General features: G+C 38.0%; 2 protein-coding genes across 2 annotated transcripts; both read left to right on the top strand.

Annotated features, from left to right (window-relative positions):
• The first annotated feature begins 18684 nt into the window (after positions 1–18684).
• LOC149818137 (uncharacterized) lies at positions 18685–25966 on the top strand. Its single transcript, XM_089986157.1, has 7 exons — positions 18685–18831; positions 18928–19026; positions 19755–19881; positions 20447–21163; positions 21382–21886; positions 22793–22901; positions 25722–25966. Exons 1-7 carry the CDS (start codon positions 18685–18687, stop codon positions 25923–25925), a joined length of 1908 nt encoding a protein of 635 aa, XP_089842283.1. The 3' UTR covers positions 25926–25966.
• A 17390-nt stretch (positions 25967–43356) lies between these two features.
• Positions 43357–60531, top strand: LOC149818136 (auxin response factor 12-like). Its single transcript, XM_089984057.1, has 16 exons — positions 43357–43504; positions 43984–44287; positions 46890–47002; positions 47171–47269; positions 47344–47400; positions 47508–47663; positions 47778–47862; positions 52536–52626; positions 52693–52857; positions 52938–53060; positions 53272–53347; positions 56767–56914; positions 57530–58530; positions 58616–58806; positions 59137–59305; positions 60281–60531. Exons 2-15 carry the CDS (start codon positions 44245–44247, stop codon positions 59261–59263), a joined length of 2475 nt encoding a protein of 824 aa, XP_089840183.1. The 5' UTR covers positions 43357–43504; positions 43984–44244; the 3' UTR covers positions 59264–59305; positions 60281–60531.
• Positions 60532–72089: the final 11558 nt, after the last annotated feature.

The raw sequence follows: 72089 nt of genomic DNA, 5'->3' as shown, positions 1-72089 counted from the left end.
GTGGATGCCTATGAGGCATTCGATGGGTAATGTGCATACACGGATATCACCCCGAGTGTAGGTTGGGATTTTGGAAATCCGCTGTGGTGCAATGACTTGCACATAAGAATAAATAAAATTGAAATTATGCACACATAACCTAAAGAGGGGATTCTGGGTATACCTGAAAAATGGTATATGTTACTGGTTTCCCAGGGCTCTAGGTACACCTGAAAGACGGTGTATGTTACTGGACCCATGGTCTACCTTGGAGAGGGTAGATGGTACAAACTCCGTGGGACATTCTAGTTTTGTGAGAGCGAGGCGTCTCACCCGGTCCCCAGTCCTCGGAGTTAGGGGGGCCAGGACTACCAATTCGTCCTAGGTGGTAGATCCAAGTCTTCTGCAGAAGTACAGGGTGCATCCTAGTTCTAGTTCTAACCATTGGGGAGTACTCTCTCGGTCGTGAACCGTCCCCTTTGGATATCCGTACGGCTAGTCACACGGGTTAGAAAATGATAGACCCTTGTGTGGTCTCGGTCCGCTACGATGTCGAATGCTTGTGCGTACCCACAGGGTAATTAACAAGATAAAACATAAAGTTAGTGCATTAAGAAAGATCTTTAAGTAGATGGATATTGCTCGTTGTTGAAATTGTTGGAGTAAGCTGTGACTCCTGTAGAACATGATTCAAATTGGTTTTCCTTTACATGAAAATTGTGATAACCTATGAATGATGTGTTGAACATTGATGTTTGTGCTTTATGCACACTTTACATTAATTGCTTTAGTTAAGTCAGGTGTACATCCTCATTAGTTCCAAAGTTGTTATTGCTTATATAAATATGGTTCATGCATATGATGTATCGTGCTTTGACGTTGATGGAATATATCATGAAATACTTGACTTTAGTGACCTATACATTTATCACTTGTTAAATGATTATTAGTTCCATCTAAACCTGTTGCACATATACTTGTACACGTGACACTGTGCACATTCATATGGATATTATGCTTCTTACTCAGACGTGGTAGTCTGACCCTTTCTGAATTAATGTTTTTCAGGAAACTGAATGACGAGCATTTGCGGTCGTCGCTACGACAGTGCCATGTGACCATATCTTCTTCAGATGTCCTGAGGAATATGACTTGAAATAAATCATTAAGTGTAAATAATAATTTATAGTATTTTAATGCAAGAATTTATTTTACTTAAATGCCTTGAGTCTGTGCTATTACTTGTAACCCGCCCAAATAATTTGACGAAGGATTTAATAAAACTTTTTCGCTGTTGTTTAGAAAAAAAAATTATTCCAAAATTTTCAAGTCAAATATTTAGGGCGTTACATTTTCAGTGTTTTATACTCATGCAAAAACTTTCATAAGTAGTTTAGGGTTTAGGGTTAGGGTTTAGGGTTTAGGGTTTAGGGTTTAGGGTTTAGGGTTTAGGGTTTAGGGTGACGAGCTTTATTTATGTGAACGATATGTCCTATCACAATTTACAACTTCATGCTGATTTAAGTAATAGTTGCAAATTGATTTCGCTGCAACGATTTGTCCTATCGCAATTTGTTTTGACAAGCTTTATCTAAGTTAATGATTTTCCTATTGTGATTTATACAATGACATATAAAAGATGCAAAAGAGGTTGAAAACAAATCCACACGAAACATGCTATCGTGATTTGATTGATACGTCCTATTGCGTTGATTAGTTTTGTAAAAAAATAGATGAAATGACATTTTTTAATTTAATTAATGTGATACAATTTATTTGCTCACACTTTTTGAAAACTGACGTTATTTGTTTGAAAATTGACGGTCTGTGAAACGTCGTTTCCTTTATATATGAATGACACATCGCACAAGTTCTGGATGGTGTGGTTTCGCTTTGCTTCATGAACAAAGAACAGACAAACCTATGGTTCCTTTATAAATGATGTGTTCGTGAATCAGACATATATCCTACTTCATCGCAAATGGGGTATTGATATCGATGAAGAAAACGAGAAAGGAGAAGACGATAGCTACACGACCAACGATGCGAATTAGGCTTATATTGTCTAAACATCCTGTCGATTTTCTTCAAAAATTTTCTTTTTTATGGCGTTTATGTGATTTGTGTTGTGTATTGTATAACAGAATTTCAATATCGTTTCTTGAATATTATGCTAATGTCAGTGGAACATCCATAAAAGGCGTTGCCCGAAAACTCAGCAAAGAGCTCCAAGATAACATCAAACAGATGCAAAACAAATATGCAGAAGGTAACACTATCAATAATTTTATACATATGAAACCGCTATCAGTTATATATTTATGTATGTCATGGGTATGTATGTCCACAAGTTCATATTTGTTGCAAACAGACTATATTCGATTTCGTCAAGTATATTAAAAGCAACGCAACAACCAATACTAAATGCATCGTCAGCCCTTATTTCATGGTATATTTGTTCTCTTTTATGTTTATTTTATTTTTTGATTTACTCTTTTTGCTTAGTGTTTTAACATTACTATTATCACTATTTCGTTCAACAGAGTATCGTCCGTCGATTACCATACTCCATTGGATTTTAAGATAGACTACCATACTGGGGTAACGATGATCATTGCAGAGACTTTTGGTCAAGTGAAAAGGTAAGTGAATAAACCTCTTGTGCAAGGTTTACGCATAACAGTCCTAATATGATTTGTACTATCGATTTGCAGATATTGATTCCTATACTCTGACAAATTGAAAAGCATTGGGTCTTATACATGATAGATTTACATGAAAAACAACTATGGTGCTGCAATTCACTGAACTTACACAGTGGTGTATATCATGACATTTTGCATTCCGTAAGTTTCTATCTGTAAGGGTATTGTATCATGTACGGTGGCCAAGAAATTACTTTCTTCTGCATTAACCACAGGTTGTATTCGTCAAAGACATTTTGGGTTTCAACATTGGCGAGTGGATCTTTCGCTCAGCACACGATGCTCCTTTACAAAATAATGGCGTCAATTGTGGTATATTTGTAATGAAGTATATTGAAGCAATATACAATGGACGAAAACTTGATTTCGATGTTGTGTGCTCTTTATTACCCTCTATTATTGGGGACTCAATGTATATATTGGTGTCACATTACATTTTTGTTGCAAGTTGATATGCCTAGATTCTGCACAGAACTATGCAGAAAATTAACAGATTTTCTAATTTTGAAAGAGAAAAAAACTCAACCGACAAGAATACCTAGAAGGCAACGAACGACGCGCCCCCCCCAGGAGTAATATGATGTACATCGACTTCTAACAGATTTTATAGACTGTACAACCAAATTTTGTATAAAAAATTTTGTAAGACTACGTATACAAATTATGTAAATATCTCTAGGTTGAAATAAATAAAATTTCAATTTCACTAAACACACCAATAAGTTAGACTGTTATATAGTAAAAGCAAATTGTTGTTATGTTCGCCCTTCGTAATTGAAAATCGTAAAAGCGATTAGCGTTGTGTAAAGTGAAAACAAGTTGTTTTCTTTAACGTGACTTTCTATAAGTGTATAAATCTATTTTAATTAGTGTAGCACACCAATGTCACTGAACAAATAGTTGTAATGATCGGCCTTCGTAAATTAAAATTGAACAAGCGTTTATATAAGGCTGAAACCATTTTCATAAACATTCATAAACGGTGATCACGATTTATACAAGCATTGACAGTGCACTTTTACCACGATTTGTACTCATGCACAGAGCGATTTTCATCTAGTTGTGACTGACATAGACATCATTGTGTAAATCATTATACCTTCATGATTTACACAATGACGTCTGTCTTTTAGCCAATGAGCTTTGTCTAAGTGAACGATTTACTTTTACGTGCAATATATATGTCAATGATATTTCCTAATCGCTTTTACGGGCGATTGGGGTTGAGGGTTTTAGGATTTTGGGTTTTACTTCAATGATACAAAATGAGTTAAATTCTTAAATACAAATCAATTTCATTCTTAAATATAAACAAAGACATATTGTTCTCACTGTAACTTTGTAACTACAAATTCACATGATTTACATAATTTACATAATTTACAACCACATTCATATAGAAAAAATATTAGTATTTAGTTACAATATCTATGGGACACCCGTTGAACGCATATTTATCTTTTAGAGACTCCCATTTTTACAAAAGAGATCACGAAAACATCTGTATCGTTCATCGCCGCGGCCTTCTATGCTGCAAAGTTATTCTATGTGCAGCTGAGGATACATCATCTCTAAGAAAATGAGCTCAATAGTAATGGCAACCCACTGCACCATTTTCCTCGGACTGAGGCCGATTCTTAGAGACTCTAGCATTGGTGCGCTCTTGACAATAAGCTTTACAACTTAAGGTCAGGAACCGTCCCCTTGAAGGAGCTGAGGGGTAACATGATAAATTGTTTTTACGTATTTATCATGAAGTATATGAAAGATTAGGTAGATATTTTTTCAATTCTGAAGTATGGTTTGCGAACAATGGAGGGTCTGACAGTAGGAATAGATCAAATAGATGGACATCTGCATCAACCCCCTATCTATCATGCAAATAACCACCATAATCATCATCAAAGATTATACAAATCTTTTCTCATAGCGTGAAACAACTACGTTATCAGCATCAAACCACATCTATCAAGCACAGGCAGAAGGAACAAAGAAGAAAGAAAAATACAAGGTAGAAGAAGAAGAAAGAGAAGAAGAAGAAGGCAAAGTAGAAAAAGAAGAAGAAGAAGAAGTTGTGTTGTCGTAGAAAAGAAAGAGGAAGCGAGGTTAAATAGATTAGGGTTTTAGACCTGGACAACGGGTCGGGTCGGGTTGAGTTTTATATATAGATCTATATTAGGGTTTTATATTTTGCAGGGTTTTACGCCCGTGTACAACAATCGACACGATGTTTAGACTTAGTAAAGTGCAAATCCAATTAAGTAACAGTTGCATGACGTTATGAGTAAATCGCTATATTACATATCGATATCGGTCACATAGACAAACAAAAACATATCTATTTTTTTGATACAATTAGATGTCTCATTAATTACCTACTGGTGATGATATCTATTTTTTTGATAATGATGGTCATGTATTTTATTTAAGTCAAACCATTGTGGTCAGGTAAAAAAGACTAGGTTTTTTTGTAAATGATTGTGGTTGTAAATCACTTCAATTTGTACTTTTAAAGTTACCGCGATAATGATATGTCTTTGTTAGTCTTTGTGAACGAAATCGATTTGTATTTATTAAGTTACTGTGACAACAATATGTCTTTGTTAGTCTTTATGAACGAAATCGATTTGTATTTATAAAGTTACATCGATTTGTATCGTTGAATTATTCTTGATTTGTTCTTTACTAAGTTTGTATATTGTGTGGCTTTGTTTATGAACGAATTATTCTCGGACAATACCGGATATTGTAGAGGCCCTCCCATACAATATGGACAATACAATTTATATATAACGATTTGTATATGTGAAGGCTAGATGAGATAACGATTTTCACTAATTGTATAAGCATTGAGTTCACATACAATACTCGATTTTCATGATTTTCACTAACTACGATTTATACATGTGAATGATACATATTATAAGGATTTATACATATGAAAGATACATTATTAAAAGAGTTCACACGTGATTTTTTTGTTCCATATCTTTTTGGATGAAGCCATTTTCATGAATGGTGATCCACAAAAATATTAACAATTCTATTTTTGTGGCTCACGATTCATGAAAATGACTTCATCTAAAAACTCTTTCTTAATAAGACCATCAAGTGTGTAAGCATATTCACCTCCTGTTTTGTTAAATTCTTAACAAATCCGACAATGTGGACATTGGGTCATGCAAAGAGGCATGACAACTAATTTTATGATAAGACTTAAACAAAATTCACACGCGATTCTTATGTTCCATAGCTCGCTTTCTAATTGATCAGAGTCTGTCATGAAATAGAACAATATAAGACACTATATTAAGTTTCACAATAAATGCAAACATCCTCCCAACATTGATTGCATACCAAAAGACTTGTAAAACTGAAGCTATTATTCCGGAAAAACTAGTCGGGAGGATTGAAGGTTATAATATTGGAAATTACGTCTGTAGGGTATTGCTGCATGTTGGAAAATACATAAGTTAGATATTGATAAGCTTCACGTAATACAATTTACATGGGAAGCAATATGATGTCTTACATACTTGTTCATGCGAAGTGCATGGTTGCTTTTGCTTAGAGGTTGGTTGTTTCTTAGACCTTTTCTTGCCAACCAATTCTAGTGCACCCTTTGTCCTTCGACGACTGTGATCAAAGGCAGGTTTTCTTTTGATACCTTTCGCTTGGTGAATTTTTTCATCATAATCTACAACGTTCACTCCTGACTTATTGAAGATGATGTTTACGCTTCAGTGCAACTTCTCATGAGTGTCAAGGGAAGCATGATTTTCACCTCCGCTGTTCACTCCTATTTTCTTGGACTGGTCTTCATTAGCTGCAATGAACTGATGGTGAATTAACTGTACATTTTCAAGTATTTTTTTTGGCATTTTTCTCATGTATACATAGGCTTCTTCACTTTTTGATGTCAAATCTGCAACGTGCATAAATGACCTACACAGTTGTTGGTAATGGGAGGCTATGTGGCATTTCTCATCAACACCAGATTGACTGGCATTATCTTTATCTAGCAGTTCAATCTTTGCATGTCTCCTCCATCTTCACATTAAATATCACTCATGTATTGCTTATATCTTCTCTTGATTAAGTGCCTTTAATGCATGGCGACATAAGATACCTTTGAATTCATACATTTTTCACGCACATTTAACTGTTTTGTTGTCAATATTGCACGTGACATTTGCTTCTTGTCTTTTCTTATGCTCTTTGCCCTCCCATAAAATATGGTATTTGTGCATATTTCTGGTTTGCACATGTCCTTCTATGTTGTAATTCATGACTTGTATAACCACTTTCTTAATTCATTCAAATACAGTTAGTGTATACAAATCTGTAGGTTGCATCAATATTTTCATGCCCAAAGTTATATGGCGTATATTAAAGCATTTCACATCTTGTTCAAGTTAATTCTGTCTAAGACCGTATACCAATAATTCATATTGTTCTATGAAGTGAAACATTGTTAAACATGAATACAGGGTTTTCTTCACTATGTCATGCATAGATTCAGCTCTTTATGTGCTTATCATACATGCACAAAAGTATTGTCTTCCATATGTCAATGTCCACTTCTCTTTTTCTGCATATAAATTTTGTAACCATAGACAGTCTTTAAGGTCGTATATCTGAATCATTTTCTCCCAATCAGACATAAAGGTGACCTCATCTACGCTCTCAAGTACACACCTTATAAACTTTTTGTCAAACCCTGTCTTCTAATTAAATATGTGTCCTATGTTCTTTGCTGCATTTTGAAAGATATGCCATAAACATAGGTGATGATGTGCATCTGGTCATACATGAGACACTGCAGCCGCAATTGCATGATCACCATCTGTAAGTACAACTTCAGGTTGCTTTCCATTCGTTGCCTATGTAAATACTCTGAACAACCACTCAAATCTTTCCTTGGTCTGGTTATACAAAAATGTGTCGCCTAATATACAATTCTGTGAGTGATGGTTCACTCCGACAAACTGCGCAAATGGCCACTGTTAAGTATTAATCTTCACTGTTGTATAAAAAACAAGCACATCATTGAAACATTCATAATCTACTTGTGACTTTGAATCTGCCCAAAACATATTCACAACATATCCATCTTCATCCAGTTGCATTGCACTAAAGAAACCAGGGTCAATGCTTGATTTCTTCTATAAGTAATCAACCAAAGAACATATTTCTCCATTCTTCATATTATATGTCCTCTTCCTTCTCAGGTGGTTTCTTAGATCCATAGGTATGAATGACGCATTCTCGCGACCATCATCTATGTGTGCGAATAAATTATATGTCTTCCTTGGTGCAATGTCGACGCTATCAGCTATTTTAGCAATTTCAATATGCGCTTCAGTTACTTTACGGTATGACCTTAACATAGGACTCATATGTGATGCTGCTGATTCATGGTTATGATCACTGATTAAAGTATGAACTACATATTTCTTATTCGGAAGTCTTCCTAACACCATTCTCGCTGGACATCCACATCTTGATTCTGGCATGCTCCTTGTTGGATTTTCACTTGACTTCTTCCAACCTTCCTTAGAACAAATATGTCTTTCTCACCATGACACCCTATGCATTTTTTGACCAAGAATACCTTCTAACACTAAAGCCAAATTTTAAGGCATAATCATTGTAACATTTATATGCAACATCCTTATTATTAAACTGCATTCCTTCTACGAGAACATAGTCAGGTGTACTATCATGTACATTCTCAGTGTTTGCACCTTTATCAAGTGTATTGTCACAATCGTCTACCTTATTATCGAATTGCAATTCTTCTGCTGGAACATTCAAGTCAAGAGTGAATCCAATGCCTACACCCTTGTTATCATGTGCATCATTAGTGCACGTGTTTACATATGTTCACTTCTTCATATCTTTCAAATGATTGAGATAGATCATCTTTATTACAACCATATGATAAGCTCACCACTGTTATAAGCAAGATATCAATTTGTGTTAGCAAGTGCATACGTTTACTATGATTTATTCAGGATGTATATAACAACGGATACCGATAAGGTTGAGCAAGTCAAAGAAACGATTTAATGAATTGTAGTATAAAAGCAACTGCGGTTTGTTATTTGCTTATACTATGCATCGAGTTGTTACTTACCATGCCAATAAAAGAAATGATTTGTCGTATATGTGTGTTGATGATAGCAATTTAATTATATCTACGATATTGTGAAGCGATTTTAATAGAAATCGCCAAATGAGCAGCTATTTGAATACAAAAATTACCACCGCAAACGTGTAATAATGTATTTCTGCACACACACATTTTAAAAGTCTTTCTACAAATATTTTACAATTCGATACTAGAAAACACATAATATCTTACAAATTGATATACATATCATATAATATATTACAAATCAATACGGCAATTCAGCATAATAGCTTACAAATCGACACTACAAAACACATTATATCTTACAAATTGATATATATATATATATATATATATATATATATATATATATATATATATATATATATATATATATATATATATATCACAAAATATATTACAAATTGATATGAAAATTCAACATAATAACTTACAAATCCATATTAACAAATAAAACAATATCTCACAAATCGGTAGTATGTTACTACAACCACAATTTGCGATACATTGCATATACTGAGTGAATAGAGGATACCGAATGGGGTAGAGGCCCTTCCTCACATCTGTAAACAAGCATTCTTGTCAATAGGTCCCAGCGTCTTACAAATATCGTTAAGTTTTCAACCATCGAAAGGACAAGATCCACCTGCAATAACAAAACAATGCTTTAATGGCACTCACGGTGACATACGTTCTTCAACGATAGCATGATGGCATGGAAAGGTACTCACGACGCCTTAATGGCACTTGTTGAAATGTTTGTGTGTCATTGCTTTCTTCCATAATGCCTAACGACAACGAAAAAAAAGAGAAGACTATAAAAAGAGATGTCCGACAAATGCCCCTATGACACTCACCAATGATCGAACCAGTCGATCGCGAACCCGAGAATGTTTTATAACACAAGGCAAGAACGAGAAGGCGGCAGTGTATTGTAACACAAACTAAAAACCAAGGCCGAAACCTTGACTCGAGACGATGACAAAGGTTGCTACTCCGGTAGCAGCAGACGACGACAAAGTTTGCGTCGTCAAAGGGAGCTCTTGTTACAGCAGATGGTGCAAAAGTTTACTGCTTAGGGCAAAAACATAACGTTTGGACTTTGAAGAGTTAACATCATACTCGACTTTCTAGATAGAGAACATTTTTGTCCTTTTCTTGAACAGTCGTTTCCCTTTTTTTGAATGAAGAATATTTTTGCTATTTTCTCGAAACGTCGTTTCATGGCAAGAATAGCAGGAAAGGGTACTTAAGTCTTTGCAACCGCACCGGACTCTGATGCTAAGTGATGCCGACAGACACGAGAATACGAGCCCCACATGCTTATATATGTGGCGCTCATTCGAACCCCTGAACATACACTATAGCAAACATTGTGTCTTCAGGGGAGAACACGCAACACCCTCCCTATGGCTGCAGTGCAAATAGGGGCGACTCTCTCTCTCTCTCTAGGAAATTCGATGCATTTGAAAAATGATATAATCACCCATGTTGATTGAGAAGTCGTCTCTTGACACCAATAAAGTTAAAGAATATCTTAATTTCCAAAATTTCCTTCACCTCTTCTCATGTTCCCAACATGTCACTCATATAGACCTGATGGAAACCCTAGTTTTGGATCATATCCTGTTCACGCATCACTACTCTAGATTTCACTCTCTTTACCTTGTTACTATAGTTTGATGTTTCATTTTTACTTGGTGATGTGTTTGTGTTGTGCGGTCATAAACAACTCTCATCTAATCTAACCCTACGAATGAGTTAAGCATAGTTTGTTTCATAAAAAACATACCTTTAATACTGTTATTTTAAATAAAATTCTGAAAGAATTATTCTAAAAAAAAAAATTATGAAAAGAAAAACATGATTTTTAAGCCTTGAATATTTAAGAAAATCCTAGACCCTCTATTTTTAAACCTTATAAAAACCTACCTACTTATTGGAATCAGTTGATCTAATAGTTGATTCCTATAAAATCAAGCATAAAAACATGAAAACCCCTTGAAAAGACTGATTAATAAGGCTGTTAGCTAGAAAAGTGGTTAGCAGCTACCACCTTCTCTCTCTCTCTCTCTCTCTCTCTCTCTCTCTCTCTCTCTCTCTCTCTCTCTATATATATATATATATATATATATATATATATATATATATATATATATATATATATATATATATATATATATATATATAGTGAGAGTACCACATAATTTTGAAAGTACAATCATATCTATTTTTCAAAAGCAAAAGATAAACATTTGAATAGTGTTTAGCATATATTTACTATTTTGACGAGTTAAAAGGTTGACTTGTTACATGATGTTGTGGTCACTCTCTTATTTCTTGTCTATCTATAATCGCACACACAAACAAACTCAAAGTATCACCAACTTTATACTGCACAACTCTATGAAAAATGTTGCGAGATTTATAAAAAAATCTTGTCGATATATCACGAGAAATTGCCTGAAAGTTTAAAATGGCAATTTCTCGCGACATTTTAAAACCATGTCAAATATCGGATATTTACATGTTTAAACGATATTTATCATAAAAATGCTTGAGATTTTTATTTTTAAATGTATTTTATGTATTTTCTTATAAAATTTATTTTTTTATATTTTAAATTTATTTTTTATTCTCAAGATTTTGCCAAAATGCCGGATTTATAAAAAAATTCAAAATCTCTTGATTTTTTTTTCTGCCAAGATTTTGCCGATTTTAACTTTTGTCACTATGCTGCACAGTAAGCACGGTGCTCCTTTGGCTATTCTATGAAGCATTCATTCGGCCTTCTGAAAAGTTTTGGTGCAATATGGAAGAGATCGGGGGAGAACCGGTTGGGAACGAAGAGGAGGAGGAAGAAAAGAGAAGAGAGAGAAGAGGTTTGTGTTTTCTCAGAAAGGAAAAACTTGTGCTTTGGCTAAAAATTTACTATTTATAATAAGAAAATTAAGTTAACATATTTTTTTTAGAGAACTCCAATTTATTTTAAAAAAATTCAAAACAGTGCTTCTGAAAAAAATGTGTTTCACAAAACTACCTTTCTGAAACCAAATAAAATATGGCTTAAACACTTCTAAGTTAATTAAAACACTAATTAAAAAGTTCTAAACAAAATTTAGCAATGAAAAATGCAATGAAGTATTTAAAAATGTGATTTTTCTTTTATTTTTAATTTAAATGCAGTTTCTTAAAAATATCGATAAGACTGGGTTTTAACACGATTTTTCAATGGGTCCTGCATAAAATAGAATGATTAAAATGCAAAATGTATGCATGATCAGTCTATTTCAATGTCTTGAATGCCTTCTAACGCTCTCCTTGCCACACTCATTTTTTTATCATTCTTTAACAATTTAGTTAGTGGTGCCACAATAGCGGAGTATCTTACAATGAATCAATGATAGTAGTTAGCCAATCTGAAAAAAGAGCGGAGTTCAAGAACCTTGGCTAGTGTCTCCCAATCCTAAATGGCTTTCACCTTCTAGTGGTCCATCATTAGACGACCATCTTCCACTATATGGCCCAAGAAGTTGATCTCTTTTTTATGTAATAAACACTTCTTTTGCTTTATATACAAAACATTGTTCTTCAAGGTTTAGAATACCATATGCAGATATTGCACATGGTCCTCCAAGATATCACTGTAAACAATAATGTCATTCAAGTAAACCCTAGCAAAATAATCCAGATACTAGTAGAAAATCCGATTCACGAGAGTTGAGAAGGTTGCAGTAGTATTCGTTAAGCCAAAAAGCATTACCAATCATTCAAAGACACCATATCTCATGACATAAGTGGTCTTTGCCTCATCTTCCTCTACAATTCTGACTTTCCAATACCTCGACCATGTCCAATTTTGAGAACACTTGTCTTTCTCAATTGATCAAACAAATTGACACTTAAGTGCAAGGAGCACTTATTCTTTATAGTCAACTTGTTGAGTGCCCTATAATCCACACACAACCACTTGGGCTCATTGTGTTTAGTCTGAAATAATACAAAAACATTGAAAGACACTTTTGATAGTCAAATGATTCCAACTTCTATCATCTCATCAAGTTGTTTGTGAAGTTTCTCAAACTCGGGTGGGACCATTCTTTATAGGTACCATGGCAGGTGGCCTTACCACTCACACCAATTCTATTTGATAGTCAACTAATTCCCTTCGGGGTGTCAACTTTCTTGGCAATTCTAGGGGCATCACTTCCTAAAACTCCTCTAGTACAGTCGTGACTATCGACAGGGTATCTTTAGGAGGCTTTATCTTTTCTTCTTCTTGTGGTACTACTAAGAATGTTTGATCACTTTATTTGAGGCATCTCTTGATTTGTAGAGCAAAAACCATGTGGGTGTACGATCGTGGGGATGTCGATATGGGGATCATACATGGGGACTCTCAACCCATAAAAATAACAACATTCAAATATGGCATTGGCACAACTTTGTTTGGATATAAAAACTTCATGCCTACAATTACATTAAAATTGTCCAGTGGAGCAATTGAGAAATCAATTTTGCCAATCCAATTCTCGACCCTAATTGCTGCATCACGAGATACTCTTAAGATAGGTCATGTGGTAGAGTTCATTGCCTTCATGTGACTTGTCTTCTTATCCCATTGTATGTGAAAGCCTTTATGCCTCTTCTTGGGGAATGAAGTTATGCATGGCCACCGTGTCGACCATCGCTTGAGTAGCCCTCCCATTGATGATCAATTCTGAAGTACATTAACTCTTTATTGACTGTGGGCATCGTAGAGGTAGACCCATCTAATGTGTTCACTTTCTGCAAGGCTTCCATCTTGATTTCTTCCCTATGGGTTCATCCTCAACTTCGACGGCATTAGCGGCCATGTTTTCTACATTTCCCAGGTTGGTTCTGAGTACGGCGTTCTCTAGTGAAGTGGTTCCCATTGTAGTACGAACATTAAATATTATGATTTCTCTGATATTGATTATGCAGTGTCTATCTGTCTTCAATATAGAGCATCAAGGACAAATATGTTATGACGTATTCTTAAATGGTCTTCATATGCTTCAATGACAAACTTATCTCGAGCCATTTTCTTCTTAGCAATATGTAGAAGGAAATATTCTCTCACTTTCCTCTTAAAATCGTTCATCAACCTTTCCTATTCCATGTTCTTGCATTATGTTCTGCAAGCAATGAAACGTCCACTACAGGCGGATTATGCTAAGAAAAAACAAATAAAAAATTTACATTGTATTTACAAGACCCAAGGGTCCAATGAACCGTGCAAAAGGCGAGCAGGTTGTATGTTACCCCCTGAGCACGGGGCCGCGTGTTCGGCGTCCGAATGAGTGCCACATGGCACTCATTCAGCTGTTTTGGTGTGTACGAAGGAATATTGCGGATCCCAAGATCTTCCTCCGTACATAAACAGCCGAATGAGTGCCACGTGACACTCATTCGGACCCGCGAACACGCGGCCCCGTGTTCGAGGGGGAACATACACCACCCTCTCCTGCAAAAGGGTATGGGTGAAACTCTAAGTTTGCCTTTCCAAAATGGGGGAGATCATTGAATCCTTTTAGTGCTACACCTAATAGACCTTATCCTGTTTTTGAATTTACAGTGCATGCTGGAATTGATTTTGCATGTGACAACTTCACCACTTGTTTTAACAACTTTGAATTCTATGGGTGCATGTGTACTCCATGGCAGGCAAGAGATACCTAGGGTTTTTAAACCAATGAGCTCGTGAACATGTTATCTAAAAAAAACATTTATTTTGACCTCCCAATTCATTCAAAATGCAGAAAACAAGAACAATTTTTTTAGTTTGACATTGATTTCCGCTCATAGATACGGGAAACCTTTGATTTTCTTCATAGATAAGAAAAAACTACGAAAGACATTCCAATATATATATATATATATATATATATATATATATATATATATATATATATATATATATATATATATATATATATATATCTTGGTAGTTGCTATCGTTTGCCTAGTTCTAGCTTTAGATGTTGTAAGAGCAAACACAAAAACCATGACTCAGTAAAAGCTTGAGTTGCAAGTTGACAAAGTTTTTGAAACATTGGATACAAAGGGTAGGGCTGGGAAACAAGCTGAGCAGCTCGTCGCCATAAACTCATTTGGGTTTGGTTCATGATGTAGCTGGTGAGCCGCAATCATGAGCAGCTCATTAACAAAAATGAGTCGAGCACGAACCATCTCGATTCATCTAGTGGTTCCCGCTCGTTCGGATCATGTTGCTTAATCTTTTATAAATTATTTATGATGTCTTAATACATATAATTATATTTATTATTGAAAATATCATTAAGACTGTTACAAAATCTATTAAAAATAGCAAAACACTGTATATCTGTTATGCTATTTTTAAAAGACCCGCCAACCCGTTTACCCGACCCGACCCGTTTATTAAACGGGTTAACCGTTTCGGGTCGGGTTACCCGTTTAATAAATGGGTCGGGTTCGTGTTGAAGTATGCTGACCCGCCGACACGACCCGATTGCCACTCCTGCATCCAAGCATACAAGGTGTTGTCTCGATTCAAAATTGCTATTTTTTGAAACATTTCCCATGAGAAAAGGTAGTTTTGGTAAAAAAAAACTTATCAGAAACCTAAATTTTTGTGCCAAAACCTTCCCACAACCTTCCCAAATGTAGCCTCATCAATTTATCAAAACCAATTTTGTTAAGAATCTGATCAGCTCATGCTCAACATGAGCTTTTTGCTCATGCCAACATCGTGGCCGTCTGTTTGCGTTTTGGATGAATGCCACGTAGAATATAACTGTTCTGTTGACTTTTTGACATTTCAAAATACAAAATAGGCTGGCCACGATGTTGGCATGAGCAAAAAAAGCTCATCTTCAGCATGATCTGATCTGCTTCCATTTTCTTAGCACCTAAGCTAACCTATTGACCAATAGAAGCACAACACCTCATTTCTCTGGCTAATCAGATCTATGGAGCTGCATGGTAATTGGATCTGAATCTTTTGACTTAGAAACCCCTAAATCTATACTTTAACCTTGCTGAAGCCAGAACCCAACCTAGATATGGATCCCTATCTCCCCAACCTAGAGTTGGTGCCTAGCTGAGGTTCTGCATCTATCATCACGTTCACCGTTGTTGTCGTAGAAATAACTACCTAAGTTTAAAATGAGATTTGAATTATCGAAATTTTTTTCATTTATTTTTCTATTTATTTTAAAAAAGAGTAGATTTTTTCTATCGGTTTAAATACTTATCTTTTTCTAGACTTTTTTTAAGTTTTGGTGGTGTCTCTACACCATCAAGCTCATTTTTTTTTTTATAGAATCGCATTCTCAATAAGTAGGGATGTAAACGGTTTGGATTGACGTTTAATCCAGCCAAATGTTGTTCTTTGGGATTCAGATTCAGAATCAAGTTCGGACGATGAAGTGATCACACCAAATTTACTTTTTTTTTTACATGTAATCAAATTTGGATATTCATCAAAATCCAATATTTGTCAAATTTGGATATTCATCAAAATCGAATATTTGTCAAATTTGGTAGAAAAAAAAGAATAAAACCATATCTGCTTCCGATTATAATGAGATATGATTTGGACATATCAAATTTGAGTAAATGGAATCAGATTTGGTTTGGTATCGAGTAACATCCGATCCATTGACATTCCTATCAATTAAGGCTTGACCCTGCCTGACCCATTTGGCAATTGAGTTTAAAGAGCTCCACCGCACCTGCCTCGAACCCAGCCCGAAGCATTTTATTAGTTTTAATAGTATTTCAATAAAAACGTATTTTTAACTATCAAAAGATAATTTTTATTGATTTATACAGACAAAAAAAACTGTCCTTGAATCTTATTTTTGCAGAAAATTTTAAACTTGGGAATCGAACTTGCCTCACGTGTCCTCGTACCTCATGTCTTTGTGATATAAGTGTCCATTGGTTGCCCCAAGGAGGGTTGTCCTACTGAGGTGGGGCCTGGGCAGTTAGCCAGCGTGACCAGAGGTCTTATTGTTCGGTTTCTTGGGGTTATAAATTAAAAAAAAAAAGTGTTCGATTTGGACTGGTGCGGCGTCAAGCGAAGGGCGATCAAAGACAGCAAAGGGCGATCAAAGACGGCGGGGTACAAATCTGTACGCCAGAAACCCTGGATCCATCCAATCAGAAAATGCCAAGTGGAAGGCTCTGCAAAAGGGCGAACGTGTTAATGCCCGGCCGTTCGGTATTCACCAAATTTGGGATTCCTTGGGCCCCGGGTTGACCGTTGACTTTGGCTGACGTGGATACCCTTCTGCTCCCCAGGAAGTTAAAAACGGAAACGGGGCTAACTCAAAACCCTCGCTTTTTTAAGACAATTACGAAACTAACCCACACTTAGCGGTATGTTAACGCAAAATAACACCAACGCTTTTTAGTTGGTAGAAAACAAGTGAGGACGTTAAATAAGTGAATATAAGTTTCCGTGGTTTTGCAGCTTCATTTCTTTCTTGAAAAACCTACGTAACAGCCATTGATGATATTTCACAAAGATTATAATCTTATCATGATATTAATAGAAGCCAATATAATCCCCACAAAATGAGATAATATAAAAAGATCACTTGTTTTGAAATGTCATGTTGGTACAACTTTTTTACTATTTTATTTTGATCATTTCTTTACAGTGTTATATGTTTGTAATATTTTTAATTTTTCATATAATTTTGTGTCCTCAATTGCACCAAATAATAACTATATATATATTGTGAGATTTTCTTGGGTGACACTTTTCAGTAAAGAGAGATTTGTTATATTGTTTGGAGATCATGCCTTTGTTTAGGACATAATTTGGAACATAAAACGATATTAACTTTGTTATTTAATTTGAAATTAACGCCAACGTGCAATTTTTTGAATTCACGATGGTTGTTTCGGAATCTCGAGTGGTATAAAAGGTCTCCTGCTGCCGTAAAATTGTAAATTCCTCTGTTCTTATTTCCCCTCTTCGCTTTCACCAAGATATATATATATAGAAAGAGAGAGAGAGAGCTGAAAGAAGATCAACAAAATGTTGAACCCATGAACCGAACACAGAAAAAACAAAACTAAAATATAGAAAAAACAAAACTAAAGAAAAGACAACAAAGCCTATTCAACCAGGATCCGCAGGATTAGAAGAAACCATAGCTGAGTGAACGTCGTTCAGATGAGAGGAGAGGTCTCTAAGATGCATACGTAATATTGCATATACATCAACCAGGATTTTATGAACAAGATAATTAAAGATGATTGGAATTTGACGGAAAGTAACATCACTGCGTGCCATCCAAACAAACCACCAAGTAGTAAGCCATCATATCTTTCAGATTAGTCTCCATCGCTTGCCTTCTTTTGACAAACCAAAATAAATGAAAAGTAGTTTCTTCGGCAGAAAGCCCAACTTCTTTAAATAACTGTGAGTCTGAACCCTATCAAAGAGAAAGATGACTGTATTGTAACAGTTACACTGGCTGTGGTGGTGACGGTGATCAGCATGAACGCTAATACTTTCTCTCCCTTCCTATTCTTCTCCCTTTCTCTGTAGCTTCTCGTTCACGCTATCGCTATGGAATACGAAAGGATAGAAAAAATCGAGGTACGAATCTCTCTCTCTCTCTTGTTGAACTCTTTCGTGATCTCGTCTCGCCTCGATCCCCTCGAGATTTGGATCGTTTGCTTGCTTTTCACCGCTCGAGCTCTTGATCCGTCCAAATCTCGTCTCTGTGACTTCCGGCGCCTCACTGCTAATGGCGGTGAATCGACACCTCGTGCCTTGTTTTAGTGGACTCTTCCTAGCACCTCTGGTCGCCCGCGGAGATGGAGATAGGAAATGCGGTCCGGCGGTCAAAGGTGGAGAACCTGGTTTTATGTTTGTTTTCTGGAGGAATTGGGCTTCGATCTGTGATTATAGGGCTCGTGTTTGGTTGTATTGCTGAGAGATGCGCGTTCCGATCTGTTCTTGTGGTGGAAGATCGAAGATGAACCGTTCCTGAGCTAAAAAGTGGGAATTCGCTGGCATTTTTCTTGAAAAATTATTCTACTGCTTGTTTTTCGCAGTAGGAGCCGATTGACATTTTCATCATTATCGACAGTAGTAGTAGTAGCAGCGGCAGCGGCAGCAGGCAGCAGGCAGCAGCAGCAGCAGTGGTAGTGGTAGTGGTATACTTGCTTCATTTGATTTTTTTTTTTTTTTGAAAAAATAGGTCTGTCAAAAATATTAGAGGTTTTCTATTGAGAAGTTCGAGTTCCAAAGGAAAGATTATTTGAAAAAGTTGTGTTAAAATTTGTTGCTCTCATGAGCGTTTGATTTAGTTTTCTTTTCTTTTCCAGTTTTCATTGCAAATCCTAGATCCAACGCACGGGGAGCCTAATTCATAGTTTTCACTTTCAATGTGTCAAATTCTAGAATTCCTTGTGAATTAAATTATTAATTTCCTAGTAAATTGTTGCTTGCTTCTGAGTCAAAAAGGAAAAGGTAAAAAACAGAAAAAGAAAGATTGCGCAGTCAGTGACTGAAGAAGATGGAAATATGTGCCTATGTTATTTTTGGTTTTCTTTTTACGTTAATGACTACCATGATACTCTCTTGCTGTTTTGATTCAAATTAATGTTGTATCATCTTTTGGTTGTTCTAGGGTTTTTCTTGTTTTGAAATTCCACGTTTTTTTGGCTTGTGCGAAAAATATGGAATTCTGTTTACATATGCTGTTTTTTTAAATGCCATATTACTCAGGATCAGCTCTCGCTTTATTCATTTTGTATTTGTTGGTATCATCATTCCTTGCATGTTCAAGACTTGTTTAAGTGAGAACTGTATCGACGTGTTTTATTATCCTCCACATAAATTGAATTTCATGTTTAATATTTTTGTTTTGAAACCTTGTCAGGGAAGTCTCTCTCCTAGCAAACTGAGGCTTAAACTCTTGCGTGTTCAGAAAAAGAGAAAAGAAGAGGAAGAAGTTGAAACTGTGTGTTCATCATTCACTAATGAGAAAAGCGAGTTAGATGTCCAAGGTGGTTGTTTTTGTTTGCATAGGCAAGAAACTGCTGCAACTTTTAGACACTTGGTTTCTGTTGATTGATTCACTTTTCTTCTTTTCTTTTTTCTTTTTTCTTTTTTCTTTTTTCTTTTTTCTTTTTTCTTTTTCATTTTCTTCCAATGTATAGAGATGAACCTTGGTATTATAAGCCATTCCCTGTATTAAATTACTGCAGTTATTCCCTTTTTAGAGCTTCCAATTAGTTTTTTTTTTTTTTTTGCAGACTGATATTATATATTCTGAAAACCTTGAAGAATTCCTCCAAAATAAATTCTTTGCTTTAGTAGGGAATGCCCTTGTGTTTCATTGCACAAGGATCATCTAGCTCAAACCATAAGTAAGGACCATTTAGATAAAATGTTAACTTGTTGAAAGTTTTGGCTTTTTAATTATTCATGATCAAGAGTGAGAGCTGAATCATACTTCCTTACAAGGTCTCAATTTGGTCAAGTGGGGGAAAGGAATGTAATTGCTCATAAACTTGATTGATTTACTTAATTTGTTGAACATTAGGCTTACTTCATTTGTTGAATAAACAGTGGCTAGCAGTTCTTCAAATTGCAAGGACTTAGGTGTTGTACATCCTGAAACCTCCACTTTAACACCAGATGAAGTAATATGTCCTGATTCAAATCTTATGGTTCATAGTCCTTCTCCTTCAAAGGATCAAGACAATGCTAGAATTTTGAAAGGTTTAAATCAAAATAGATCTCAGGAAGATGGTTATGCTGATCATAATAGTGGGCATGAAAATGGCAGTGTGTCAAGTTTCGATTTTCAGAGATCCGGTCAACATAGACATGTCTTAGCGCCGTTTTCCAAGCCTGCGCCCTCTAAGTGGGATGATGCAGGGAAGTGGATCCCAACTGCTTCAACTGGTGACAGTCACGTCAGGAATAAACCTAAAACAGGAAATGTTCACGCACTGGGTGCCCAAGCATTGGTGACAAAAAAATCAGGATTTCCTCATGGAAGTCACCAATTGAGCATTGCAAATGGCCCTTTGACAAAGGTTGTTACAGAAGTTGCCGAGCGAAGAGCTTATGCAGCGGAGGAGGTGGATACCAAACGGATTGATCCCAGTCAATCCAAGAGGGAAACTACCATTCATAAATTCCCTTTTACTCCAGCTGTATCCTATACCCTGCAAAAATCAGGAAGTTGGGGAATTGAGCCTTATCCATCTGCAGATGAGTTTGGAGATTCATACGCCAAGCCTTCAGTCCTTGCTGAGGTTCCTGTTTCAGATTCATCATGTAAGCATGTACTTCATTTGCAATGTGTTAGATCATTACATTTTGACCAGCATATTATGATGGTGCTGGATATATATATATATATATATATATATATATATATATATATATATATCTTGCTATATTTTCTGTATATTTTTTTTGAAGCATCCAAGACATTTTTCTTTTCTTCTTTTTTTTTCATAAAAAACACTGAGCAACTGTTTTGGGTTCTGTAGTAAATCTTAGCAGACACTATTCATCTGTTTCTGTTCATAGTTCTACAACTTTCATTCCACCACCATCAACAGTAAGGTCTGTGTCCATGAGAGATATGGGCACCGAAACGACTCCTATTGCTAGTCAAGAACCTTCAAGGACTGGAACTCCTGTCAGAGTTACGACGCCAATAAGAAGCCCTGTTTCATCTCGGCCTTCAACTCCTGGACGTGTTGAACCTGCATCTTCTGCCACAAATCCAGCTAGCAGCATTTTAGATCATCAAGTGGAATTTCCAAACAATGAACCGTCTGAGAAAGAATTGCAAATGAAAACTAGGAGAGAAATTGCAGCTCTTGGTGCACAACTTGGGAAGGTCAACATTGCTGCCTGGGCTACCAAGGAAGAGGAGGAGAAATATGCATCTACATCCCTTAAGACTGATGTTGAGCAGACCCTCAAAAATGTTATTGAGACCCGTGCTGCAGCTTGGGAAGAAGCAGAAAAAGCTAAATTTATGGCCAGGTTATTTTCACTAAACCTTTTTGCATTGAAGTTTTCTTGGGATTGTCCTATTACCTTTGTATGCATAAATTAATCGTTACTTCGTTAGATAGTTACATGTATGCTGCTCAAATTTATAATACAAATATTATAGTCCTTAAGTTTGATAAATTGATGTTCCATCAGCTTGATTAAAGAATCGTTCACTTGGAGCCCAAGATGCTTGGAGCACTCTTGAACATAGTGAAGTGTACTTCACAGCATGGAATCTGAATGGCATGAAACTTGAAATTCATTGTGATTTGAATTTGTTAAAATATAAATTATTGCACATCGATTCAAATTGTCTAATGTCACTTATGTAAACTACAACTTCAGGTGTATGTATCCTCAATGTAAATTATCAGTATATTTCATGTGCACATATGCACGTTTGCACGCATGCACACACAGATGTATACACACAGAGCATAGGAAAGATGGTACAATCAAACTTTGTTTCAGTATTGCTTTCTTAAATAACAGGAAGAAATAAGGCGAATTATATTTTTTGAATCTAGCTTTCTCATGGCTCGCCTTGTTTACTTTTAGAGTCTATGGAAACATTGAAAGTAAAGAAGACTGTATCAGCAAGAACTGGACAGTTTTCCATGAAAGGAATGATTACTGAAGCTTAAATTTAAAAAGTCCAATTCTGCTCAGCTAATTCATTTTGGTCTCAGCTATGAAACAAATTGAACCACTGTTTTAACTCTGTTCAGGAAATTAGCTTGACTTATCTGCACTGTGATCTTTTGGCAATTCCTTGAGGGTTGCTCAATCTTGTCTGTGATGAATATTTTTACAAAAGACGAACACAAGCTGTATTGTTTAGAGAGTGTTTCTTGAACATCTTATTGAATGAGAATGTCCTTGACACAATTCCAGGTATAAACGTGAAGAGATCAAGATACATGCATGGGAAAACCATCAAAAAGCAAAGGTAGAGGCAGAAATGAAAAGAACAGAGGTATTTGATCTAGCCCTTTTGTCTAGAGTAAATCTTCCAATTTTAACATGATTTCTTTCTGGAATTTTTTAGGTGCTTCAAAAATCAATGGTACATAATCCACCAGAATTTTATGATTGAAAAATCATGTTTTTATGTCTAAACAACTCGATCCAATGTGTTTCCTAATAAATATACACGTTCAAGACATATGTTGATCGGATTGATCAGCCAAAGCTCACAACCATCACTTTCTGCTAGAGAGTGCAGTGTGTGTACACACACACACACACATCTATTTTCTGTTCTTTTTAGCACCACATCTTCGGGCCATATACAAAAACTCTGAATATCAATTGATCTGTTTCAATTTGTGGCATGTTTCCTGGAAGTCTACAAGGAGTACATGAAACTTCCACACAAACCTTATTTGAAAGTCTACAATTCTATAATGAGTTAGAGCTGCTCAATAGGTATCTGATGAACTGTTATGGAGCCATTTTCCTCAAGTATAACCTGTATTTCATACAACATCCATGCTTGTGTTTAATGCAGTTGTGGCCATTTTTGCAATGGACCCAAAATGAAGGAATATCTGCCTTGCTTCTGCCCTCTTTTGGTTCTTCCAAAATTTCCACTTAGAGCACTTCCTGTTGGTGGAAAAAGCCAAAATTAAGGGCCCAGGCCATGGTGTGCTGTGGGCCAGGCTGCCCGGCCCACTGCCCACCTCTCTCTCTCTCTCTCTCTCTCTCTCTCTCTCTCTCTCTCTCTCTCTCTCTATATATATATATATATATATATATATATATATATATATATATATATATATCACACACACACTTGTTCCCATTGTCGTAAACTTCACAATAAGCATGTCGACATCTCCTGTCTCTGTCTATGCAGCATCAATCATAGATCTCATCAATGATTGGAGAGGCAGGGGCAAATTCTTCGATAGTAATGTGGTATATTACTGGATTCTGTGTATCATGGGTGGAACTTCAATGATTGGAGAGGCAGGGTTCAAATTCTTCGATAGCCATATGGAGAGGCAGAAGTTTCTTAGTGGAACTTCAAGGGTGTGTTTGGATAAAAATTAAATTGGTGATAAAAGGAATTTTCAATAGTGAGGGTTTCTAGAAATCTAGATCATCTTAAATGTCTGGCACTATGTGCCCTGCAGTTCTCAAGAAATCAAATTACTACCTTGATGGGCGGTAACTCTAAATGCCATTGAGAAGCCTAAATCTATTCAGCTTTTGTGAACTCAATGGAACTCTAGCACCATTCTACACCTTTTTATGCTTCACCGAAAAAACTGAAATGTGCGCCCTTGTGAATTCTCGCTACACACCTTCCCGAGTATAAGTCCCACAATAGTGATGATGTATTGACAACTTCAGGAGTATCGGTGCCATAGTGCATGAAGTTCCACTAAGAAACTTCTCAAGCTGAGTCTTTGTGGCTGAATCGTTGATGGACTATAAGCTTATAGAACCGATGTAGGTAGTTGAACCTGCTAGGGATATACTAGTTATGAGTTTCTTTTCTGGGTGAGTCAACCAAGTTTCTTGGAATTATAGTTGTAATCCCGGAATGAAGTAGCGAAAGTGAAACTAGTGTATAGAAAGCAGCATCTTCTAACCTCAAACTTTAATCAGGACCCAGGAATATCTGCATAATCAGTGGATAGCCAGATGATAAATTATCTCTGTTGACTCTCCTCAAAAAAGGAGCCTCACTATGACCTCAGAGAAGGATGAAAGCAAAGATTTTTGGAAGATCATTTCTAACACGTGCAAACTCAGCAGGAATGCTGCAGGGAACTGAAGGACTCTTCTATGCTGCATTGAATGATGGGCACCAGTTGTGATCCTGTTTGATACGCCCATTGGTAGTTTGACTCAAACCAAATATATCAGCATATTCATTTTTATTGTTGGCCAGTAGTTTTACTTGGAGCCTGCTGTTTGATTTGGTGGTTGGTCTGGTTACAAAAGTGATTCTTATTAGTGGACATTAAATGTGAACTGCTATAGGTTAATTTACTTGAGAGGACTCTGGAGATGCAACCTCCATTTTAAAGTTTGGATGAATTTGCAAAACTTTTGCAGTAGGGAGTTTACAAAATGTATGTACTGTGAATTTTTCTAGGAGCAACAGATTCAGTGGCTAACATTGTACGAAATATTTATATGTTGCATATGACAACCTTTATAAGAGGCATTTAATAAGATTTATGTTGCTTTTTCTGTCTGATGCTCCAATACATATGTAAGTGCTGCTGCAGTTAGTGTTGCATCTTGGAGTTTCTTGGAAATCCTAATATATTCTGTGATATTCGACACTGCTGTTTGAAGATTATTTCAATTCCAAAAAAGTCTGGGACTCGCTTCTCATGTTGCACCACATTGTAATATGATACAATATGAATTAATAATCCATGTAATTCCAAATAACATCCCAGCAGATATGTGACTGATGCCATATTTCTATCTTATGGTAACTGACATACAATGAGTTGGCCCCAAGAGGGTTGGTGCAGTTGGCAGGGCCTTGGCCACTAGACGGGTGGTCAAGGTTCCATTCTCATGGGTGTTGCCGAAGCATGGCCACCCCCTTGGGGTGAGGGGCACGCTCCGGTTTTACACTGCCGGAGAAGTCACCCTAGGCTAGCAAGGTTGACCAGCACAGCTAGGTCTCTTACTCCGGGGGTGTTTTTCTCCGGTTCTCATTAAAAAAAAACTGACATACAATGAGTTGTTGTTGTGGAAAATTAATTTGGAAAGTTTGTATATGGATGCTGTTGGTGATCTCTCTACTTTTCTGCTAATTCTAAACCTGGTCTCTGGTTATCTATTTTTACAGGTTGAAATTGAAAGGATGAGGGGGCGTGCTCATGAGAAGCTAATGAACAAGCAGGCTGCAGCAAGGCACAAGGCCGAAGAAAGGCGTGCAGCAGCAGAGGCCAAAAGAAACCAGCAAGCTGCAAAGACAGCCCAGCAAGCCGAGTACATCCAGAGGACCGGTCGGATCCCGACCTCTTTTTCCTGCTGTGGCTGGTGCTGTTGAGGCTCAATCATGTCTCTTGTAACTGCAAATGCACTAAATGCAATTTTAGTGCATTTGGAAAGGCATCTTCCTGCTTAATTTTTTTTGTTTTCATGGATCACTGGTTGCTTCTTCATCTCCTTGTCTTTTTTTTTTAATGGGTAAGCCAGGGTGTCTCAGGCCCCGTAGCAGGAATTAAATCACTTGGGAAAATTATACGTCATGAGCCAGTGGAAACCAGTCTGGAGGGTTTTCTTTCCAGGATTCAGCAGGTGCTATGACAGCCAATTTTGCTAGTTGCCTGACTACATACAAGGTTGCAAAGTTTAAGAGCATAGCAAATGCAAATCTACTGAAATCGATTGATGGACTCCACAGTAAGACGATTGACTATTCTTGACTGGCTTATGCCTTACAAATAGTTGCTAATCAGCCTCACTAAATCATGTCTGAATGACTCGAGCATAACAAACTGATGAGTGTTAAAATTCCTGCAGAATAGATGGCCAGCAATCCCATTCCCAATTAGCCCCACTTTTAGGGCCTGTTTGCTCCATAGACATGAAAGGGAAGGCTCTTTCATGGGAATGGTCACGTGTTTCTAAGGACTGTCAGTCAGCTTTCTCATGAAACTCCTTTCATGTGGGGGAAGCGTAAAGGTATTTTCACATGAAAAGGAAAGTGGAGGAAAAAATCAGGGCCTACTTGTGTCATTGTAAAAGTCGGAAAAAAATTTGTTTGGATCCGGGCCGGATCTGGAGCCGGATCCGACCCGGGTAAATAAGTTGGCTGCTTGCTTTTAAAAGCATGCAGTGACAAAGGGGGGAGGTTCTAGAAACCTCCTTCCCCCTCTCGTCTCTTCCCGACTCTCCCTCGCTCGTCTGTTGCTGCCGCCGGCGACCTTCAGGTACGCTCTCCCTTTTCTTCTCTTCTTCGTTTTCCCCCCTTTGCGCTCTCATCTCTTCCTCGATTCCCTCTCTTTCTCCCTCATTTTTCTGTTACGCATGGAGGGGTTCGAGCCGCCTCCCTGCTGCCCTAAATCACAGGGGAGGGGCAAAGCCCCCTCCCTGCTACTCGTTTCAGCGATGGAGGGGCTGAGCCCCTCCCTGTGCTGTGTTTGGTAAGGGAGGGGCCAAGCTCCCCTCCCTGTGCCACTATTAGCAGGGGAGGGGTCGAGCCCCCCTCCCTACTCCTTACTCCCCGTGGGGTCACGGGAGGGGTCGAACCCCCTCTCTGTGCCCACTCTTAGCAGGGGAGGGGCTGAGCCCCTCCTTGCTCCCTATATCGGTAGAGGAGGCGCTCCCCCCCCCCCCTTCTCTGTTCTTCTGTTACGGCAGGGGAGGGCCTGAGCCCCCTCCTTGCCTCCTGTTATGGCAAGGGAGGGGCCGAGCCCCTCCATGCTCCCTATTACAGCAGGGGAGGGGGTCGAGCCCTCCCTGTGTCTTTTTTCTCGTTAGGCAGGGGCATCGCCCCTGCCTTCGTTGTTTTTCGGCAGGCCAGGGCAAGCCCCCTCGCCTCGCTTTCCTCTGGCATCAGGCGGGCTTTTGTTCGTTGTTGACAGGTAGGGGCTTTGACCCTGCCTCTCTTCCACTTTGTCAGGCAAGGGCGCAACCCTGCCTGCCCTCGCTTTATGAGGGCAGGGGTGCAACCCCCTGCCTCCTCGGAGTCCACTGACAGCAAGTCAGCAGGGGCTCGCAACCCTTGCCCCTGCTTCTTGCGCTTATAGCAGGTGCGCATGATCACGATGTCCCTGCCTCTGCTCCCTTTACGTCAGGACAACGACAGTGCCCCTGACCTTCTATTTTTGGTGGTAGCTTGCTAAGATTGTTACTTTTGCAGCTCGTGCGACGGATCTTGCTCACGCTCTACGACCCAAGTCGTCTACCGCTTACACTTGCAGACTCCAGTAAGCTTGCAACTCTCAAAGGTAGGGAAAGATTGCACAGAAGACTTGGACAATTGAATTGAGTTCAATTAACTAAAAAGGACAATTAAATATATATATATATATATCATATATATTTATACGAGTACGCATTTAACTCAAGGACGCGGTTTCGCGATCCTTGTCCTTTACTTTGTCGTTGCGCATCGCGCAAAGGTTCTGCGTTGCACTTCTGCTTACAGTCTTTACTTTGCCATTGCGCATCGCGCAAAGGTTTGGTGTTGCACTCCTGTTTACAGTCTTTACTTGTCGTTGCACGTTGTGCCGAGGGTTTGTGTTGCACTTCTGCTTACTGCCTTTACTTTGTCGTCGCGCTTTGCGCCTAGGCTCTTGCTTTTGCATATGTGTTGGTATTGCCTTGCTATTGCAGATGACGTGCAGATTCTTGCACTTTGTGTATCCCTTAAAGGCATCCTCGTGGAGGATGCAAGGGGCATTTACCACTCTCCCTCTTGCGACAAGAGTTCAGTCGAGAGCGAGCGACACATCCTCATCTAAGGAGAGAGATACATCGCAAGGATCATGGCTCTTCATGTGTGCAGTCCTACAGAGTCGACTTGAGATTTTGGGGAACTGCGCAAAAGCATCTAAGATTGCTCCAAATCGAAGCATTTGGAAGGATGTGATTCGTTGGTTCTGCTCGCCTTTTTGGCATATCTCGGGTGATCCCGAATTGGGGGTTCGAGCGAACTTCTTAGCGAGTGTTCTGTTGAAAAACTCGTATCCCGTTTATCGAGGTCGGTATCGAGTCATGCGAGGCATATAGATAACTCGATAGCGGATGTGATTCGAGATAATCACATGCATAATGTTGGCACAAGGTACTATTGTTTCAAAAGATAAAGTAAAGTTGATAAACTTTATATCTTTGTGAAACACTCCTGTTGAGGCTTCTATTGAGGAGTTATACCCCCTTCATCCTAGAGTACTTGTAGTCGTACACGACACGTCTAGTACTGCGATGATCGGATGAGACGATCGTGCGACCTCGAACAGCGGTAAATTCAAAATGTTGTAATCACATAAATGACCTCACATTCACCTTCACAGGCAAGATGCTCGAGTGGTTTAAAGACCACAGCATAGAATGGGTCGTTAGTTAAGCAACCCCTAACGTACCTATTCGCTTCTATGTGTCTGTCAAGGGAGTGGACAGAGCGGTACAAACTCCAATGGACAGGTTGTTAACAACAACCCTACGGGCAACGATCCGGCCTCCCCAGTCATTGGAGTTAGGGGAAAGGGGCTACATTAGTTAGCTCAACACTTTTGCAGAAGTTGGATGCGTCTGTAGCACTGCCTCCTTTGGAGAATCCTCTCTCGGCTAAAGTCATCACTTTGGAGCGAACTCAACTAGTTATTCGAGTTATTGAAAATACATAGAATAACAGATGCCCAAACTAGTCTCAGTTGGTTCTACGTTTTGCCTGCGCGTACCCGCAGGTTCCTAATTATCGAAACATAAGGTATGTTCACACTGGTCGTTGGGTCGTGAGTTTCGCTTGCACTATTGATTCGCTTACACTACTGAATCGCTTGCTCGGTAGTTCAGTATGCTTCTCATTGAGTTGTGCACGTCTGTCAAGGCGTTACTCTAGTTGGTTAAACTGCTTACGCAGTTCTTTACGGAGTAATAAGGAGCTTCTCATACTAGTTAAATGCTTATAATAATAGTATTATGCCAGTTGCTACATATTAGCATGTGACTTGCTTTATCCCTTGGTCGAACTGTTTGGTGCTTATTGTAGTGTAGCACTTGTTGACTTGCATCTCTTATGATTGATGTGATTGCATACAACTCATAATCTATGAACTGGTGGCAACTAGGATTGATGTGGTCGCTTGTCTTATAAGTTGCTTATATGTTGTGATATAACTGTTGTCGTACGATTGCTTATGAATGACTTGTGATGCAATGGTTTATGCCTTACGATTAATTTAATTACTTGTTGATGGACTGGGCCATTTTATGGTAATTATATGTTTTACGAGCATTGTTATGAGTGCTTGTCTTATTCAGTTATTTTGTTTGGCTGACGGGTAGAGTTAATTACTCTTCGCCCATAGTATCAACTGGATTGTCATATCTGTGTGTTCTCATGTGTCGTTTACACATGCTTTGAAGGCCTATTTGAGGATTGCAATATTTCTTGTGGCAATAACACGATGCGTAGGATTTTATGCTTCTATGTGAAGTGATACGATGCATATTACTGATATGCATGCTTGTGCCCATATTGTGGCTACCAACCCCGAGGCAGTCAATGGTTCAAAGCAATCGATTATTGATGCATGTATCACTGAGTGGGGTGTCTGTCGAGCACCTGATCTCCAAAGGATTATCTGCGAGGGCGTGTATGATCAAGACCAGGTACCCGACTAGAGTGGTAGATTCTCTGTGAGGATGTACACTGTCCACGAACGGGTAGCCGCAAAGACGGTGAACTCCTGTGAGAAAGTGTAGGGTCCAAGATCAGGTATACCATCTAGGGCGGAATTCCATGTGAGATTATACATTTCCCAGACCAGGTAATCCGGCGTTGATCTTGTTGTTTGTATTAGTGGCTATCGACCCTGAGAGCGGTCATTTGTGTTGATGCGTGTATCGCAATGATTTTCATTGGATATGGCATATGTTGGAGACCAGGTTCCCCAAAGGTTTCGCTGTGAGGTTATACATTTCCCAGATCGGGTGACCCGGCTAGAGTGGGAAATCTCTGTGAGAATGTACATTGTCCACGAACGGGTAGCCGCAAAGACGGTGAACTCCTGTGAGGAAGTGTAGGGTCCAAGATCAGGTATACCCTCTAGGGCGGTAATTCCTTATCCGATCGTATATCTCTCAGACCGAGCGATCCGACGTGGATCTTGTGTTTTTGCTTACCATAAAAAGTTATGGTGAGCTGTGACGATCTCCTGAGATTGTTTGTGATAGCTAACTATGAATTCATAGTTTCGACTTTCTGTTTTAGCATGATTACATGTAGGACTCATATGTGAAAATCAGATCGTTAGCGATTTGAGTTAGTGATCATGTTTTGGACCTTCTACGGAAGGGTGAGTTTTTCTAAGAGAGTATGACGCCTTAGTGAGTCATAACCGGTGATAGTTAGCCGCGTAAGACTTTGAGAGATGAGAATAGATTAAGGTTGTTCAGGACAAGCGTTTGTTAGAAGTAGTGGGCGACAATCAATGTCCTGATGGTGATTAGATGCAGAGATCTTGTTCTAGGAACGAGAACAAGCTAGTTGCGTGGTGGTTCACAGCCTACGATCAATTGAATCGTATGTTGCGTTTGTCATTTGCACTGATTACTTGCGTTGAACTACTTATTGTTTGCATTACTTACGCGTTTGCACTATTTACCTGCTTGCATTGCTTACCTGTTTAACTGCATATCTGATTTAAACTGTGTAACCTACTGAATTAAATGTACTTAATTCAGTTTCTTGTAGTCTCTCTTATGCACCTACTAGTTTTTCGTGAAACTAACTCATTCTATGGGTACAGGTGATGATTAGGTAGTCTACGGGCGATGACGCGATTGCAAGATGGCTTCAAGACTTCTTCTTCCTGCTCTTAGCTCGCATCCTGGATGCTATGGGTTTGTATCGGATTTTCCTTGCGATATCTGAATCTTGTGAGTTTTGGTTCTTTTAGCTAACATGCCCAAAGTTGTCAGCTTTCCTTATGATTTATCAAAAAATAAATCTTTCGTTGATTTCATAAACAAACTCTGAAGGAAAGGGATATTTCTAGTCTCTTGCCTATTTTTCTGAAAATGTTCGCAAGTTTGAAATTTGGGGCGTTATAGTCATAGTTGGCGAAACTCTATTTGTTTATATATATATATATATATATATATATATATATATATATATATATATATATATATATATATATATATATATATATATATATTACACGGAGAAACTGCCCTCAGGATAAGAGACCTAGCTGCTCTGGCTTTGCGTACTTACTAGCATTGTCCTAGCAACGTAAAACTCAGTGGACCGGCCCCTTGCCTCTAGGGAGCTGCTAACAAAACTTTGTTTAAAACATGCCTTTTTTCAATAAAATTTTGAAAATGAAAGAGACAAACTCCATATTTTGCAAAAAAATGTGTTCCTTGGAAAGAAACATTTAGAACACAAAAATTTATATTTAAAGAAAAATGTTTTTCAAATAACTCAATTGTGGATCCAATTGAGTGAGATCTTGGGCTCATAGATAAGATTCTTGAATCTGAATCTCATAGCTCCTATAAAGTACAAACTAACTTGTTTTCAATGAGAAATCTCACATATATGCCCGTTCTTTGGACCCCAATCTATAAATTAAAACCGAAATAAACATATATCCTTGGTGTTAGCATTTAACAAATTTTCGCCGTTTCACGTTTTGCTAGCCTTCAGAGTTTTACGCTGCCAGGATAGTGACCATAAGTATGGCATTCAGAGCCAGCACGACTAGGTCTCTGTTCCTGGGGCGGTTTCTCCAAGCAACAAAAACTATGGTGTCTGCATAGCATTTTCTTGCCATGATGCTGCTTGAATGTTTGTTTCATGGTGAAGAAGGGAGAGACGGGAATGGCAACTTAACACTTCTCCATGAGAAAACTACACAAAACAAGTGCGCCCTAGTCAAACCCCCATCATCTCACGCTGCCATCTCGCAACTTTTCTCCCTCTCAGAAAAACTTTGCTAGATTTGTGACACTTCCATATAAAAGATGGACTTGAGTTTCCAAAAGAAAATAAATGTAGGTTTGGAACTTGCACTTATCAAGGATTTTGATAACTTGCTGCTAAGAGAACCGATATATCTGGATGATATGCTGTCCAAAAATTGAAGGGGTATCACTCCTCTTTGTTGGTAAGCAATTGGCTTAAATCCATCACATTTTGGCCAATTGATTTATTGGATTACCACAAGACTTAATTTTTTGAAGCATGCTTTGTAGAGTAAGAAATTGTGACAGCTATAGAAATTGAACACTTTGAAGAGAATTGCTTTTCACAACTGGAAAGTTGCCAGTCTTAAGTAGTTAGGATGATCTTCCAATAAAACGATATGATTGTATTTATAGAAAAAAAAAAGAGGATAAGAAAGAAAGGAAACTGCTCCACAATCTCCACATGTTTTTTTTATGACGTGGAACCCTTGCCGAAGGAAAACCCTGGGTGGAGACCCACGACCACCACCTCTAAAACAGACACACATGTGCACCAGTGGGGTTTGATCTGGTGCATTCTTCTCAGCACCCTCACAACCACCCCACTGGCAATACAGCCAACCCCTGCGGTGGTCAAAGGCCACATGCTTCACTAAGTTGTCTTGGCTTTGATAGTGGCTTGAATGAGTCTCTATTAAATTATGCCTCACCTTGTTACATAAAAAAGTTCTTTTCTAACTCTTGTTTAAAATCTCATATGGTTTAAAAAATATAAATCATATGAGGTTTTTTTATGGATAAGGACTCTACCTTTGAGATTTATAAATAGAGGGTGTTTCATCTTTTAAAAAGGTGGATAGGTATTTCTTGGCATGAGAGAGAAAAATGAGAGAGTATATGAAGGATGATGGTTTTGATCTTTTGGGTAATTCATTGGATTTTTCTTAGATTTTAAAAGTGTGAGAGAGAATATAACAAACAAATGTGGTTGCTCCTGTTATGGTTATTTATTTATTTTTTCTTGTATCAATGATTGATTATATTAATAAAGGCTTTCGATACTATCCTTGTGAATATAAGCAATTTTACCGAATCACGTAAAATCTTTTTGTTATATGATTATTTGTTTCTTTACTAATTTTATTATAATTATTTGTGTTTCAATCACATCAATATCAGATTTGACCAGTGTGATCTTGGGCCATTTGATAGACATTGGTGAACAAGGTGGATAGGGGTCCCAACTCCCAACATTATGTCTACTTGATAATTGTAAAGTAGAAGTTAAAAGTGCCCTCCATAAGGTCTAGCAGCCCAAAACTTTTGGGGCATCCTACAGGTAGGGGTATCAACGGGTCAGGTTTACCCCAACCTGACCTGTGCCAAACCTTATAGGGTCAAGGTATGGTAAATAAGAAGACTTGATTAAGACCCAAGTCCAGACTCAAAGGTTCAATTAAAACATGAAGCCAAGAATAGTTTGTAAAATTTTATACTTGACCAAAGTTCTGATTAAGACCCACAAATTTTCAATGTAACAGTCATAAAAAAATATTATTTTACCGGTTATGAGCCGGGTCTGATTGATATAGTTCTTATTAGATCTGGATATGGTTTCTCATATACTGTGTCTGATTAGACCCGAATATGGAGTCGATACCATACCTGAAAATCGGAGCCAGGTCTGGTTTTGGTCCGGACCAAGGTGGAACCAAACTTGGACCAGATTTCGGGTATGGTATTGGGTCTGTACCTGGGTCTAATCGGGTGTACTATAAGACAAACCATACCTGGACCCAGACCATACCCAATAAAATAATATTTGTTGTCATTTTTACATTGAAAATTTGTGGGTCTTAATCGGAACTCAGATCAGGCCCAGGTCTGGTATAAAATTTCATAAACTATACCCAGGTCCAAGTATTAATCGGACCTTCGGGTCCAAACCCGGGTCTTAATCGGGTCTTCTTATTTGTCACCATACCCAGACCCTATAGGGTTTGGTCCGGGTAAACCTACAGGTATGTGTGGTCTCCTCCACTGCTTCAAACGAGTCTAATTCAGTATATTTGTTATTTCTAAGATTGTGCTTTATGCATTAGTGCTTCGTAAAAAATAATCATAGGTTTTGTAAGCAGATTTTTAATTGGAATATTACACATTAGATCCACTCCTTAGTGGTTAATGGGCATCATTACAAAGAAGTTGCTCTTTATAAATCTGAACTTGGAGTCCAGATTATATTCTTCAAACTTTATATGCGGAACTGACAAATCTATTTTAGTCATTCCTTGGATTGAAACCTGTACCACCATGGTATTTCTAGATCTTTAGGGTTAAAATAATTGGTTATTTATTTTATAACATCTGTTAGGAATGATGTTTTGTTACTGGGATGTACATGTTTTGCATGGATGGCTTTGCACATACTGCACTGACTTAAGGCATACATGTTAGGAGGCTAGGCTCTTTTTTTCTGAAGGTTTACGAGGGCAATCTAGATCATCATTCATCAACTTTTCTGTGCCATAAAAAGTGATCTGGCTGTTTGGACTGTTTGATAGAGAACATGTCCAATCCTAATAGAACGAGAGTCAACATCCTGGGAGACTTAAATGTTTCTTGGTAGTGAAATTGATGTCAAATTATCGACACATTAATTGTGTATGTATAGAGAGAGAGAGAGAGAGAGAGAGAGAGAGTGTGGAACGCATGTACCATCCAACATCATTGTCTCACTTGACAATCGGACAAGCAAATCGTGAGAAAATATTTAACAAAGGCAAAAGCTGCCAAAGGCTGAACTTTTTTTTAATTAACAAAAAAAAGTTTGTGGCCTGACTCGTGAGCACAGTATCCCTTTATCTTAATGAATACGATGCGCCCCATCAATTCCGACTCATACCCCATTTATTGTTCACAGGAAACCAAACTAGTGCAGTGCAGTGCAGGATTTTTGTGATTTCTGAGTAATATCACCTTTTATGATCCGGTGCCTATTGATTTGGAATTTTGGATGATGTTTGGATCTCAAATCTAAATAACTCAATCAACCAAAACTTGCAAACTTTGCAACTCACACATTTAAACCAGTTTGACTTCAACAGATGTAGCCAAGCCAAAATCCCCATGCAAACTGTAGAAGCTGGGACCGTGGTGTGCGCTGAGGAGGAGGAACAATGAAGACGATGAAAAATGGGGTTTTCAGTAAACGGTCTGCATCAAAGGAGATAACTCAAATCAATCTTATTTCACTGGCTTGTGTGTAAGTGTTGGGCTTTTATAGCTTCTCTTTGAGTAGCCATTATCTCATAACAAACCCCAAGTTATGGGCCCTCCACATTATGTAACTGACTACAGAATGTGAAGTTGTAACTTTCCATAACCCACTAATTAAGCCCTTAAAAAGTTCATTTAGTTCATGCGTGAGACTCTATGGCCACAAGAGAACTGAATCCTATACTAGATTCAGTTCTCATACTAAATCCAAATTCTGGATCCAACATCTCTCACTTGGCCATACGGGTCGAACACCCACATTGTATCATGATTGGTGCATTATGTAATGCACTCATAACTATATGACAATATGAAATTTTATATACGCTGGTTGAATTTTTTCTTCATGATATATCTCTATCATGAGGCTATTCACAAACTAGGTTATTTTTCTATTATGTTATAAATTTTATCATAACCATTAATGTGTAATAGTTTATTTCAAGTATTTATCATTCATTGCATACTGAGTCATGCAGTCCATAGTTTTAAAAAAAGTGAATATAATGTAATGTGGGTTTCACATAGTCATGGGGTTATTGTGACTCTTTTATAACCATGCCATAATCATGCATTATAGTGAAATACTATGGAATTCATAAATCCATGAGTTGCCAATACATAGCAATTACTTCTACTTTCAAAAACTTTGCCCATAGTTTATACTCCCGCTATCACATGTTGGTCAACACCCGATCATTTTAGATCACATTCAAATAGTCATATATGTGATTGATCATGTTGTATTTTATTAAAAAAACTTTAAAAATATGAAAAATATCATTTCATGTATTCATATTATAGGGAGCATCATATACAAATAAATATCCTTATATGCATGTGTAAAATTTTAATTTAGTTCTCACTTTTTCAATGTATTACATTTAAGCAATATTTGCGTTAAGCCATGACATCATGAGGTTTTGTATACACTAGCTGAACTTTTTCTTCATATATATCATTATCATGAGGATATTTATAGACTAGGTTGATTTATAAAGCATAAATCTCTATATTCAAAACCAATTTTGGATATACACCAGATCTATATCCAATGAGACATGTCTTATTATGATTTGGATATGACAAATATGATAAGTCAATTCTAAGGGTTTAATCAAACCACAAGTTTGAACATTTAAGTTAAAATCCTTTATTGGATCCACAAATATATATATATATATATATACATCCAAATTTATTGGATTTATAGGAGTCCATATCCAAATCTGACTTGAGATGTTATTTATCAAATCTAACAAGATTCATAATAAAATAGATCTTTATACAAGATTGAATAAAACTATGGATCATATAGGATTTGACCAAAAACCAAATCCATATCCAAAATCATATATTTTAAATGCAAATGGATCTATATCATACATCCAACATTATGTTTATCTGGATCTAACTGATTCAAACCCGAACTCATAAAAAAATATATATCATTATTAGGTCTAAATATCTGGCCTGATACTATCCAGATTCAACATAAAACTTGGATCAAATCTAGATCCATACAATATATCTAACAATATATATATATATGTATATATTTGTCTATAAATCAAATATGGATTTATATCCCATATTCAGGTATAACACTTATCTGGATCCAATCACAAAACTGGATCATACTAGATCCATATCCCATATCCGAGTATTCAGAGCCAACACTAAATCCGTTCAATAAGAGAATCCAATAGCATAGCCTGGATCTAAACTCATTCAATTTGATCTATACTTAAACAGTTTGATCTTATTCTCGTTTTGATATATCCAGATCCATACAGATTTAACCATATTCATAATATTTTATTGGATCAAATCAAGGTCTGTGTCACCTAATCCAAACATCTAATCTAATATCGATCAAATCCAATCTTGACTCAAACATTGTATTTAATAGATCTTACAATTAAACTTGATTTATATAAAAAATTGAATCAATACAAACCATACTGGATCCAGATATTAACATGAATAAAATATTAATGCATATATAGACATAATATTTTTGGATAAAAAAATATGAAGGTAGAGATATAAAACAAATCATAACTGAGTCCAAAAGAGTTTTACCGGATCCAACCAAGTTTATAAGAAGCTACTTGAACAGCTTGACCTAATCCAGATCCAAACTTGTCTGAAGTATTATGCTAACCAAAAGCATTTTTCTGCAAAATAAAAAAAGTAAAAAAATTCTGGGTAAAATCAACAAACCAGATCATTAGAAAGATTTTTAGAGCCTTCTGAGTTAAACAAAAAACTTTAGGTGATTTTCTATAATTTAAAAAAAAATCAAGAGCAGTTCTGAGAAAAATCTCAAACTGCATCCCTGTCTCTGATATTTTATAGAGAACATGCCTAATTTTTTTTTTAGAAAACAATCGCTGTTCTGAAAATAATAGAGGTCTCACAACACAATATCACAGAAAATAAGGACTAAATATGAAAGAAAAAATCAATGGAAACAAAATAAATAAATAAATAAAAGATAAAGGGTTCTCGAGTTTTTAAGAAACCCCAACCCTTTTCGTTTTCACCATTATTTTTCTTTTTTACGGGTTTCTCTGCGGCCTTCACTGCGATTGAGGTTTTCGATGAGCGTTCGATGGAAAAAAAAGTCCTCGACCTCCCCTGCTTCACCAGCTACCTGCAAAGTTCCTCTGTCACCCTCACCAAGGAGGCCTCAGGGTTGCCCTCTTTTACAAAAGAGGGGAAAACAGTGAGAGAGGAACTAGAATGGTGGGGCAGTTGTTGCCACTGCCTTCACTGTGAATTTCGGTTATCGTCACCTGGTGGGACGGAAAGTTCGTTCGCTTGGTGAAGTGACCCCCCCCCCACCCCACCACCACCCACCACCACCACCATCTCCACCTCTGCTCTTCACCCTTTGGTAGCTTTTCTAACTCTCACGATGAGCCCCTCTGACGCTTCTCCTCTTCCGACATCAACTTTGGCGAGGCTCCATGCATTGTCGATCAGCGGGGGCGAATTCCTCAGCTATTGCCTCTCACAGCAGCAATTCCCTCACATGGCAGCAAGGGAAGGAGTATCCTCCGCCACACGCTGCTCTAGAAGATCACTTGCTTTGCATCTTCTGCAGCTGCTATTCCCAGCCTTCCTCACCACATCAACGAAGGGGGGGAATCACCACCACCTCTCGGCGGTCAGCCGGCCAGAGCCCCGCTGCTTGTCAGCAACTTCGACGCCCTGACATTGCATCTGAGGATTCCCATTTGCCCCTCTCACCTGAGCGCAAATGAGCAGAGGTGTTGAGGGCGCGAGTGGATGAAGATGAAGCTGAGAAGGCCCTCGTTAGTGAAGTTCCCCTTCTTCAATGACAGCCATTTTTAAACGAGATGGTATTAAAGAAAGGAAGGATGCAGTTGCAGAGGGTGAATGTGCTAGGCGATGACGCCGACGAAGGGCTTTCTCTGCAGTAGCTCGAACTTCACCATCTACGGCATCGTGATTCTTCAACCCGTCATTGCCGACATGCCAGTCATTACTAGCCCACTGCTAAAGTATTTTTGGGCGTCCTATGGAGTTCCTAGCCTCATGGGGGTTCGAGATCTTCATCTCTCTTCTAGATTTACAAATCTAATGGAGGTCACTAGCGAGTTATAGAGACACGTTGTGTCGTGGACTAAAGTTGCAGGGTTGTTCTCACTCCACTCCATCATCGCAATCATCACAGGTGAGCCAAACTGTAAAAAAAAACTCGATTTGAGTATCTTTCTCTTCGGTTTCTTTCTTTGGCTAAGGAGTTCATCTCTGGATCAAGATCTATATCTGGGATCAGTGGAGAGACGGCTTGTCCTCCTGACTCGAAACAAAAAACAATGGGTACGACATGAGGTTGATCCCCACTAGACGATGTTTTCTTTGTCGGGGCATGAACAAGTGCGACAGGCAACTCGGCTTGAGGGTCAAGTTCCTAGTGGGGTTGGTTTCTCCTTTGTCACCTGTGTTGCACCTTGTCAATGAGGCAACCATTGATCCCCTATTTTTTTTGGCGTGTTGCACACCTCCAGCATGAACTTTCGATTCTGGCCCAACCTCTTCAACGAGTCTTTTCACAAAGTGAAACTATAGCTTTGATGCCACTGTAGAAACTGGGGTCGTGGTGTGCGCAGAGAAAGAGGAACAATGAAGAGGATGCAAAAGGGGTTTTCAGTAAATGACCGACATCAAGGGGGATAATACACATCAATCTTCTCGCACTGGCTTGTGCGCAAGTGTTGGGCTCTTATAACCTCCCTTGAAGTAGCTGGTACCTTCCTAGCATATCAAACCCCAAGTTATGGGCCTTCCAAATTCTGTAACTGACCACAGAACGTGGAGTTGTAACTCTCCATAATCCACTAATTAAGCCTTAAAAAAGATGCCCACTTAATTCATGCGTGAGACCCTATGGCCACAGAAGAATTGGATCCTATATTTAATCTGGTTCTCATCCTGGATCCAATTTCTGGATGCAACAACTTATATTTAACAAGTCCACTGATTTTTCTGATCATGAATTGAAAGCAATCTTATGTTTCCAAGATATCACATTCCAAATTTTCAACATGATGGTTTCATGTCCCTGTGTAGGCTTAGCAAGCGAGTCAAGATTGTGAGTTAGCCAGCTAGTTACTGAGGTTGGTGATGTTGACATGACTAAGAGATTCAAGAGTTGGTCTAACCAGTGTTACGTCATTCTCTAGTGCCTTGCCAAGACACAAAATTGACTTGACTGAACAAATATGTGGCTTAATTTGCACTATCAGCCACTTCAGCCAATGGCACTGTTGCTTTCATGCTAATCTGTTTGGCCTAGGTCCATTTCTATCCCCATCTTGCAATCAACCTCTTCTGGATCGCTTTGGATACCATGTAAGATACTTTGGCATCTGGGATTTTCGGGGTTCCTACTTGTTTATAAAGAAGTTTGAAAAGCTAGGAACTCGGTAGTTTTTGGTAGCATTCCAACATGGAGCACTAATTGAAGGTGAAAGCAATCTGATCCTGTTGAATTGGATGCTCCTGCATTGAATAAAAGTGGCATCTTCTGATACACTTAGCAGAGTCTTGAAGTGGATTGGATCTCAAATTGAAGGATCTGAGGTGGCATGGGACATGCCGATGTGGCATGGGCCCCATGCCAAAATTCAATGCTTTCAAACTAGCATAAAGGGATTAAGGGTTAGGTCCTTAGATTTGAGAACATAGAGGAAGCCATTCTCAAATCCGAGGATCGCTCTTTGGATTTGAGACTTTCAAACACAACCTAAGTAGGGATGTCAACAGATAGGATTGGATTTGGTATTAGCTACATCTGACCCAAAACCAAACCGTTTACATCCCTATGCGTAAGTGAGCTTGCTCTAAAGTCTGACATGAACTCCACGCAGTAAATTGAATGAGCTGATACAACTGAATGCCAGTTGAAGAAATTGAGAGTATGATCAAAGTCAGTGCTAGAGCAAGCCCTTAGTGGTATATTAGTACACTTTGATGATTTGCAATGGTTGACTAGCTAATAAGGATGGCAGTGGACGGGGGCTGAGGTGGGAGACAAGGTATCCACCTCAGCCCCCATCTCAAAATTCTACCCTTCATCCCCACTTTCATTCTTCCACGGGTTTTGATTTTAACTTTCATCCTCGCATCCATCCCCATTTCATGTCCTCCATCCCCGTTTCAAACAGGGCGGGACCCCATTTCTCCTCGGTCCACTGCCATCACTAAAGGTATTTTAGTTATTTTACTAATAAAAATTGTGAGTGGGGTGGGGCAGGGAAAGTATAAGTCCATCCCCGTCCCTGCACGGGTTTTGATTTTAATCTTCGTCCCTGGTTCCATCCCCGGTCCAAATGGAACAAGGGGGGGTCGGGGCCCTGTTTTTCCCCTGATCCACTGCCAACCTTACTAGCAAATCACCTCCCATTAGATAAGTTTTACTCATCTTTGCTGGGAGCGATCTAAGCAGATTGTGTGCATCAATATGCATATTTTTGTCATCCTCCAAAGTGGCATCAAAACACAGGAATCCTTTTCTGGCCCATAGTGAGATTGGACTAATTTTAATTTGATCAATTGGTATCTTTTAAAAGTTCCCAATACATTTCTCAAAGACTTGTTTCACACAAAACTGCCATAAGAAAACCAAAATACTTTTTGGACATTCCAACCCTATGGGTCCCACTGTGCTGTTCTCTGGCCCTAAAGGGTTTGCTACACAACAGTTGAAAGCCTTGTATTCTATGGATCCCACTGCATGCTGGTTGAGATATTTAATAGCTTTGCCGTGTATCTCCTAGGCAATGTATCTTTTATATGTGGCCACACCTTTTGTTTTGTTTCCAAGAGGATGGACTCTTAGTGGAAATCATGAAAGAATGATGAAAAGTGAGCCTTATGACGGTTATATACTTACATGCATAGTGACAAATATTGCGAGATTTATGAAGATAATATTGTGATAAATCACTTAAACTTTTAAACGGTGATATATTCAAAATATTGGGATTTAAATGCGATGGTTACTTTTTTATTTTTAAATTCTTAGTTTGGTTTTAGGTGACTCTCCAAGAGTTACCTACAACACTTAAACCAAACTTGACTTGCGACCCACTGTTCAACCTAGAGGAACACCTAATGTTGTTAGGCCTGTCACTTCTAAATATTGAGTATCTAGGTTCGAGCCTAGACTATGTCCAACTAGGCATGGCCTAGTTCTTTTTCAAAAATGAGTTCGACATGGGTCGAGTCCACATTAAGGTTGATGGTCTAGGCAGATCCAATAAGGATCCATGTCTATTTGTAAAGCAAAATCAACATATGTGACTTACCGTGGTTGGTAGGAGCTGTTAGTGCACTTCTCTTTGTGGTGGACGTTGCAGGTTCAAACCCTAATGGTACTTTGAATAATAACTGGTGGGCCAGCTTGGCCTTTCAAAAGAAAACATATGTGACTTAACAAGGCATAATTATAAGAGCAAGCCATTCATAAGGTAAAATCTTGTAAAACTATCTTGGTAGTTATGTTTGGAATCTCAGAATTAGGACGGGCGTTTATAGATTTGGGATGGAATTTCCTTTGTATATTTACACTAAATCATGGGATTTGACAGCTACCACCAAATCAGGATTTAGCAGCTGCAGATTCCAAACAGGCCCAAACGGAAAAAAGAAAAATAGTGATATTCGGGATGCGGTGAACGGCATCAGAACGAGCTCCGACGGATTGCCGTATGCACCTGCACCTTCTCCCGGCCCCTTTCTTGGCGGGCCCCACCGCAAGCTTCCCCCAAATTCGAATACACGCGGCGTCCGTACTGATGCTGCTGACTACTGACCGTGAACGCGACCGCGGCGGGTCGGGGCCCACCTTCATCGCATGCCCCGTCACATCCCGGCTCCACCACCCGTCGATGGAGGGCTGTCGCCTTTGCCGTACTGTACCAATCGGACGGCTACTGAGAACGCTGCTGACACTCTTCCCTCTCACTACTGTCCCTACCCTCCTCCGTACGAAACTAATCTCTCTCTCTCTCTCTGGTTAGAGCGGTCAGTGTAAAAGAAGGAAGAGTGCAGAAGACCGAAGAGAGAAGAAGGGGAGGGAGGGGAAAGAGTTTTGTTCTCATTATTAATATTTTTTCAAAAAGATCGTGGCTCGAACTCTCGGAGAGATATGAGGAAGAAAGGGTGAGTTTTTTTCATCTTGAATCTTCCTACTCTTGTAATTTAATAATGAGAGAGAGCGAGCGAGAGCACTGTGCTCCGTTTTCTTGGCGCTTTTTGTTGTCCTTGTTTTTGTGTTCTTTGGATTTTTACAGTGAATCTGAGTCTCAGTGGTTTCTTGGAGCTTCGGAAACGATCAGGGAGGGGCATTTCGTCGAAGGAATGCTGAAGTGTTTGTGTTTTTGGACGAGTTCTCGTTTGGATCTCTCCTGAGGAGGCGTTTGCTTCCTTCCGGGGGATTCTTCCTTCTGCACAGTTGATCGTTTCGGTGTTTCATCATCATTATCATCGTCATCGCTTCTCTTTGAATTCTGGAAGTGATGTTTGGAGGAGGAAACAATGGGCGGGGAATCGGCGCCAGGAGCGTTGAGGAGTCTTCTTTTTCTACGCGTCGCTTCTTTTCCTGCTCGCTTTCTGATGTTTTGATGCCGATTTCTGGTTAGGGTTTTGAGTTTAGAGATACGGCGCAGGAAATCGTGATCTCCGACGAGAGCGCTCTTCCTTATTGTTCATTGTTGATTCTTCGTGGCCAAAGCGCTAGAACACCGGACCTCGAGAATCAAGGGCTGGATTTTCGTTGATTTCGACGGATTGATTTTACAGTTTTGTCCGAGGACCTTATTTGCAATTCGACCGAGTGCAAAAGGGTAAGCGGGAGCGGCCGGAGCGAAGCGCCAGGAGTTTCATGAGCTTTTCTTGAAAAAATGAGGCTTTCAACATCTGGCTCGGGTCATCCGTCACCTGAAGGTATTTTTTGTTGCGATTCTGATAAAAAAAGTGTTCTCTCTTCTTCCGTTTGTTTTTTCATGCTATTGTTTTCGCTTTCCTTTTCCTTCCCCCCAAAATATTGCTATTTTTGTTCCTTAGATTTCGTTTTTCTCCACGAGTGGATGCCTTTTCTGAAAAAGACTGGAATTCGTTGGTGTACAGTAGGCTAAAGCACGGAGAAAAGAACTGGGTGAGGGTATTGCGTAACAAATGCTTTGTAATCTACTAACATGATAGCTTGATGCGAAACACATGGTCTTGAATCTTGATTCCCGGCGTCGGTTGTCTGATCACGCCCTTCATTGGACCCCACTGAGCTGACCATCTAGGTCGCTGGCTTTCTCGATGAGTTGTGGCAGTGTCAACGCTTTTTATTGTTATTTTGATTCATCTTGAGATTCCTGAGAAGAGGGTGCTATATATCATGGTTGGTGGTTTAGGGTTTGAGAATAGAGTTGGTGGGAATTCAGTGATTAGTGTTACACTTATTTTATTCATTTTCCTTGCCCTGCTTTCTCCCAGGGTGTCCTACCCACGACAAGGAAACACTGCAGTGTGAGCCATGGTATCATTTATTCCATGCCTGACTAGGACCAGAAAATTACGTAATGGACAAGACGAGGATCTTTTCATAAGATTATGATAGAATACTGCTGGGGCCTGCGTGCCAATGGAAATAACTCTTCCTTCTCAACTAACATTCAGGAAGTACTCGAAGTAGTCAATTCACTGTGTCATATAGGGCCCAATGTGCAGTGTATATAAAAAAAATATATCCATGTGCGTAGCAGATCATAGAGGACACACACACACACACCACCACCACCACCACTGCCAAATATGCAAACTGTGTACAATCTGGGCATTTCTGGCACTATTTCTTTGCAAATCTGACCCTGCAGATGTGTTCCACATGGTCCATTTGCTAGAAATCAACACTTGGATCATGTTCTTTTGACAAAAAATATGACTTTTTGAAGTTTGAATATTTACAAAATCTCTGAGCCATTGTTTTTCAATCCATAGAAAAGATGCTCACATGTCGTAATTGGAAGATCCAAAAGCCTATTCCTACAAAATCAATCATATAGAACATCTGTATGGTCAGATTAAGAAAAAAGGAAACACCCCCCCACTAAAAAAAAATGCCAGTTAGTATGGCAGTTCTTAGGATTCTGGAGAGAGAGAGAGAGAGAGAGAGAGAGAGAGAGAGAGAGAGAGAGAGAGAGAGAGCAGGTCCTAAACTGTCCTAAATGGCTTACAAAAGCATATGCCTGGGTTTTGTTTAATCTGAAGCTATAGATGTATTCATTATAATTTACATGGTATAAAACATACTTTAAAATTTAAGTGAGGTACCTTTCATGTTTAGATGCATTTTTAGAGCAATAAAAAATCAATGTCGCATATCACACTAAAATTTAGTTAAGTCTTAATGATGAAAAAGTAAAATATTTCTGGGTAAATTGATTCGATTCAAAACACTATTTATAGTAAATAAACAATGATAAACACACTTACTGGTTTGGATTAAGCAGAAAATACCTGCAACTATGTCTTTTAGAAGTGTTTAGGATGTTTACGACATAAAACTGTCTTGTAGGTCCTAACCCGTTTGTCCTCATAACCATCCTAACCACTTCCAAAAAAAAGTCATAGCTGCAGTGTTTTTTGGCTTAATTTGAATCGATAATGTGTTTATCAATGCTTATTTACTCAATGCCATGATTTGGGTCGAATTAATTTGAAGAAACTTTTGAACTTCCCAGACTGACATCCAGTGTTTTTTTTTGTTCCATTTGCAAATGATATATTGGTTATTGACACCGGAGACTGCAGGTTCTGTATTCCTGGTTTTCTCTGATTCTTGTGAGTTGTTTACTTTCAGCTATCTTTAAATGTTGATATTGCCACTCACCGTCAAGCTTAGATACATACATGGTGGTTGCATTACTTAACAGCTTGGATAACAATGACACCCTCTCTTTTTGCGCTGGAAAATATTCATTTTGCTGTTAATGAGGTTTTGTACAAATGTAGTTTCCAAACTACCTCAAACATACACCTTCCTTTGTAACTCTGCAGTTATGTTTTAATATTGTTACAGCATTAATCAGGAGTTTATGAAGTGTCACTGATTTTATTTGAAATGAACTGTTGCTTTTCATGCCGGATTTTTGGATGCTAATCTCAGTGAAACTTTATGTGTTATATTCTCATTCCTCATCACAAGCACTGGAAAGAGGTGACATTAGTAATCGCCATGCACCATAATGATAAACTCCTTCTGATCCCTTACCTCCCTTTACTAATCAAAAAAGGGAAAAAAGGGGAGAAAAACCACCAACAGTACGTGTTCATCTTACAATCAACTAAATAAAATGGAATCCTTTATTGAGATCATCTTTTGTTGGAGACAGTGTATGTGGGATGACAGGTAAACTGCGTTTGGTTTACAACAATTACTTTTTTCATCTGTATCTATTTTGTTCTTAACTTTTCTGTGCAACCAATTGTACGGTACAGAGCTGTCTGTCTATTTGCTGTTTTCCACTGTGACAATCTTTGTTTGAATATGCAGGTGTAAAGAGATGTTTGAATTCAGAGCTTTGGCATGCATGTGCTGGAGCTCTTGTCTGCTTACCAGAAATAGGGAGCCGAGTTGTGTACTTCCCTCAGGGTCATAGTGAGCAGGTAATGGTTAGCTGTTTGATGTTGTTTTATTCATTTGCTGGTTATTTAGCATTAGCATAGCCCGAGTTACTGTCAGGATGAAGAGTAGGCATTTTATCTTCTTTATATGGAATGGAAAATTTGATTTCCTTATCGCTGTTGGTGTTATCATATTTTTTTGGTATTCAGGTTGTTGCAACAACTAACGAGGAATGTACAACTCATATTCCTAATTATCCCAGCCTGCCTCCGCAGCTGCTTTGTCGGCTTCACGATGTCACCATTCATGTGAGTCCTACCATCTTTGACTGGTTTCAAGTTATCTCAAGAATCACTACAGCTGATTGGCTTTGAAACTTCAGGCAGATGTAGAAACAGATGAAGTCTATGCACAAATTACCTTGCAACCTCTAAGTCCGGTGATGCTTATGCACTTTTTTGCAATATTTGCTTACGTCTTGTACATGTGTCTCATCTATGTTGGGATTGTATCAAATCTCGTTACATGCTCTTCTCCTTTTTGCAGCAAGAGCAGAAGGTTCCATATCTACCTGCAGAGCTGGGTGTTCAAAGCAAACAGCCAACTAATTATTTCTGCAAGACTTTGACAGCCAGTGACACTAGCACACATGGAGGATTTTCAGTTCCTCGCCGTGCAGCTGAGAAGGTTTTTCCTCCGCTGGTATGTTTTTGTTGCCCTGGTTCTAATGTATGGAATAATTTATCTGATGAGGCTGTTGCTCTTTTGATTTATTGAGTTACTGTTTACTTTCATTTTGTTCGGTTTTGCCTTCAGGATTTTTCTCAGCAACCACCTGCCCAAGAGCTTATTGCAAGGGATCTTCATGATGTTGAATGGAAATTCAAGCACATTTTCCGAGGTATTTTGTGGCCATTTCTTAAAGTGTATATGAGTTGCAACTGCCTTCGATTTTGTCTGGATACTGCACTGCCTGTTCCTGCCATTTTTTTGGTTGTTCTTCAACATGCTGTTCATTTTAATAGAGACTACTGGTGTCAAATGGATGTATGCCACCACTGCATTTGTATGCATTAACAATAGTATAAGGAATTAAAAAAGAAAAAATTCCGGTTTGATGGAGATTTTGATGCATTATTTGTTTTCAGTTGTTTGTTTTCTCAAAGGTTAAATTCTTTTTCCATCATCTAATCATGTTTAAGAGAACATTGAGAGAAAATATAGTTTAAGAGAACTAGGAATAAACACATCTAAAGCAGTAAATATAACAACAACAACAACAACAACTACGCCTTCATCCCAAAACAATTGGGGTCAGCGATATGAACCAAAAAAGAAAATCATTTTGGGTCTTCCACATGAATCCTTTTCCTCCAATCATTTCTATCCAATGCCATGTCCTCGGTGAGGTTCAAAGCATTCATATCCTTTCCTATCATCTCCATCCAAGTCTTCCTAGGCCTACCCCGATCTCTTTTAACTAATATATTTTCCCATTTCTCCAACCTTCTAACTGGAGCATCATTAGGCATTCGCCGAATATGTCCAAACCACCCTAAACGATTCTCTCGCATCTTATTTTCAATGGGTGCAACACCTACCTTCTTACGTATCTCCTCGTTCCGAATCTTATCTTTTATTGTATTTCCACACATCCCTCTAAGCATCCGCATCTCAGCTACACTCATTTTTTGAATATGATGTCTCTTGGCAGCCCAACATTCTGTGCCATATAGTAAAGCGGGTCTAATAGTCGTCCTATAAAACTTTCCCTTCAACCGCAATGGCATTCTATGATCGCACAGCACTCCAGTTGCACTTTTCCATTTCATCCACCCAACCTTTATCCTATGATTTACATCTCTATCAATTTCTCCATACTTTTGAATGATGGATCCCAAATATTTGAAATAATCATTCACCGGTCTTGCTCACCAAGCTTCACTACACTCTCATCACTACTTCGTTGCTTACTAAACCGACATTCCATATATTCAGTCTTACTCTTACTCAACTTAAAACCTCTAGCTTCCAATGTCTGTCTCCATAATTCTAACTTAGCATTAACCCCATCTCTAGACTCATCAATCAAAACAATATCATCAGCAAACAACATACACCACGGTACATTTTCTTGAATTGATCTCGTAAGCTCATCCATCACTATCGCAAATAGGAAAGGGCTTAAAGCAGATCCTTGATGTAACCCAACCGTTATCGGAAAATTGGTTGTCACCCCTCCACAAGTGCGGACATTGGTTACTACTCCTTCGTACATATCTTTAATTATACTAATGTACTTGAGAGAAACACCTTTCTTCATCATTGTCCACCAGAGAACGTCCCTAGGTACTCTATCGTATGCCTTCTCTAAATCAATAAAAACCATATGCAAATCTTTGTTTATCTCTCTATATCTTTCAATAAGTTGTCTAAGAAGATGTATAGCTTCCATAGTTGATCTTCCAGGCATAAAACCGAATTGATTCTCCGATATCATGACAACTTTCCTCAACCTAGACTCAATCACCCTCTCCCAAAGTTTCATAGTATGACTCATGAGTTTTATACCACGATAGTTTGTGCAATCTTGTATATCACCCTTATTCTTATATAAAAGCACCAAAGTACTCTTCCTCCACTCATTAGGCATCTTATTTGTTCGCCAAATCAAGTTAAAAAGATTTGTCAACCATTCTAAACCTTTTTCTCCCAAGCATTTCCAAGCCTCGATAGGTATACCATCTGGGCCAACTGCCCTTCTTGATTTCATTTTCTTCAAAGCCTCTGTAATTTCTTTCTTTTGAATCTTGCGCATGAAGTCACGATTTATCTCACGAAAAGGAATGGAGAAGTCTCCAAGATCCTGAGCATGACTATCATTAAATAGCTTATCAAAATAATCTTTCCATCTCTCCTTAATCTCCTCATCTTTGACTAAAACCCTTTGCGTTTCATCTTTGATACATCTAACCATACCCAAATCCTTCGATTTCCTATCTCTCATCATTGCAAGCCTATAAATATCCTTCTCGCCTTCTTTGGTATCCAACTTGTCATAAACCTCCTTAAAGCAGTAAATATATGGAACAAAAAAAATGGACTATCAAAGATTGAGAACACATTATGAAGGTTTTGGATTTGAAGAAAGATAATAAGCCGAAGATTTGATCAAGGATAATAAAATGTAGAAAAAAAAGGAAAAGGAGAACATGTATCCATTTGGAGGGGGACAGAATCCTAGTTTCTGGCATTCCTATAGAGGTGCATGGGACAATATTTTGTTTTGTACCGTCCAAATCATGCTCCAATTTTGGATGTTCCCCCATGAATCTCCTTTTAACAATACTTTCAGTGATTAACTAATGGATTATTCCCATACATCAGAATGCAATGCTCTCAAGCCGGCCCTCTTGAAGAAGTTGTTTTTTGAAAACAAGTTGTTTATGAAAAACCTCCTTAAAATAGTGTTGATCCAACTGTTTATGAAAAACTCCTTGAAATAGCATAGATCAGACTTTTTACCTCAGTTTTGAGCCTTAGGACCCTATGTTTGCCTTAAAAAACGATGAATTTGCCTCTACTTGTACTGATTTCACATTTCTTAGGTTAGATGAGGCACCTAAGAGTAGGTTTAGGGATAATCTTTCATGAAAATATATCTCTAGGTGGGTGAAGGTAGATCTTGGGGAAAAACCAACTTCCAGGGCTCATATTTGGACGAAATAGTAAAAAACTCCAAATTTTTAATGTGAAATGATGCAAAATTGGTGGAAAGGAGGCATGTTTTGAGTTATGGGTGTGAAAATGGGGTTAAAATGAGCTCTTTTGTGCTTAAAAACTGGTCAAAGACACCCTTTTTTTTCCAACCACTGAAAACTTTTAAGTTTCCCGCCATTGACTCATACAGGTCTTATCGTTTGATACAGTGAACTACAATCATGCATTGTATGATGCAGGCCTATATGGCCTGATACACGATTGTCTATTGTGTTACTTGGGGGGGGGCGATACTATGATACAATGTATCATATTGTATGACACAATATGATTTTTTGAACATTGGAGGAAGGGATGAGGGGATTGTCTTTATGGTTTGTGGAGTTGAAGACAATTATGAAAATGCCAAACTTTATAAAATTTGCATTTGTAAATTATGTTATGACTTCTGGGTAGATCTCCAAGCAGTGGACTTGACACATTTGTGTGTCATGAAGTGGCACAAAACCCGAGACACAACCAAATTGAAAAACAAAAAAGGACTAAATGCATAAACATAATTTATTTAGTTAAGAGTAATGAACATCATACTTGAATATTTATAAGAACACCAAGAAATGGAATAAAATATATAATTTTATTAATAACAAAAATATACAAAAATTGAAAATACAACCTCACTACAAAAAAACTCAAAACACACTCATCGTCTCTCAAATCACACAATGAGGCATATGCCTCATATAAATAACCATTGGCTAGTTGGACTAGCAACCAATAATACAAAATATGATAAAATAAAACTAAAAATCCAAAAAACAAGCTTACAAGTATACATAAATATACTTATCCTAAAATACATAAAAAAGGTATACCTAAAGTATACCGTAAATACAACTCAATTTAAATGTACAAGAATACACATCAAAAGGAAGAAATTACCTAAAGTACACCTTAGGTGTACTTTGGTATATTCAAGACAAATACAATTACATAAGAAAAGGCTACATAGATCTTAACATTGTGAGCTTGTTTATACTCATTATTCTTACTTTTGGTTAACATTGTCATGTAGCTTTGTCTTTATCTTGGACTTTTATATACCATTTATTTTTATTTTTGTTAGAAACTTTTCCCTACTTTGGCATGTCTTGGAATCATGAAAGGACTTTGAATTCTTTGTTTCTTTGGGCCTTGAGAAGCCCGTGTAGGCTTTCAATGGGCATTTCTTTTATAAAAGCAAAACATTTAATTAAAAACACATCTAAAAGAAAAATAAGATAAAGGGTTGTACTCCATGTGAGGTCTGGGCGCATGTGAGAGAGAAATGTGGGTCCATAGCCTTTGGAGTTTTGGTTTTATTTTGTTAAGTTGTCTCTTAAATGATAAGGGATGAAGGCTAGCCTTTTGGCCAGTCCACCAGCTTCAGCCGAACCCTAAGAATCTTGTTTGCCTCGTGGTTTTGCTTCCTTTTATGACTTGATGACATGCAACCCTGGTGATCTTGATTTGGACAATCTTGGTTTTTCAATTTTGACTTTCCATGATATTAGGATTACGGGTATGATGGGCAAAAAAATCCCTTATGTTATATTACATCATGGAGATACTGACTCAAAAAATTATTGAAAAGTTTTACGTACAACTTGAAGATGTTACAATTTAGAAATGTCCTGTATATGGGCATTTCTGACACATGCTATTGCTATGATAATAAAAACAAATCTTATCAAGACAGATCTGCTCACCAAACTTTCAGTCTTGATAATTCTATCTTGTTCTTTATCATACATCAAGATCTCTTGGACTTGTTTTGAGATCTGAACTGAAGCTCACCTTTCAAGCATCACACAGGACAGCCTAAGAGGCATCTTCTGACTACAGGCTGGAGTGTGTTCGTGAGTGCTAAAAGACTAGTTGCTGGTGATTCTGTTATTTTCATATGGTATGCTTGTTGTTTGTGCTATTCATTTAGTAGTCTTGCCCAGGTTAAGCCTTAACGGTTTTTCAGGAATGAAAAAAATCAGCTTCTATTGGGAATCCGAAGAGCTGTACGACCACAGACTATAATGCCTTCTTCTGTCTTATCAAGCGACAGCATGCATATAGGGATTCTTGCTGCTGCTGCCCATGCAGCTGCATCGAACAGCCGTTTCACTATTTTTTACAACCCAAGGTTGCACTGTTTTCTTGAATGTATCGTGTAAATTGTTTCATGTGAGTTTCATCTATCACAGCTTAGTATGAATTCTACAGGGCAAGCCCATCTGAATTTGTCATACCTCTAGGGACGTATATAAAAGCAGTCTTTCACACTCGTGTATCAGTGGGAATACGCTTCCGAATGCTATTTGAGACACAGGAATCAACTGTGCGGAGGTACAACGGTAGTCTACGAGCAATTTAAACTCATATGCTTTCAATGTTTCTTCTGACAAAATGTCTGGTGGTGAAATTTATTCCTTATCAGTGGGCATCTTTTATTTTTTACACTGCTAAATTCTTATTGATATTCTGATTGTATGACCTTTTTTCCAGATATTTTGTGTTCTCTGCTAAACTGACTCATTGTGTGTCATGCTTTATCCAGGTACATGGGTACAGTCACTGGCATTTGTGATTTAGATCCAGTTCATTGGCCAAATTCACATTGGCGATCTGTCAAGGTACGTGATCCTAAGAACAGTTAGGTTTTCTTGAAGATATATACAGTGGTACACTCTTTTTTGAATGAAGTTTGCCACAAAATGTTAGACCTTATTGTACTAGTGTTTAACATTGTTTATTCATTATGTTCGTAGGTTTAGTCATATCCAATATTGCATAAGATTCAAGTTTCAAGATGGTGAAAAATTGATGGTTCACAAATCATGAAGGATAGTTTAAAAATGGCCCAAAACATTATATTGGAGTAAACCTTAATATGTAAAAATTGTAAATAGAACATGCTAAACATGATCCAAGGGTTAGTTATTACTTTTGGAGCTTAGATCTGTATAATCAAGGGTGCACCTCTGAAAGTTTTGGTGGTTCAGTACCACAATAGACACACCACATACATGTGTATACCTATGTCAAATAGGTGCGGGTGCGGCACTTTAAAAAAAACTTGGGTGCGGGGGGTGAGGGAGAGTATATATATAGTTATATATATAAATTTTAACAGATATACACTCGTATCACCACCTTTCATATACATATTTTTTATATTGGGTCCAAAATGTACAGTTATGACCCTGGGTGTGTTGACCGCACCCAGGGTTGGCTTGACCACACCCGCACCCGCACCCGCACCTGAGTTGAGTCGCGTCGACGAGGGTGCTGCACCCTCTGACATAGATGTATACATATATATTGAATTTGTTGGAGTCTTCAAAATTGGACTTATGTGGTCTGTATTTGTCTACCCTCTTTAAACATGTTTTCCCAATCCAATTGTTATATTTATCCCTTATCTCATTCTTTAACCCTCTAAAACTTCTTCCAGTGCTCATGAAGTGATTTTTCTAAACCTTTATTTTTATTTTGCACTATATTACTTGGACACTCACATGGGTGTTGGTGTTAGACACAAGTAGCAAATGTCAGAGAGGCAGGTCTTTAAAAACCAGACTTGGACATGACTATATAAATATAAATGTATATATAAGGGTGTGTGCTATGTCACATAGGTGCGGGTGCGGCCATGCGGCACTTTAAAAAAACTTGGGTGCAGGGGTGTGAACGTGTGTGTGTGTGTGTGTGTGTGTGTGTGTGTATATATATATATATATAAAGATAGAAAGAGAGTTTGGGTCTAGATCAAATATGGATCTAGATTCAGACCCAAACCCCTCTTTTCTCTCTTATTAACTCCACCCCACTGCCTCTCTCTCCCTCTCTTCTTAACCCCACTCCCACATCCATCTCTCTCTCTCTCTCTCTCTCTTTCTCTCTGACCCCACCCCACCCCACCGCCTCTCTCCCTCTCTCCGTAACCCCCACCCCCATGCCTCTCTCTCACACTCTTGGTAACCTCACCCCACCACCTCTCTCTTCTTCTCTTCGTAACCCCCATCTCCGCATCTCTCTCTCTCTCTCTCTCTTCGTGACCCTCACCCACTGCTCCTCTCTCCCTCTCTTTGTAACCATCACCCCACCACCGTCTCTCTCTCTCTCTCTCACACACACACACACACACAGAAAGAGAAGAAGCAGAAGCATGTACCTCTCTCTCTCTCTCTCTCTTCGTTCCTCCTTTTTTTCTTCTCTGTTTGTCTCTCTTCTTCTTCTCCTCCTCCCTACCTTTCACTGACATAAAAAAGAAAGAAAAAACGGGTTGGATTTTTTTTAAAATTTTGAACAAAAATGACCCTGACTGCACCCAAGGTTTTTTACCGCACCTGGTGCAGCACTCGCACCCGCAACCGTGTTGCATGGCGTTGATGCAGGTGCGGTGGCCTATTAGCCGAGTCCCTGTGACATTTTGTGTGTGTGTGTGTGTGTGTGTGTTGTGAAGAGGAAATTAAAAAACTATGCGAAAAATGAGTGTTAAAATCAATCATAAAGTCCATCTATTCTGATTAGATTTTGCTTATTGATGATTTACATCAAATATGAACATGTAAGCATAGTACAAAGCAGTTAAAACAGCAAGCCTTGACAGCCAAAATATCATGAGAAATTGAAAACTCTTATATTTATCATGTTTTTTAAAAAGAATACCAGGAATAATAAAATAAATAAATTAATTAAAAAAATTCTTATGAATTAAAAAGACAAAATATGTAAAAATTTAAAATTAACATGTTTTTTTCTCACAAAATTATCCATTAAAAATGTAAATATCGTGATATAAATGCAATATTTACATTTTAATGAATTTCTCACAATATTGTGAAAATCTCATGAGAAGTTAATGTTAAGAATCAATGTTTACTCAATTTTTCATGTTTTTTTCTCACACTTTTTTTTTTCTTTCGAAAAATCAGTGATATTTGTTACACTGCATGAAACTACAAAAATTGGATACCTTGTCCAACACACTGGACACTTGATATCAATGACACCTAAATTAACTTCATGTCCTAAGCTGGATATTTCATGTACAAGACACCTAAATGTGTCATACATTTGAACTTTTTGTGTACAAGACAGTTGACACTTTGTCTCCAATATTAAACACTTTGTGTCTTGAACTAGACACTTCTGTCAAAGATTGGGCACTTCATTTACTAAACTGGACAAGTCGCAAGTCCAAGACACTCTACACTTTGTATCGAAAACTGGACACATGTATCCAAGTCATCTAAAAGTGTCAAAAAATGTTTCCTGACATTTCCACCTCAAAAACCCGTGTGTCAGTGGTGTGTAGAGCCGTGTCTGACATTGACAACTTTGGCATCTAGAGGTGTCCAAGTAACATATCATTTTCCAGTATTTTGTCAGTTGGTTATTCAAGTTATGGAACATAGGAGATATAGGTGGTTTGGATACATTTATAAATAAGACATTTCTGTTTATATTTATTTTCAGCAACTTTTATCTTGTTTGGATATCTTATTTATATTTATTCATTGTTGCATTAGATTGGCATGGAATACATTCCCTGTACAGTAATAAGATGAAGTATTGGATGATCCATTCCTTTCCTCTTCTGATGCGCAGCAGCATAACTAATGGTGTCTGTCAGAAGGAAATGTATAGATTATTTGTTTTCCATTCTAAATGTGGATGACACTGTCTTTGTCCCTCAATCTGACTTGCAGCAGCTTTGGGTTGCTATATTTCAGAAAGGAGGGTAAAGTACATCTGTGGCCCCATCTCTCCTTTTCTATAATTATATTAAGGATAGAATAACCAAAGCTGATACTGTGAATTTGGAAAAGAGAAAAGGAGAACTTAGGTTTCCAATCCATTCTAAGATCTATTTGGGATTACTTATCCAATCAGTGAGTGTGAACTTGGTCAGGCTGAAACTGAGCTTGAACAGCTGTGTGTCAACTTACCAAAGCCTGAGAAGCTCGGTTCTCTGCCAGGCCCTTATTTTTTCTCCCTCCACTTTGAATTGTTCATGATTTCTATTTGTTTATGTTTCAATTGGCAGGTTGGATGGGATGAGTCTACTGCTGTGGAGAGGAAGCCTAGAGTTTCATTATGGGAAATTGAACCCTTGACAACATTTCCCATGTATCCATCATTGTTTTCCCTCAGACTTAAGCGCCCTTGGCTTCCTGAAATGCCATCTCTCAATGGTTAGTGAATCTTGTGCGTTCTTGAATCTAGAACGCCTGTCCGCCCAATCTGTATTGGAAATTTGGAATATCCAATCTGTGTTTTCTGCTCCAGCTATTTCATTCAACTCCTTGGAGAGTTATGCCAATAAAATCGCTTGTTAATTCCCCTCTTATCTATCCTTTTTGTTTCAGCAAATAACATAATGTATGCTTGCTGTTCAAGGAACCAGATTTTACATATATGCATAAATTATTAGTGGCTTATTGAGAAAAAAAGGAAGGCATTTTTATGCACTAAAGTCACATTGTCATAAACACTCACAAACATTAGAAAATGTTATTGAAGGTTTCACATCTTTGAATATGTTGATGTGCATGTTAATGCAGCTTTATGTCATGAAACTGTATGCGTAGATACAGACTAAAGTATGTTCCTTTAAATAAAGTGCAAACCTTGTCATTCTAAAGCATGATGTATAGTTGGGTACAAATTAGTACTGGATGGACCCATGATTCAACAACCATGCCCAAGTAAGTTTGACTCCAGGCCTATTAGCCTTCTATAGAATGGGAAGAAAAATGTTGATATAAAATTATTATGTTTGAGTAAGAAGGTTATTTCATTGCTTGCAGACCACAGAGCGGTTGATGGGAATGCTCTTGTGTGGCCAAAAGCTGATAGTGTTGTGCAAGGTTCTCAGTCCCTGAATTTTAGGGGTGCTGGTGTTAACCCATGGATGCAACAAAGGCTTGACCTATCAACACTTGAGGCTGAGCAGAATCAGTTTCAATCTATGTCAAGTGTGGCATGGCCGGAAACAAGAAGTGGAAATCCCATTAATCAATCATTGCTGAAGTTTCCAAATTCCAGCCAATTCCAGCAGCAGCAGTTTTCAAGCAGACTCGGCCCTCTAACACCGAGGCATATCATTCAACAAACACAACCTATGCAGAACTACCTCAATCTGAAATCCCATGCAAAGTTTGATCACCAGACTCAGGGTTGCCTTTTGCATCAGCAATTGTTTCAACCATTCAGTGAACAGCAGCAGCAACACTTGCAAAACGAAAATGAGCCATTTCAGCCTGCAAGTAATCATCAGCCGCAATTGTCCTTCTTGACTGCCCTATGTCAAAAGCCTCTGTTTTCAGATTCAAGCGGTGCCTTCTTATCTTCTTTAACTCCATGCACACAAAGTTTGTTGGGCCCTCTGTCTGTTGAAGAAAATACATGCCTTTTGAACAATACGAGCGACAATCAGGTTGACATTGTTAGGCCACAGAGGGAATCCTGGGTATCCAAGATTCCATTTCCTCAAATTCAATCTTTTGGAAATTCAGTTTTGCTCCCACCGTTTCCTGGCAGAGAAACTGGAGTGGAGCCAGAAAATTGCACCCCTGACTCCCAGAACCAGAATGCCTTGTTTGGTGTGAACATTGATTCCCAGCCACTAATACTTCCTAATGCAGTTTCAAATCTTGCAGCAGCTGGAGGCCATGCTGACATGGCAGCCGTGCAATTTACTACTTCTGGTTTCCAGAATATGCTAACTGGTTATGGTTGTCTTGTGGATTCGCCAGGAATTCTCCAAAATTCGGGACAATTTGATGCACCTGACCAAACATTTGTGAAGGTGAGAATATGAAAGTTCATATTTTGTAAAATGGCACAGTTAACTCTGAAACAGTGGTAATTAATTTACTTGACGACTGTTGCAGGTTTACAAATCTGGCTGTGTTGGGCGATCTCTGGACATTGCTCGGTTTAGCAGCTATCATGAGCTACGCAGTGAACTCTGTCAAATGTTTGGGCTAGAGGGTCTGCTGGAAGACCCATTGAGATCAGGCTGGCAGCTTGTATTTGTTGACCGTGAGAACGATGTGCTTCTCATGGGAGACGACCCTTGGGAGTATGTCTCTTCTTTCCTTAATGCCTTACTGCCCTCTCTCTCTCTCTCTCACACACACACACACACACAGGACTTGGGAAGTCAACATGATCTAGTTGGGTTGTTCTTGGTTACCAACTTACCATTAAAGCGATGTGCACAATCAATCAACTTGACCCTAGTTCATGGTTGATTGCTAAGTTATACTTGGTTGATATGGACCATCGAACTCCTGAGTCATAAATTTCCCCTGCTTTCTCTTTTGTTTTTTAGACTTTGTATGGTATTCACCTTGCTCAGAAATAACCAGAAAAAAGTAGTTGGCTTATGTGGCTGCTTGATCTTCTGTAGGGAGTTTGTAAATAATGTGTGGTATATCAAGATTCTGTCACCTCAGGACGTGCAAAAGATGGGTACTCAGAGGCGTGGCAGTGAGTACTATGAAGAATATAGCAATAGCGGGCCTCTTGGGATCTGAATCTACTGGCCCATCAGAGTGCTCAACTTGGTGTGAGAAATGGTATGTACACATCCACGAGTAAATACTTAAAAAGTTCTCTTTAGCACACACACCTATTAGCAAGCCAACTGAGTTCTACCACAGTTTCATAGGAGTTCAATCAGTGTGGTGGTTGATCCTCCCAGATTGTTGCTTTCACTTGTTTCTGAGATCGACCTTGAATCATAGAATATCCAAGTTCTAGGTCAATTGACAGGATTATATATAATTACAGCATGCCCTTGTAATCATTGGATAAATGGCTGAAAACAGGTTGGATACTGGTGAATCTCCCAAGGAACCATATGTGGTTCTCAAGGATATGTATCCTTATGTTAGTACATAGTACCATAAGTAAAAGGGGAAAGATGGATTGTTGCTATTCGGTACCTGAACCGGCAAGATCTATGTCACCTGGGTATGGGTGCAGCTATGGGTACGGAGTGGGTAGGACACGGTAATTCCAAAAAATGTGGGTATGGGGGCACGGCTATATATATATATATATTAAATATCATATAAATACAAAATAAACTGAATAGAATTTAAATATATATGCTATATCTAAAATATATATTATATACTGAAAATATAATAACAAATTATAAATTGAATACAAATTTGTATGTACTGAGGGTGAAATGGTGTGTCCCAGTATTGACACGGGGACACTCATGTCGACACGGGTCCAGAGGGTAAAATGCAGTGTCCAGCAGTCCAGGTACCATAGATCAAGATTGAAATTTAGATAATGTAAATGTTATGTGGATACAGTCCATTTTCAATTTCTATTTACTCTCACGCGCTGATTGTTTCCAAATAGCACCATGCGTTATTGTCTAACACGCATGGCTTGTGTAAGGATCGGATCCAGTTGGTCGGGAACATAGATGTTGGTCCAGCCAGATTGACCTGCACTCAACCTGTCACAGTGTAGTTTGTATATCATAAAAGATAATTTCATTCTGAGGATTTCTTTTTTTTTTTTTTTGGCAGGATCGCTGATGTACCTACTTTTTCTGGGAATAATACTGTTTATCCGTAATATTTTTTAAGGTGAAAACCCAGGTCTTGGATGATAACATGGATGGTTATCCTTGTGCAGTGTATGGTATACTGTATGTTGCTGCAACTCCTGATTAACTTGGTGGTTGGCTAGAGCTTGATCGTCTATTGATCCTATGTTATTTGAGCATATCATATCAATGACATTTTATGAATCTAACAACCCTTCTTTTATATGTGCATGCATGTGCGTGTGCGTGTCTGGTCTGAGGATCTGTCAGGAATTTAATAAAAAGTTGATAACCTTTTTGAAAAGTACCTTTCAAATTTTACAGGTGGTAATGCATTGTTACATTTTTTTTTATCAACTCAGGCTTTGGAGTCTGACCATTTCACTCATCCAAGCCGTTCCCTTGTTTAGATCAAACAAGCCCAAATGATTAGAAAAAAAATACAAAGGCCTATGTTTCCTGGAAAGAATTTCAAGATCTAGACAAATGGTTTTGAACAGGGTCTGAATAATCTTCAGCATTTGCTTTAACTCTTGTAGGTCGGCCATAGATCTTTTCTTCCCCTCCAATCAAATTCATTCCAAAAACCCATTTTTTCACTCGTTTCATTAACCCAATCTCAACATAAATAAGACCCGTCCTCATCCAACTTGTATGATCCAAAACCCAATTTTCTTATTCCGGCTCATCCAATCAAACCCATTCGTTTGACCTATTTCTACCCATCTACGTCATGTGGATCTTTTCAAAATCATCTCATTGGTGGATCTACGTAATCCTAATCTTATTTTTATGATCGAAAATCGACAAATCTGATTTCAGCGTTAAGCCAAACCATCTTGTTCAAACAGATCTACTCATGTTCTACCTAATAGTTGGATCCCAAGACAAACTTATAACAATCTTATCTTACCAAATCTTAAATTGAATGATGTGAAATGCTGAGGTTCAAATTGCTGTTTCCAAAGCTTGTATGAATTGGATCTCACTATTCTCATTTTGATTCAAAGCTGTCATTCAATTTAACGAGAATCTAGGCAGGGGGGGACGTCAAGGGTGATGGCTTTTTTTTACCAACCAGAGGCCAGACTGTGCTTGGTGATGGGTTTTTTTTTTCGACAGAGAAAACTGGGGTTAGTCTGACACCTACCAGTTATACAATCATACCATTGGGATTTAAACTTGCAACGTCCCAACATAAGGTGACGTGCACTAACTGCTCTTGCCAGACAAGCCGAGCCCCGGGTTGGTGATAGTTTTTTTTTTCCTTGGACTATCCAAAAAAAAATGAAACTTCTTGAAGTGGACCATGCATATCTTTAGATTGCAGAGCACCTCAAAGTTGTTATAACATATTATGGGCTCATGACACACTGGATTGAGCACAATTGAATTCAGATTTTTTTTTTGAAGGAAGCAATAGATGCAGATTAGAGAGACTAGTCTCTCTTCAAAGTGATGCAGATCACGGGCATGATGTCCAAACCTTGTCAATATTTTAGTATAAAGATCCAGATCCATTTGATGATGGAAAAAATAATTTATAGGTAGATCAGATGTAACATATAGTAGGACCCACAAGGGCTCTATCTCATTTGGTAGCGGCAGGGGCGTAGCTAGGATTCATGTTAGGGGGGAGGGGGGGCAAAGAGGGGTGTAGCAAAAAAAAAATTATTTGTGTGATAGTCGGGGGTTCAGGGGCAGTGCCCCGATTTTTTTTTTTGAGATAAAATAAAAAAATGGCTAAAATTATTAATAAAAATCTATTTCATATCGACAAATCAAATAGGGCTAGGCTAGGACTGGGCTGGGCAACAAAAATGGATAAAAATCTATTTCATATGGAATCAGGGCTGGGCTAGGAATGAACTTTTAGCCAGTTATATGGGTTGAAGAGCCATGATTGTCATATCTTTATGCAACGATTGATACCCCTAGCATTCCATGATATGTTAGACAAACCTATATGAGGTATATTGTCTCAGTTGAGTAGATTTTTTAGAACATTGTGTGCATCAGAAGTCATAGTATCTGATGTAAAGAATCTTGAGGACTCTGTCATCACTATTGTTTATCTACTAGAAAAGATTTTTTCGTTAGTATTTTTCGATGTTATGGAACATTTGATCATACATTTGCCATATGAACTAAGGGTTGGTGGTCCTATGCAATATCGATGGATGTACCCATTTGAAAGGTATATGTTTTCTTATATTTGTCTATTTAATGACAGATATTTCAAATTTGAAATGTATATTTTTGACAGATGCATGTTTGACCTAAAAAAAAGGCCCGTAATAAAGCAAGAGTAGAAGGCTCTATTTATGAGGCGTACACTTTAGAAGAGATTTCAAATTTCTCATATATGTAGTTTTAACCTCACATTCCAACACGTTACACATGCTCGCCTCGTAAAGATGATGGAGAACAAGTAATAGTAGCTGACAAGTTGTCGATATTTCAACTACTTGGGCATGTATTTGGTAGTTGTCGATCAAGACTCTTGACAGATCGAGAGCAAGACACAACACACATTTATATTCTTTTTAATTGCTCAACGATCGACCCATACATCGAGTAAGTATATGTAAATGCAACACAATTCTAAATCCTTTTATGTTCTATACGTGCATACATGGTTCAATAATATAAGTATTTGTGGTTTGCAGACGATTTGATCTGGAGTTGCGAAGAAAAGTTTTACATCTCACTGATGCAAAAGTACAAAAAGAACGTGAAACTAAGTTTATGGAGTGGTTGAAACAATTGGTAAGAACGCTCACATAAATTATATACTTGTAAACACCAATAAGTTACTTAATTGGTCGTGTTCATTATCATTGTTTATGTTTGTGTGTAGGTCCGCCATGGTGATGTTAAAGATAAAGGAATATGTGATTTACAAAATGGTCCGACCAAAGTTGTGCAATGTTATAACGGGTATATCATAAATGGTTATCGATTCCATACAAAAGATTACGGTATAAACAAATCAATGATGAATAGTGGCGTGTGTGTCAAGGGTAGTAGCTACGGTGAAAATGAACATGATTACTACAGTGTTATAAAGGAAATAATGGAGTTGACTTAGGCATAAATAATAGAGTAACTTTATTCAAGTGTCATTGGTTTGATCTAACTGCAACAAGAGTCGACAAAGCTTCAGGCATTGTGGAGGTGAATCATAAATCAATGTTTGGAACATATGAACCATTCATATTAGCCTCACAAGCTCAACAAGTTTATTATACTTCATATTCGAGTACAAAAAAGTCAGATATAAATGAATGGTGGGCAGTTTGCAAGGTGAAGTCCAAACTATACCCTGAGTATGATCAGTTACAGAAAGACAAGTTAACTGAAGAGACTGATTACTATCAATCAAATGATATCTATGACTTCTCTTATGGTCACGATGTTGCACATGATATACATGTCATATCTCTATTGGTCGATGAAACATTCATAGAAGAATGTGATCCAAATGATATACCAAGTGGATGGGCAAACAATGAAGAAGATGATGAAGAAGAAGATGATGAAGAAGATGAAGAAGAAAAAGAATATGAAAGTCAAACAAGTGATGAGGAAAAATCCTTAAGCTAGTGAGCAAAATCTTGTAATACAAACCTCTATTTGAATATATTGCAATACTTGATGTGAATGATTTGAATGTATTGCAATACTTGATGTGAATTATTTGAATGTATTGCAATGATGTGAATGATTTGCAGGTATTTCAATGATTTGAATATATTGCAATACCTGATGTGAATGATTTGAATGTATTGCAATACTTGATGTGAATTATTTCAATGTATTGCAATGATGTGAATGATTTGCAGGTATTCCAATGATTTGAATTATTTAAATGTATTGCAATACTTGATGTGAATGATTTGAATGTATTGCAATACTTGATGAGAATGATTTGAATGTATTGCAATGATGTGAATGATTTGCAGGTATTCCAATGATTTGAATAATTTGAATGTATTGCAAAACTTGATTTGAATTATTTGAATGTATTGAAATGTATTGCATTGATGTGAATGATTTGAAACAATTTGAATGTATTGCATGACATTTTTTATTTATTAGAATATGGTTCGTGGAGCTTACAATGGTCGTCCATCCAGTAGTAGTCAGGCTCAACCTTCATCTTCACGGGCTCATTTGATAGATATATCATTTAACTAATTGGATGCTTGATTAGTTGAAATACGCATTCTAAGAATTTCTAACATATTTTTTTACAGATGATGTTTTGCCTGTACATGACCCACCTACACCAGTTGATCATACTAGTCAGGAGCCAACACAGGATGCATAGTCTTCTCAGACTGGCACAAGAAGACTCATTCAAATAGTGTATATCGATAATCGACTGTAAGTATTTCATTTTCACTTATTGCATATTTTATAAATAATGTATATTGATATTTACTGTGTACCAATTCATGTGTAGCACGAGGTTTGAGCACAAGAAGTAGTATGTGATATTAAGAATTCACTTCTTCAACATCTACCAGGATCGATCCCTCAATGAAAAGAGTATCCAAAAGAGGTGATAGACAAATTGTGATTCTCATTCACGGTATACAGTTATCCATCATAGTTAATGTGTTTCATATTTAATTTTTTGTTATAGTCGTGCCTACTAACTTTTTGAAAATATATATAGGTTTCGAATCGCTTTGCGACTACGATGGAGGAACATGATGCAAGAAAGGTGTGGCAGAAGGTGACTGCCAATCGATTTGCAGACATGCTGCACAATATGAAGACTGCAGCAAAAAAAATATTTGGCGGAATAGATGATCCACTACAGTGGAAGGGCCATGACCCTATTACTGTCATGAGAGATTATTGAGAGGGAATATGCGACAAGTGGGCGATGAATGCATTTCAAAATCGCTCAGCGAAGGCTGCACAAAATCGAGCGAAAATGCCCGAAGCCCATCTACACACTGATAGATCTAGGACTTTTGTGAGCCACCTGAAGAAAATGGTAACTCATCAATATATGTATTGTCAATTTTAGAAGTATTGTTGCAAACCTGTTAACTCAATCTTTTATCATTTCACTTCGCAGGAAACAAAAAAAGGAGGCATTGTACCATACAACGATGTGTTTGTTAAAACACATAAACGTAAGACCATGGGAGAGTTTGTTTCAGAGAAGGCGAGAACGACAACAATATGTATTTATTGTATTAATAATCATTGTAATATAGAAGTTATTATAAACATTGTAATTCTTAATTATTAATGCATACTGTAAACATTATTTTGTAGGAGGCATATGAGCAACAGATGGAAGAGCGATATGACAATGACTCTACTCAACATCCATCATTTGATCCTGCAACATGAGTGACTGCAGCAGGTATACCCAATAAGGGTCGTGTGTTCGGGTTTGGGAGTAATATGAACACCTCACCAGTCGTTGCTTCCTCCAGTCACGTCTCACAGACTTCTCCTATCGACATCAGCTCCAAGCATCCTATTTTTTTCGGTGGTGATGTACGTCAGATCATTAAGGACACAATGCGTGACTACTTTCATGAAACAATTGCCGACGTTCTCTGAGATGAGTTCAACAATTTTTTTCAGAACATGAGAACTTCGATTGCAGGTGCCTCTTAGGTATGAAAGTTTCATGTGATATATTGCATGTTGTTAGATTTCATATCACTTTGATTGCCTTAACTTGGGTGTATTGGATATAATTTATTTCAGTATATTTTGTTTATCAATACTGACCTTTTATATAATATTTCAGTATAATATTTTTACTGCCTTTGAACACATATAAGCATGATAGAATCACATATACAGTTTTTTTACTGCCTTAGAACACATATGAGCATGATAGAATCACATATACAATTTTTTTACTGCCTTTGAATACATATGGGCATGATGAAATCACAAAAAAAGTTTTTTTACTGCCTTTAGAATACATATAAGCATGATTGAATCAATATAAAGTTTTTTAACTGCCTTAGAACACATATGAGCATGGTAGAATCACATATACATTTTTTTGCCTGCCTTAGAACACATATGAGCACAATAGAATCACATATACATTTTTTTTACTGCCTTAGAGCACATATGAGCATGATAAAATCACATATACAGTTTTTTGTCTGCCTTAGAACACATATGAGCATGATAGAATCATATATAAAGTTTTTTGATTGCCTTAGAGCACAAATGAACATGATAGAATCATATATACAGTTTTTTTGACTGCCTTAGAACACATATGAGCATGATATAATCACATATAGAGTGTTTTGCCTGCCTTAGAACACATATGAGTATGACAGAATCACATATAAAGTTTTTTGACTGCCTTAGAACACATATGAGCATGGTAGAATCACATATAGAGTTTTTTTGACTGCCTTAGAACACATATGAGCATGATATAATCACATATATAGTTTTTTGTCTACCTTAGAACACATATGAGCATGATAGAATCACATATAAAGTTTTTTGACTGCCTTAGAGCACATATGAGTATGATAGAATCACATATACAGTTTTTTTGACTGCCTTACAAAACATATGCGCATGATATAATCACATATACACTTTTTTGCCTGCCTTACAACACATATGAGCATGATAGAATCCCATATAAAGTTTTTTTATTGCCTTAGAACACATATGAACATGGTAGAATCACATATAAAGTTTTTTTGACTGCCTTAGAACACATATGAGCATGATATAACCACATATATAGTTTTTTGTCTGCCTTAGAACACATATGAGCATGATAGAATCACATATAAAGTTTTTTGACTGCCTTGGAGCACATATGAGTATGATAGAATCACATATACAGTTTTTTTTACTGCCTTAGAGCACATATGAGCATGATTGAATCACATATAAGTTTTTTTTACTGCCTTAAGAGCACATATGAGCATGATAGAATCATATATACAGTTTTTTTACTGCCTTAAAACACATATGACCATGATAGAATCACATATACAGTTTTTGTACTGCCTTAGAACACATATGAGGATGATAGAATCACATATATAGTATAATTTATTTCAATATATTTTGTTTATCAATATTGACCTTTCTTTTCTTGCGTAAGTTGCTGGCGATAATCAGCGTAGTGGAGCTGAAGGGACAGATCAAGACAATGAACAAGAGGATGCATAAAATCTTGGCGATGATTAGATTAATGTGTTGAATTTGTTCTACCTTCTTTTTGTTTCAAAAATGTAAATGTTGAATTGTAAATAATTAGAACTTGCAAATTTTAAAGTGGATTGATTAATTGTTTTAGTTTCCTTTTATATGTATTTTGATGTGTACTTTATTTTTTATTCACAGGAAATATAAATTGTACAGGAAATATAAATTGTATCACGAGAAATTTTTCTTGATTTTTAATTTTCAAATATTTATTTTTATTTTTTTTCCTTGTTTGCGACGGATTAGCGACATATATATCTGTCGCTATTTAATATTAGCGTTGAAGGTAGCGACGGATTAGCGATGACTATAAATACGTCGCCAAATCAAAGTCGCCGTATAGTAACGACGACCTTACGACGGATGTTGACATTCGTTATTCCGTCGCAACTTTGCGACGGACCGGGCAACAGATACAGTCTGTCGCTACTTAGCGACAGAATGGGCGACATATATATTCCGTCGCTATTTAGCGTCGAAAAAATTCATGATGGAAGATATCCGCCGCTAAGCTGTTTAGCGACGGCTTAAAGGCGGATTAGCGACGGATTTAGGTCGTCGCTAATCCACAGGTTTCTTGTAGTGCGATGGATATTAGAATATGATTGCCTGTATTTAATCAGATTTTATATTAGCTTTTTCCCATCCGAATCTAAATCTGAATCTGACTTCGACTGGCCAATATCCAATTAGTTGGATCTAGTATTGGCCACATCCAACCTGAACCCGAACGACTTACATCCCTAATCAAGTTACTCGGGTCAGATTAGTGGCGTGTTTAGCATTCAGTGGAATGTGTCATACAGTTTGTGTACCGAGATATAGTGTACCCTGCTAAATAAAAAAGGGATATAGTATGCCCTAGTCCTATAGCACATGATCCACCATGATGCTCAATGTGAATTGACTCCGTAGAACCTGATGGCAATAGGCCATATAGAAGCTAACCTCCTTCCGAGCGAGTGGTGATCTCCATTCTTGACAAAACCCATGTTAAGTAATTCATGTTAATCATGTCAGGTAATGAATTATTACAGTTACAGTCCCATGGGTCCAATCTACTAGTTTACATGTTTGCAGTACCTTGTGAGTTTTGAATTTTCTCAGGATTTGTGATTGTAAATCATAATTACAACACTTTCTCAAGGTTCATGAGAAAAATAAAAGTCGTGATTGTTTTTACCAATTGTTTTTGCCTTGAATCTTATGAAAGTCAATAAAAAGATTGACCAACAATCACATCTTCTACTATCCCAGCTGTGATGGTGTATCCCTACCTGTAACCAAAGCAAACGTGCCCTAAAGTGTATCAACATGCTGTTACACCAATCACAAGATTCACAATCAATATAGATAAAAGGAAGGGAAATTATGGCCTCAGCAGGTGTCACTTTGACAAAAAGTTGGCATTAGGCTCATGATTTTGTGCAGTTATTGAAAGTTTGTATCCAGAAGTTACCCAATTGAGCTCAGGCATAATGTCCATCAATTCTTGGTACCTAACTGCACTATACCTTATTCCTTAAATTTAATTTTGAAATGTTTTAAGTTCCTTAACATTTTTTTTTTGTTCCAGGTTACTCAAGCAGCCCCACTCCTAAAGGGAGTTGTTGTTGTCGTGGTTTATCTTTTTTTTTTTTGTAAGGCAAGCCAGGGTTGGCAGACCCCCACCAGCTATTATTCAGCGTACCACTGGGTTTTGAACCTGCAATGTCCTACCACAAGGAGACGTGCACTGACAGCTCCTACCAACCACCAAGCACCCATTGGTATATCGTGGTTTATCTTTCCAAGATATCTGTCAATGGGTCGGGTTCGGTTCAGACCCAAGTGAAACCAGACTTGGACCAGATTTTCGGGTATGGTATCATGTCCGAACTCAGGTTTAGTCGGGTCTACTATAAGACAAACCATACTCAGACACGATAAGAACTACATGAACCGGACCCCGACTATACCCATTAAAATATTATTTTTATCATTTTTACATTGAAAAAAAAATTGAGGGTCTTAATCGAAACTTGGGTCAGGCCCGGGTCTAGTATAAAATTTCACAAACTAACCCCGGGTCCATGTATTAATCGGACCTTCAGGTATGAACCTGGGTCTTTTTATTTGTCACCATACCCGAACCCTATAGCGATTGGTTTGGGTCGAGTCTGGGTAAACCCGACCCGTTGACAGCCCTATTCTAACACGATAGAAAAAAACATTCATACTGTTAGGAAAGTTTTAAAATATTAATGATTACTACCAAAAGAGTTTTGAAAAAGTTTAGTCCCATATCTAAGAGAGAAAAGTTTTTCAAGAAGTTTAAATAAAGAGTTTGTTATCTATTCTTTACTTTGGTAAACCTTGATTCTTTAGGTGGATTGCGGACGTTGTTGTGCATCGTGCAGTAACGGACGCGCCGTTCACGCACACACGCGTGCGCGTGCGTGCGCAAGGGCGCTTGGGGCGCAATGTGATGTTTTGATGGCGCACTTTGCACTTCGCACACTCGCAGTGATGCAAGGTGCTTATGAGGTGAAAATATCTGTTTTGCTTTTTAGTTTGAGTTATTTGGTCGTTTGAAAAGCTTTAAGTTGCATGCATATCGAGTTAATGTTGCATTGTGACTGTTGGGCGGTTTTGGAGGCCTTTGATTGACAATCAAAGGTGGGTGACCGTTCAGGTACTTTTTCATCCTATTTTCAAACCGTCAGATTTATGGCCATTAATCTCATTTATCGCAAATCGTTTTGGCATCTCTAAAAGTTTATAAATATCTTCTATTTTCGTCTTTTGAAAATACAAGAATTTTCCGACTCTCCAAAATCTTCTTCTTCCTTCTTCTCGATTTGGCTTGCAGAGTACAAGTGTGGTAGAGATCATCTGTCCTTGCGAAGCATTGACTCTCTGGAGGTTCAAGCCTAGTTGTATCCTGGGAACTCAGTCGCATCAAACCCCTTTTTGCATCTTCGGACTTCCCGGAGTGGGGCGATTGAAGTTCTAAAGATAGCGATCTTAAGAACGTGCCTCTAGGCTTGACATCTCTTTTCTAAAATACATTTTCACAAGGTTGGAATAACAATTTTAGAACTTCAATATAGCCTCTGGTTCGACATCCAACTCCATCAATCTGCTTAGCCGTGACCTTGAAAAACTCGATCAATTTGATGGGTCAAACTTCAAGCGGTGGCAATCAAAGGTCTCTTTCTTGCTATCCGAGCTGCATATTGACTATGTTTTCAAAAAACCCTGTCCCACTGTCCCTGCTGGAGAAGTTGAGACAGAAGAACAGAAGAAAGAGCGAAAGAAGTGGTTTACTGACAACTACCGATGCAAAGGGCATATTCTGAACACTTTAGCCGATTCTCTCTTTGACTTGTATTCACCATTGGAGTCGGCTGGAGAGTTGTGGAATGCTGTCGAGATCAAGTACAATGCAGAAGATGCTGGTAACAAAAGGTTTATCGTAGATCAGTATGTTAATTTTTCTATTATTGATGATAAGCCTATACTTGCTCAAATTCATAAGATGCAAATACTGGCCTATAAGATCAAAGAAGAAGGTATGTATCTTGATGATGACTTCCAAGTTGTTGTGATCATTGGGAAGCTGCCGGATTCCTAGAAAGAATATAGGAATCACCTAAAACATAAAAATGAGAAAATCACTTTAGATGGTCTTCTTAAGGACATCCGAATTGAGGAAGAGACTCGTCTTTGTGACAAAAAGAATTCGAGCCCTAAAGAAGGTTATCCTAAAGTGAATTTTGTTAGTAACAAGGATGGCAAAATCATGAAAACCCAGAAAATCAAAAAGAATTTTGTGAAAGGGAAAAAGCCAACTGATAACAAGAAAATTAGTTGCTATGTTTGTGGCAATGGCCATTTTGCTAGAGAATGCAGAGAACGGAAGAGGACTGGTTCTAAGCCAAATGAGTCAGAGGAGAGACTTGTTGATGTAATCTCTGAAACCTCTATGGTGGCTGCAAATAAGGATTGATACCTGGATATTGGAAGCACTGTTCATGTGGCAAACGACATGAACTTATTCAAGTCGTATGAAGCAGTGGGGGAGGGATGCAATCTCTTTATAGAAAACTCTTCCTCAACTAAAGTGCTGGGAAAAGGGAGTGTGAAAATTAAGTTTACCTCCGGGAAAGTCCTAACACTTGAGAATGCCCACTATGCTCCAGAAGTTCGAAAAAATTTAATCTCTGCAGATCTCCTGTCATGAAATGGTTTTAAGATTGTTATTGAGTCTGGGATTGTAATTGTGACCAAAGGAAAAATCTTTGTAGGAAAAGGGTTTGCCACTGGTGGTATGTTCAAGATGAGCATAAATGACGCTACTACTTCTGTTTATATGGTTGACTCCTATTTTCTTTGGCATTCACGATTAGGACATATAAATTCTCGTTGCATTCATAATATGAATAACTTTGGTCTTCTTCCGTGTCATGTGAGAATATAACATAGACATAAGTGTGAGACATGCATTCGAACTAAGCTAACTAGACTCCCGTTTCCTAGTGTAGAAAATAATTATAAATTGCTTGAATTAGTGC

The sequence above is a fragment of the Nuphar pumila genome, chromosome 13, assembly GCF_984573655.1.
Source record: "Nuphar pumila chromosome 13, dmNupPumi1.hap1.1, whole genome shotgun sequence".
Taxonomy (NCBI): domain Eukaryota; kingdom Viridiplantae; phylum Streptophyta; class Magnoliopsida; order Nymphaeales; family Nymphaeaceae; genus Nuphar; species Nuphar pumila.
Note: the sequence above shows the minus strand (reverse complement) of the source record. Positions and strands in the feature narration are given on the sequence as shown.

Bases quoted from the DNA above. Each gene is read 5' to 3' on its own strand.
- LOC149818137 (XM_089986157.1), top strand. From the start codon at position 18,685: ATGGAGATAGGAAATGCGGTCCGGCGGTCAAAGGTGGAGAACCTGGTT. The intron at 19,882-20,446 runs GTGGTTGTTTTT...TTGAATAAACAG, and splicing joins AAGCGAGTTAGATGTCCAAG to TGGCTAGCAGTTCTTCAAAT. The intron at 21,887-22,792 runs GTTATTTTCACT...ACACAATTCCAG, and splicing joins AAAGCTAAATTTATGGCCAG to GTATAAACGTGAAGAGATCA.
- LOC149818136 (XM_089984057.1), top strand. From the start codon at position 44,245: ATGAGGCTTTCAACATCTGGCTCGGGTCATCCGTCACCTGAAG. The intron at 52,627-52,692 runs GTATGCTTGTTG...ACGGTTTTTCAG, and splicing joins GATTCTGTTATTTTCATATG to GAATGAAAAAAATCAGCTTC. The intron at 58,807-59,136 runs GTATGTCTCTTC...GATCTTCTGTAG, and splicing joins ATGGGAGACGACCCTTGGGA to GGAGTTTGTAAATAATGTGT.